Genomic DNA, 72,089 nt, shown 5'->3' with positions numbered 1-72,089 from the left:
CACAGAGGAGAAATCTCCATTTGCACATCAGTCTGGTCCCACCTACTTGGCAGTCCAGCACCAAAATGCTAGGCAATTCTCCTCTGAGCAAGAGTACCAACAGCAAACAAAGACACGTGGTAGTAACACAATCCTTAGTCTAAATAGAAATAGAAATAGCCTGTGAACAATACCAAGACAATTGTTCGGCTGTGATAATCACATCTGGTTTGTGCCTGCATTTGCTCTCAAATGGAAAATACTGTACGTTAGGCTGCATCTGTCCTCTGGAAACTGTGAATTTCTTTTTTTTTCACTTGTGACACATTCAAAATGAGACTTTTCTCACAAACGACAAAACAGAACAAAATCATCAATTTGCAATAAACATTGAAAACAAATAATGACATTATCTTACATGCAATGAGTAATAAAATACACACTAAAATCAATGACATTCGTTTTCCAGTAAAAACAAAATTGAATTGTCATAAAAAACACAGTGCATAAAACTAAGAAAATGTCAGCATATTTCTCAGTATACACCCCCACTACTTTAATTTAGTAACACTACATTCCAAATCATTATGGTGTATATTTCTTTGGGAAGGCTCAAACTTCATTTTCAACAGGAATAGACCTCCAGGACTTCAGGTCTTAACGAAGGTTTCGATATCTTTTAAAAATCTCAATTCTTTCAGCGCAAAGAAGACCTCATTCCCTTCCCATAATCTATTCCAAAATTCCTCAGCTATCAACCAATTAGACTCATGGACAAATCGCCCAAAAAATGTACTTATCAGGCTCAGAGTACCTGCACATTCCATCAGCAAGTGTTTCACTATTTTTTTTCGCCCCGAGTCACATAAGTCACATATACCGTCACTCTCAACAGTTTTCTTTCTTATCCTGTGGGTTTGTCATGTTATTACTAAATTCATTCTGAACCTCAAAAAGTTGGTTCTCCAGTAATTATTTGGAAATGTTATCAAATACTTCAGTAATTCACCCAAAGGTCTATCCAGAGGTAACATATCTGCAAAACCTTTCATCTCACAAACAATGATCTTGTTACGATCCAGTCGCCTTCCGCAAGCTTTTCTTTACTTTTACTGGATTATCAAATAACTCCCCTTCTGACGAGTTGCATTGTAGGAGCTGTCGCATAACGTCCTTTTTTAGATCATTTAAGAAACCATTGCTATTCAGATCCAGAAGACACTTTATGTCATCATATAAAGATTTCTTTTTGGAACTATGATGAGCCTAAATAGGGCAATTATTTCCCATTCCTCTTGGCAAGATAGCAATTGGATGCCCAGCTTGTACCTCAACCATGGCATTGATAGGGAGGGTGGCAGGTTTAGAATTTCTTTCCACAATCCACCCTCCAATCGAGTCCAGTTGATTTTTGTAATCAAGGATTCCAGTTCCTTCCCATATGTGACAACTGGAAGTACTTTGTCTTGATCAAATTTCAGAAGGGGAGCAAAAGTGAATTTACAGAATTTGTGTAAGATTGATTTCATTTGACTTGCAAACTGTCTGATTTTATTATTGAGATAAGTCTCAATTGCTGCAATCGTGGAATTTATTCTAATTTGGTAGCCTAGATATTTTGTTTCTTTTACTACAGACACCTTCGTATTGTCAAGAAACCACCCACGTTTTTTTACCACACCTCCCCTATTGGATTTTAAAGCCATAACAACACATAGAGGGATTTATCAACAGATCATTTTCTCTGGCATAATTTGCTAACATTAAGATTAGCCTTTGCAGTCCAATCTCTGTGCAATCCAACAGCATTATGTTGTCAGCATAACCTACAGCACAGATATTTTGGTCTCCCATCCACGGGGAGCAAATGCCAGGCCCATGAGGTAGTTCCACAAGTCAGCCAAAGACAAAATAAATAAACAGGGCACCACTATGCACCCCGGTTTTACACCTTTGGATGTCCCTATTTTGAGGATAAGTCTCCCCCAAGTTGAAACACACCTGGCTAGAGGTAGCTTCATGCAGATGGAGCACTATGGCTAAGAGTCCATGAGGCATATTCCATTTCTTCAATTTGCACCATAGCTTACCTCTATTCATAATATCGAATGCACAAGAGAGATCCATCCACGCCACATACAGACCCATCTCTCTTACTTTATTTGTAGATAGAATTTTCAGTATTGTGCCATTTAATGAAGTAGAAACACCCCTGCGGAAGCCCGTTTGATGTTTCGATATTATATTGGCTTGGTCCGCCCTGTATTCCAAGTCTTTAAGGACCAGTCTAGCAAACATTTTACTGTCCACATCCAGCTATCGGTCTGTAGTTGGTTGGATTGGATCTCTCACCCTTTTTAAAGATTGGAATGATTATTGCATCATTCCAGGAAGATGGTATTTTACAAGAACTCAAGATGTTATTAAACAGGGCTAATAGAATGGAGGACCACAATTCGGCTGACTTACGTAACATCTTATTAGTCAAACCGTTAGGGCCAGATGCTCTCGATTCCTTTGAGCTACGGATACAATCCTCTATCTGTTTTTTTTTTTTTTTTTTGAAAATCGATTTTATTAAGTTTCATTTGTGCATTACGAAATTACATTACATTTGCAGATGTGAGTTAACAAGAAAGAACCAATCGCAACACACCCCTTCTCCCTCCCTCCATTTCCCTCCCTCCACCCCCCTTCAGTTCAAATGTTCATAGGTTGGTTAATTGCTTGCTTGACGGGCTCTTTAGAAAACAGAAGTGTCAATGCACTGTGCGCTTGGCACATCGAAGTCGTGTGGACCAACTGGGTAAAGTTCACAATCGGGTCTGCGGGCCATGGCCCCGTGTCCTTGGGGGGGGGGGTCCCTCGGCACCACCACTAAGCATTAGACCGCTCGGCCGTATTTGTCAAAAAAGGGGAGCCAGATTTCCTTGATGCTGGATTTGGACTCATCAAGCAGGTGTGTGAGGGACTCCATGTCGTAGATGGCCCGTACCTTGGTTACCCAGGTTTTTTCCCCTGGCATTTCCGGATGTTTCCATTTCTGTGCCAGGCAACATCTGGCTGCTACCAGCATAACCTGAAGCATATGGTCTTGAGTGCCCTCTTGGCCTTCCCCAATGTCAATTCCGAAGAGGAGGAGCCAAGGGCAGGAAGGTCGCTCAACCCCATCCACCCCCTTGATCCAGGCTCGTACCTTGTCCCAATAGTTTTGGACCACTGGGCATCCCCACCACATGTGAAGGTAGTCTCCTCTTTCTGTCCTGCATTTCCAGCAGTGTGGGTCATATCCTGGCCTCATCCTAGCTATCCTCTGCGGGGGATAGTGCTATCGGTGTAGTATCTTGAGGGCCTGATGGCGATACTGGAGGGAGGCCGTGGATCGATTAGCCCGTCTACACATCTCCGTCCATCTTTCGTCATCGATTTCCTCACCTAGGTCCCTACCCCACTGTGTGCGTGCTGGCGGCGGGTCTCTGGGGACAGAGAACAGAAAGAGCTTATAGAGGCGGGATATTATCCCCTTGGAGCCCCTCGCGGTTAGGAGAAGCTTTTCAAAGTCTGTGAGATCCCTCCTGAGGGTATCGCCCCAAGATGGCTCAGTGAGGACACCTTTGAGCTGAAGATAACGGAAAGGGGAAAGCGTGCCTATTCCCAGGGCCTCCTCAAGGTCACTCAGGGGTAGGAAAGAGCCCCCCACCCACATATGGCCAGTCCTGCTAAGGCCTGCCTCGAACCATGTCTGGTATGCTGCTGGTTCTGCTATTTTGGCCAGGAAAGGAGGGGCCCAGATGCAGCTTAAGGGGAAGGGGCATGTTGTGAGCCATCTGTAGTAGCCTCCCTCTCTCCATAGGGACCACAGTACTTTCAGAATCGGATGGTTCAGGACGGTTCTGGGGATCTTATTCCTTGGGACCCAGAGCCATTCCTCTATTGTGACAGGTGCAAGGGGCCTATTATCCATGGCTACCCACTGTTTTTTCGTTTCCGGTGAGAAGTAATCAACCAGAATCCTCAACTGGGATGCCCTGTAGTATGTCCCCAGGTCGGGGTAACCCACCCCCCGTCCTCCTTAGCCCTGGTCAATACCTCGTACGAGATTCTGTGTTTTTTACCCTGCCAGAGGAAATTAAGAAGGACTTGTTTTGTTTCTTCAAAGAAGGCCCTAGGGACCTGCACCGGAAGCATCTGAAAGAGAAACAGGAATTTTGGGAGAATCACCATTTTTATGAGATTGAGGCGTGCCATCCACGAGAGACCCGCTCCCGCCCACCTTTCTATGTCTCTCCTGATTGCTGACCAGAGGGGGGGGAAGTTGGCCGTATACAGGTCTTCAAGGACGCGCGTGATTTGGACTCCCAGATACCGGAACCCCTCCTCACTCCGTTTAAAGGGGAGTCCCTCCACAAAGGCCATCTCCGGGTCCGTTAGATTCCCACCAATGAATGCCACCGATTTGTCCAGGTTGACTTTATACCCCGATAGCTCCCCATATCGTGTGAGGCCCTGTAGCAACCGGGGGATTGTTTGGGACGGTCTGGTGACACAAAGCAGGGCGTCATCTGCGAAGAGGCAAATTTTGCAATGCATGTCCCCCATCTGTATTCCCCTGATGGCCATATCGTTGCGGACCGAGATTGCCCATGGTTCCATTACTAATGCATAGATTAACGGGGATAGGGGGCATCCCTGCCTCGTACCACGTTCAAGGGGGAATTCTCTTGATTCCGTTCCGTTTGCCACCACTCTGGCCGAGGGGGAGGAGTAAAGCGCAGATATCCATCCCAACCACCTTGGGCCCATCCCCATAGATGTGAGAACCTCCCTCATGAAGGCCCAACTGACCCTGTCAAAGGCCTTCTCCGCGTCGAGAGCCAATAAGAGTGTGCCCTCGTTTCTGGCCTCAGTTGTGGCAAGTATGTGGAGTGTTTTCCTTAAATTATCGGAACCCTGTCTGTTAAGGATGAATCCCGCCTGGTCTGGGTGTATCAGGCGTGGGAGGGAGTTTTCCAGTTTGGAAGCCAAGATTCTAGCGAAAATCTTGGCGTCCAAATTAAGAAGTGAGATGGGTCTGTAAGACCCACAGTCCGTCTGGTCCTTGCCGGGTTTGGGTATGACGGTGATGAGGGCCTGCAGGAATGTCGGTGGGATTGTGTCCCGACTCCTAATCTGGTTGAACAGTTTAGCCAGGGGTTTCACTAGGATCGATTGGGTCTGTTTGTAAAAATCTGCTGTATAGCCGTCTCGGCCTGGTGCCTTTCCGGCCTTCAGTCTTTTGATGGCTCCCTCCACCTCTTCTTCTGAGATTTCCCCCTCAAGGGCCTCTAAGTCTTCGTCGGTCAGCTTGGGGAGGGGATGTTCTGCCAGGTAGGAGCAAATATCCTCCTGTGATTCGCCCACTTGCCTGGAATAAAGTTTGCTGTAGTAGTCAGCAAAACATTCCGTTATTTTCTGCCGGTCCCTATGAATTCTGCCTCCCTCATCACCAAGCTGGGCAATCCCTCTTTCCACTCTGCACCCCCGTGACCTTTGTGCCAATAGAGTGCCTACCCTGTCGCCCCGTTCATAGTATATCTGTTTGCTGTACCGCATTTTTTTGACAACCTCCCCTATGAGAACCGTATGGAGCTCCTGTCTTTTGCCCTGCATCTCGTCCAGGAGTGCATCCCGGTCAACCCCCGGGGCACCCAATCTGGTCCGCAAGACCTTCAACTCCGCACGGAGTTTGCTCTCGATCAGGCCCCTCTCCCTTTTGCGCCTCGAGCCCTCTGCTATGAGGAGACCTCTAAAAGTGGCTTTCCCCGCTTCCCATACCATGGACATGTCAGTCTCCCCGGTGTCGTTTGTCTCAAAGTAGGCCAGCATTTCTTGTTTCATAAAGTCACGGAATACGGGGTCCCTAAGGAGCGTGTCATTGCACCGCCATCGGGATGATCTCGGGGCAATGGGCAGTGACCAGTTAGCCACGAGCAGTTCGTGGTCCGACCACGTTATGGCCTCAACCCTTGGTTGGGTTACCACCCCGTCCCCCTCCTCTGAGGTCAGCAGGAGGTCGATTCTAGTGTAGGTGCAGTGTGGGGGAGAGAAGAAGGTGTAACCGCCTTGGCCCGGGTATGCTTTGCGCCAGGTGTCTACCCAGTAGTGATCCCTCAGGAGGGCTTGCAAGGCCAGGTTGTCCTTAGTGATCCCCTTGGGTGTCCCTCCCCTGGCGGACCACCAGTCCAGTTGGGGGTCAGCTATGAGATTGAAGTCCCAGCCCAGTATCATGGCCCCCTCTGCCCACTCGTCCATGACACTGAAGATCCGCGTGAGGAACTCTACCTGACCCGAGTTGGGTGCGTATACGGTGGCGAGAGTGACGCGCTGTCCTTCGCAAAACCCTTTAACACCTAAAAATCGACCTCCAAATCCTCTCTTGGTTTCTACCCCTGTGAGTTGGAGTGCCCTTCCCAGGAGAATGCCCACCCCCTCCTTCTTTGAGGTCGCGTGTGATGCCCAGTAGTTGCAGCCAATATCCTTCCCTTTGATTCTAGACTCTCTCCCTCGTTTATAATGTGTTTCCTGTAGGAATAGGACTGTTAGATGTTGTTTGCGGAACATATTGCTTGTAAGGGACCTCTTATTTTGAGAGTTAAGGCCCTTGACATTCAACGTGCCTATCTTCCTTTCAATCATTATCGCCTTTTCGGTTGTGCACTTTGGACCCCTCATAGTATCTGAATTTCAGAGCCCGCCGCCAAGCAAGTTTCTGTGACTTGAACTGACTTTCCCCCTTTACCCCTCTGTCTGCCCTGTTGACCATTCTTCCCCTCTCCCCCCTATCCCAAGCCCCCCTCCCTGCTTCCTCCCCCCCTCCCACCCTTCCCCTGAAATATAAGGCGTTCGTCCACTTTCCCCAACATACGTTGGGGTTGGTCAACGAACCACCAAGGACTCTAACCCCAGCACCGGGATTTTCATGTGTTGGGGAATCCCAATTCTCAAGATCAATATAGATCGGCCCCGTCAGAACCTCGGTACAAGTGTCCGAGATAAAATTCTGGAGCAATGAGCCCCCACTCCAGCCCACCAACCATTAACTTGGGCCTCGTGTGTGGGCTAACTCAACCAAACAGTTAACTTTTTAACAAACTTTCGCCTGCCCTGTAGTCCGGCGGGCCAGCCGTAGCGCCAACACGGCGTCCAGTTATGGCACCTCGTGGACCCAGGACCTCCAGTGCCTGGACCCCGAGTCAATGCTCACCTTGTGATTTCCTCCACCTCCTATCGAACGGTGTTATCATGACTTTGAGTGGTCTTCAGAGTTTGTCGACGGATGTCTAGTTTTCCGGAACTTCCGGGCCCCCTTGACCTTGGATTTGCCACTGTGGTTCACCAATCTGTCAGGACCCCTGGGGGGGTCTCGGGCTCTTCCGTCCTGGGCACCTGAGTGGCCCGCCTGGTCGCTAACCAGGTCGTCTGTGGCCCTCCGAATATCCTCCTCCGACACCAGGTGGTACTTCTCCCCTAGCCATTCAAATTCCAAGTAGAAGGGATGTCCCCAGCGGTATCGAACCCCTTTTCCCTGAAGCCATCTTGTGAGGGTGCCACATTTCCTCCTCATTGACAGGGTGAGGGCCGACAGATCTTGAAAGATGGACACCCTTGAGTCGCCATATTGTATGTTGCCGAGGTTTCTCGCTTTCTCTAGAATTTTGGCCTTGTCTTTATAATAATGTAACCGGACCAAGACAGAGCGCGGGCCTCTGCCCCCCCCCTGCCCGGTGCACCCTGTCAAAGTTGATCGTGCCCGCAGCCTCTGTTCCCAGGGCGATCCTCACAATGTCGTGCAATTTTGCCCTCGAGTCCTTGTGTGGATTCGCCCTCGGACTCCACCAGGCCAAAAATGCGCAGGTTGTTCCTTCTCTCCATGTTCTCCATGTCGTCGACCTTAAACCGGAGTTCTTCCTCTCGTCTTTCCATGTCTTGGAGTCTAATGTCCATTTGGGTTTCAAGGAGTGTTACAGAGAGTTGATTGTTTTCGACTCCCTCCAGTCGGTCCTCTAGGGTGGTGACTTTGGTCGTGAGGTCAGCCAATTTGGCACCCATGTCAGTCCTCATCCCGCGTATCTCCTCTAGAATCATCTGGATATTGTTCTGGATGGCCCCGAGGTCTGGGGGTGGGGTAGCGGGGCCCCCGGTCGCCATGCCACTCTCGTTGGCAACAAATTGGTATTTCAGCAGGTTTTCTTTCCAGCTCATGGAAGGATCGTGTCGGTTACTTGTTAGCGGGCACCGCCTGGTCGTCAACCGTGTCTGGGTCAGTTGGGGTGCAGGGTGGAGAGGGGGTGAGTCCCCCGAGGGCGTCGGCAGCTCGCAGCGTGTCTACCCTGTTTGGCTCCGTTAGTTTGTCCTGTGGTGGCGATCTCCAGGTATCCCAGCTGGGGGAGTTCCCAAGTTGTTGTAGGTAGGGGTATCTGAGGACCCACCTCAAGCAATGTTTCAAGTGTGCATAACGTTCCCTTTGGTACCCCGTTTACTCCAAGAGCCCTTCCAGTGGAGGGGGGTTGTAGGGGTGCTGAGCAGGGGTCCTTGCCCTCTATGCTTGCTTCACTTTGTTCCCCAAACCTAGCCGCAGTGGGGAGGGTCCTCGTCGCGAGGCTGCAGGTGTCCCTTGGCACTTTCCTCAGGTAAGAGCGGGAGGAGGGGGAGTGTGTTGGGGGGGGCGCGCTCCCGCGTCGGCCCCCGGGCGATGTCGATGCTCCGTGGGCAGATGGATGGCCCTCTTCGGGTCGGACCCTGGGGCCGTGGAATGGGCAGGTAGGCCCGGGCCTCCCTATGACAGAGCGTGCCCGCGGCACCTCGGCTGCCCCGCCTCGAGTGTCTGGAGCGCCAGGCGTGGAGCCCCAGGGCGCCGTGGGCTGAGTTGGTGAGTGCTGTGATGGGAGGGTGGGGGCGCGCCCCCGCGTCGGTCCCCCCGCAGTGTCTTTGCTCCAAGGGCGGGAGGATGGCCCTCTCCGGGCTGGGCCCCGGGGCCGTGGGATGGGCCGGGGGGTCCGGGCCCCCCTATGACAGGCCGTGTCGGCGGCGTCCCGGCTGCCCCGCCTCGAGTGTCAGGAGCGCCAGGCGTGGAGCCCCAGGGCGCCGCGGGCCGCCTTGATGTGTGCCGCGATGGGAGGGGGGGCGCGCTCCCGCGTCAGCCCCCCTACGATGTCGCAGCTCCCTGGGCGGGCGGATGGCCTTCCTCGGGTCGGGCCCCTGGGTCGTGCGATGACCCGCGGTAGGCCGCGTTAAGTGTTCGGGGGGGGCGCCGCGGGCCCGCAGCCCCAGGCCCTCTCGTGTGTGGCACGGCCTGTGTGGGTGCGGCCGCCGCGCCCTCCCTCGTTGCCTCCTACGTTGCTTCGCACCAGGCCGTGGGGGAGGGGTTGCTGGTATCGTCTCGGCCCGTATAGCTCCGCGTAGGAGCGTCGGATCGGGACCGGAGTTGGGTCCAGGTGGGGGCTACAGGTTCCCGCTCCTCTTGGTGGGGGTCGCGTGGTTCATGGGACCCTCGTTCCGCTGGTGGACCGCAGTTTACCCGGGGCTGGGTGCGGAGCTCGAAGCTCAGGCGTCCATCCTGCCTGCGCCCCCTGGTGGCCTTCTCTATCTGGTTTTTATCAATAATTAATAGCTACTTCTGAACATTTTCCAAACTACAATCAATTGGATTCCTCAAATTTAGATGGAAAATGTTTTATCCAAATCAGCTCACCAATACAGTTGCACTCAGAGCTGGAATTTGTGAAGGAAGAGCCGTTGATTAAATTCCAGACATTTCTGGAATTAGGCCCCATTACCACCCCCAATATCCCTTTTCCATTTAAATCCAATCTACCAGCCCTATGCATACGAGACCATTTTCAATGTTTATTTCGCACAGATTTTATTTCCCTACATATCGTGTTGCAATTGCTTCCTTCCCATTTTAGCTTAGGTATTGCACAGTTTAATTCTTTTTTACGGGTTTCAGTTTCTTGATCCTATCTGTGAAGATGTTTTACTAAATTCCCCACCTTTTTAGTTGTGGGCTTATCAATTTCCCAGAGGGCATCACAAAAGTGGCAGGAAATGTTATTGGGTGGGTAGTATTATTTGTATTTTGTATTTGTTTTATTTGTAGTGCGCACCTTGCCCCGGGGCATCTGGGCGCATGTTTAAAAGGCAGTTACAGGTTACAGCAAATAGAACCAATATACATTTTACACATATTTACATATTTACATAAAGTTCAGAGCATCGAATAGAAAGGAAAGGAACAAATCTAAGTATACAGTATAAAACAGTCTATGTACAATGAGCAATCGGTAATGGGATTAACAGATGTAAGGATTATAGAGAGGAGGCTAGAGCATCCCGTTCCAGTAACCACAATTTGGTTTTAGCTTTGAAGGAATGGAAGTGAGGAACGTTCCTGAGAGCATTGGGTAGGGTGTTCCAGAGCTTAGCCGCGAGGACTGGGAAGCTCGAGCCTCCGGCTGTCTGTAGCTTGAAACTAGGAATAGTCCGAGTATGTGCCTGAGAAGATCTTAGAGGTCTCGTTGCTGTGTGTTGTATGAAGCGTGTGGATAGGCTGCGTTGTTATGGGCCTTGTGTGTTAGAACAAGTGCTTTGAGGGATATGCGGTGAGTGATGGGTAGCCAGTGCAAGTTGCGTCTAGTGTTCGATATGTGGGAAGGCCTGGGAATGTTGAGAGCTGCCCTTATTGTGTTGTTCTGCATGACTTGGAGTTTATCAATGTTTCTTTGACTAGTCCCTTGGTAGAGGGCATTGCAGTAATCGATTTTGGACATGACGAGGGTTCTAGCGAGAATCAGACAGTTCTCTGTTGTCAGAAAGGGGCGACATGCTGTAATCAAATTACAAGTATAGGATGACGCTGAGACAACTGCGTTGGTTTGTCGATTGAGGGACAGAGTAGAGTCTAGATATATTCCAAGTGTTTTTGTGACGTTGGAGACTTTGATGTCGTTCCCGTCGATGATGAAGGAATTGTATTTGGGGTTGAGTTTAGTGAGTTTGTATTGAGAGCCAAGAATGATTAATTCCGTCTTTTCATCATTAAGGCAAAGCCCATGATGAGCCATCCAGGCCTGTATGACAGTGTAGACTGCATTGAGTGCTTTCGCATCTGTTACATAATCGCCAGAGATAGGGATGAGTGTCATCCGCATAATTAGTGTAGGAGACACCCATATAGTCAAGTATATCAAAGAGTAGTTTAGTAAAGTAAACATGTTATAAAGTGTGGGAGATACACAAGATCCTTGTGGAACTCCGCACGGGACGTGGGCTGGATCAGCTGCGGCTAGGGGAGAGAATACTCTCATGGTTCTGTTTGCCAGAAAAGAGCTGTTCCAAGATGTGGATGCGTCAGAGAAGTGGGCTGCAATTTTGAGGTGGTGGCAGAGGATTTGGTGATCGACCAAATCAAAGACTGCTGAAAGATCAAGGAGGAGCAGGAGCGCCAGTTTGCCCTTGTCTTTCAGTTCCTCGATTTGGGTTTTCAAATCAATTAAGGCTGTCTCTGTGCCGTGTCTGGGACGGAAGCCAGATTGTCTAAGCCCTAATAGATTGTTGGTTTCAAGATAGTCCTCGATTTGGAGATAGGCTGTGCGATCCAGAATTTTGAGAATGTAAGGCACCATGGTGATGGGCCTGTAGTTAGAGGGGTTACTGGGATTGAGATTAGGTTTTTTGATTAAAGGGATGACCCAAGCATCCTTAAGGTTGTCAGGTACAGTGCCCGACCGGTGCAGGGCAGGCGTCACCTTGGCAATTGGAGGGCTTAAGCTTCGTTATGATATTTTCGACTTCCTTGATGGTGAGGGGTGAGAAGCTGAATAGTTTGAAGGAATGTTTAGGAGAAGGGGTTTTGTAGGACAAGGGGTTACCCGTTGAGTCAGAGAGGTAGCTTTGTTTAGTATTCATTTTGGCTTGGAGCATGGCGATTTTGTCAAGCAGTGCCTTTTGAATATTGGAGCACCATTCTTTTTTTATTTATTTTTTTATTTTGATATAGCTGAATAAATCAACTTTTCAAAATCACTGACAAGTAAATAATAACAATTTCGTTAAACACAATAAGATCACATGATACAGAAGGAAAGGTTTGCAAGTTAGAGCACATAAAATGAGATAAAAAAGAGCAATTAAATGAACAGCTAAAATGGGTGACAAAAACAAGACAAAGCCAATTGATAGTTAATTCTGAATTCAAAACCACTTTATAATGTATTAACAATACGGCAAAATTATGTATGTATCTCTTCAGGTAAAACAGCTTCTAAAAAATGTACCAAGGCCTTTATAACCGAGAATCTGACACTCTTAAATAAAATGCTCCATATCTAATTGTCATCCTTTTCCATATACAAACTCAACAAGTTGTTACAAAGTTTCTCTCGAATAGCCTTTAGATTAGGGCGACACAATTATGTATTGCAGAGTTTCCTTTACACTTTGATTCTCGCAGAAGCGACAGAAGTTAAGGTCAGCACAAATAATTTTGCGCCTGACCAGCACTTCTCTCGTGAACCATAAATTTAGCCTCATCCCCAATAGTTTGTTACGAATGTTTGCAGATGGACATTTCAAAAGATAGCCAGCCACTTGACCCAAACGTTTTGTTCCAAAGAGGTTAGCATCAAAATCTCTGTATGTCACACGCAGATCGTAATTTGTGATCCAATCCCAGTAATAAAACTTTTTTTTTGCACAAACCGGATTTTCAATTAGGAACTGTAAAGAGATGTTGGCTTCAACTAGGGTGTCCAAGACAAGATTTCGCCATTTTGAAGGAAAAACAGCAGGGGAAACAGACAGATGGCGAGCTACCGTGCTCAGAATGTTATTGTTGGCCAGTCCAAGGAGGCTTTTACGAAAAAAGGAGCACATTCTCCATTTGACTCTGCTATGCAGAGAGTTCAAACCCAGCTCGAACCGTAATATGGGCAGGGGCGAACAGTTTGGAAGACACAAAACCCTTTTCCAAAAGGTGGCCTCAAATCTATTCCATGTGCTGTCATTCGAATATAACTTAGCTTCAGCACCATAGAGTAGAATGGGAACAACCTTCTGCTCATAAAACATCAGAATATGTTTTAACGTGAATTTTCCATACTTATGAACAAGAATTTTGGCTTGGGATATCAGACTCAGTAATGTTGAGTGTAACATATGCAGAGATTTGCCATCACAAACGGTGTTTTGAATAAAAACGCCCAGGTATTTGTATTCCAAGACAATTTCCATAGTTTCTTGTTGCAGAGACCATATCCCGTTGTAAGTTTTGCAATTACCAAGAGGCCTACAGACCAAGATGTGGGATTTGGACAGATTTACTGTTAGATAATTTGTCTCAGCATAATCTGATAAGGCGATTAGCAAATTCTGTAAGCCTCTAGGAGTCTGAGAAGACAAAACCAGATCATCAGCATAAAGCATCCACGGGATACGCTGTCCACCCAACTCCGGAGCATCAGCTGTGATTCCAAGGAATGAGAGACCCATATCAAGAATGAAAAGGTTGAACAGTATGGAAGCCAGTATGCAACCCTGCTTAAGTCCCACAAAAGTCGGAAAAGAGGCAGTCAGAAGGCCTTCAAGTGTAAGGCTGACTCTCATAGTGGTGTCCGTGTGTAAATGAATGATTAAGCCAAGAGTGAGGATGGACAACCAAGTGCTTTTAACTTAGAAAAAAGAAGATCACGATCTATGGAGTCGAAGGCTGACTGGAAATCAATAAACGCAAAGTATAGAGTTTGCTTCCTGGAGGCATATTGAGACTTGAGCATATTGATGGTGATTATATTGGGGATCGTACCGAGACCACTAACAAAACCAGACTAACAAAACCAGATTGGAGCACCATTCAGTGTCTGGGGTGAATCTATCAAACGGGGCGACAGGAGACTCCAGTTCCTTGAGGATCTTAAAGAGTTCCTTGGTATTTGATTGGACTTGAATGATCCTTTTGTTATATACTTCTTTTTTTGCAGCTAGAATGGCTTCTTTGTAGGAAAGGGAGGCTGCATTAAGGTTGTTTTTGTTGACTAGAAAAGGTGAGCTTTTCCAATAAGCCTCAGCATTTCTTTTCTCTTTATGCAGGTCGCGTAAGTGCGGGGTAAACCAGGAATTAAGGTGGAGCCGCGTTTTTTGTTTACGCAATTTGGGGGGGGCAATGGTGTTGAGGGCTTTTAGCATGGCACAGTTGTAGGTGTCTACTAGCACTGTGGGGTCCGAGCACGTGGTGGACGCCGAGTTCAAAAGAGGAAGGATAAGTGGGAGTAATTTCCCAACCGTAATATCCTTTTTGTTGCGTGTGGAAGTGGGAGGGGCAAGGTTGGGTTTACCTGTGGGTGGACTGGAATTAATGGAGAATGATATTTTGTGGTGATCAGACCATGCGCATGGTGACACAGAGGTGACGTTAAGCACACAGTTCATGTCAGAAACCCAGTCAAGAGTGCGGCCCTTGATGTGGGTGGGCTCATGGACGTGTTGGGTGAGACCGAAGTCGGCCAGGAATCTTTATAGGTCAATGGCTTTGGCGTTGTTCGTATCTTAGTAGCCTAGATTGAGGTCACCCAATATAATGATTTGCGAGTTGGGCTTAGTGCTGGTCGCTAGGATAGATGAGATGTTCTCTGTGAATGAAGAGGTCGGGCCAGGGGGCCTGTTAATGAGATGTACGGTGGCCGTGTGATTAGGTGAGATCAGCAATTTAATAGACAGTAATTCCGCTGATGGCAGCCGCAGTGTGTTGGCAGCTCTGAGGTTAAGCGAGCTCTTAAATATAAAGGCTAGTCCACCCCCCTTAGTTTGATTGGTGTCCCTGTCACACCTGATAATGTAATAGTTGTCAGGGATGGCCAGGGTCAGAGAAGGGCCGGATGCTGCATGCAGCCAAGTTTCGTGATAGCGAGAAAGTCGAGATTTTCTGTGACAATGAAATCTGCAATATCTAGGGCGTGCGCAGGGACGGAGCGTGCGTTGATGAGCGCGTCTTTGAGTTTCAGGGCCGTGATGGCATTGTGAACATGAGGAGGAGAGTCAATTTTAGGGGCTGAGTGGGCCGTGGTTATGTTATTGCTAGAGTTTGAAATTTTGTAGAACGTGGGACTGTTCAATTGGTAGGACCAGTGAAGACATCTGGAGGCTAATATTAGGTTTCTAACTGATGAGGCACAAGGTTGACTGGCATGGTTAGGTGAGGTCGATATGGCGTGGTGAGGCAATGGCAATGGTGGACAATTGGCAGCGGTGTGTGCCTGACATAGAGTGGAACTCACAATCGGATTCAATGTGCCTATGTCAGGCACCGTGTGGTGTCTGGCAGGTGTAACTATATTGTTGATAGTTGTAGGTTGGTGGGGAGGTCGGTGGCACAGGCACGAGCCGAGCCTGGAATTTCTAATGATAATAGGGAATGGTTGATTAGTGGTAGGTTTGGTGGCGAAATGTAGTAGCCAGAGGGCCGGTGCGTTAAGATAAGGATTAGGACCTGTCATGATGAGAGAGAGAGGTAATACGGGAGATGTTGTTATACTAGTTGTGGGAGTGGGCGAGACGTAGAGCTGTGTGGTGAAGGTGAGGAGCGGTGCCCAAGTTAGGACCAGAAAGGGGAACAATAAGTATGTGACGAGATGTCGAGTGGACAGTGGTGCAAGCGTTGGTGCACTAGCAAATGAGGATAAGTGGTGAGGGTGAGTATCAAAGGTGCAATGCATTTTAAGGGCTAAGTCGTCAGTAGAGTGAAGTAGGGGTGGAACCGAAGTTATCTACCTAGGCAATGGGTCAGTACCAGTTGGGCAGGAGGGTGCAATAAGACATAAGAAGGCTGGCAGGCAGGTACAAATGCCAGCATAGAGAGGCGGCCTGTAGATGTGCAATGAGTGTGCTATGCAGTGTACGAGTCAAATGACTCATAGGTCACAGTAAATACAGTTTAGTTTGGCTAGCAGGACACAAATGCAGCAGGCCTAGAGTGGTACCCGATCAAGAGGCACAGTGACCAGGCTACACGAGAAGCAATTGAGATTGACTAGCATGGGAAATATGCAATAGGCAATAGGCAGGGATTGGCAAGCGACCAGTAGAGGCACAATAGGTAAAGTACAGTCTGGCTGGCAGGGCGCAAATGCTGCAGACCTAGAATGGCACAGTGACCAGGCTAGGCAGTAGGCAATTCAAGTTAACTAGCATGGACATAGGCAGGCAAGGAATGTTGGCCAACACAGTCATAGCATAAGCATGCATTACACAAATACAAGGTGAGCTGGCAAGCGGGGCACATACAGATAGTGCTTGCAGTTTGAATATGCTGGTAACAAATGCGAGGCATTGCGTATAAGAGGTGACTAAAAGATGCAAATCGGCTCGGAGAGTTAGACAAGCGTGCATGGCAGGCGTTACGAATGCTGTGACCAAGCAAATGATAGGGCGCCAGGACCAGTGAAGCTGCGCATGGGGATAAAGTACAAGATGTCTGTGGCCAGGGTGGCAGATAGGTCAAATGAATAGTACCTGTGGTTTGGTGCAAGGCGGTGCTAGCTGACTGGCGCAGGACAAAGCCAATTGTATAAGCATTAGTGTTTGTGGATGCAGGTGTCGGGCATAGCAGCGTCGCCTAGCCGCAGCGTCCCGGGGCGAACAGGGGAGGAGCAGGGCTTTTTCCCTCGGGCCTTCTCCCAAAAGCCGGCTTCCGCCTACCGGTGTAGGGGATTGGCTGAAGATCAAGCAGGCTGCTTAGCAACCAATGGCAGCCTCGTTTTCGGGCCGCACTGCGCCCGCCATTTTAGGATCAGGCAGCATTAGAAAAGACAAAATGGAGGATCGGCACAAAGGTAATATGCAGGTACGCCGGAGGAGCTATGGTGTGCAACAGGGCTCGGAGGGCAGGCCCAGTAGGGGGGAAGGAGGCTATTCAGCCATACGATTGCCTCACCAATGCAGTTGCTTTTGTGGATGCTGCTTCAGGTAGGTCAAGCAGCACAAGTGCAGGATTCCATTGGATTCTTCTGGTATGCTCGTGAGGGGTTCCAGCCCTTTTACCCTTCCAGGTGAGCTGATGCAGCAGAGTGGGGCTCTCTGGGGAGGAACAGTAGTACTATTACTCCTAATACTATACATTTTTTTGTTCAATTCATCATTCAACCGATCACCCTGCTGCCTAAACCTTTGGACACTATTTCCACTCTGATTTACCAAGAGAGCAGTATTACATCAGTCCCTGACTTGTGATCTTTTAGAAAAAATCAAAGAATACGGAGAGAGGGATGTGATCGCTTGACCCCTTATCCACAGCTTTACACTCCATACAATTAGCAAAAAGCTGGTCTGACATTACAAAGTAATCTATAGTAGATGTCTTCCCACCCCTTCTCCATGATTTAGCAGCCAGGATGTCACCCTCTATTGACCCATTCGCTATTCGAAGATTCCACTCTCCAAAGAAATTTGACCACCGGTAACCATATCTATTTGAAGGATTCTTCTCACCAGCACAGACACTTTCCCTTAAACAGTTAGAGTTTAGATCCCCAGCCAACAGAATATTGTCATCAGGATATTTTATGGAACCTGTGAACACAACCCATTACTTTGAAGGCCTTGAGGAGTGCAGCCAAAGGTCAGAAGAAGAAATTGGGATAGCACCTAGTTAAAAGATACATATGCCCATAGAGGGCAATTTATACTGGATCCAGTTGCCAGCATGCTCTCTCCTGTTCTATGAGTGGGGGAAATCAGATTTGGAATCTTCAGAAAGTAATGCTCTTCAAATCTTACTGATATTTTGCTTTTTTTCTGTGTTCTTCACAATGTGTTTTCCATAGTTTTCACATTTCTTATCTTAACCAATATTAAGGACTTTTGAAGTAGACAGTATTTGATCCAATTTTTTAAACCGTCCTTTGGGTTAATTGGTCCTCATTATGGGTCTGGCGGTAGCCGTGCCTGTAACAAAGGCATGGCCGCCGCTGATGCGTGATTTTACCAGCATTCGCGAATGGGCAATTACCAGGTCATGCCGAGGTCGGCAGACCCGGTAATTGCCCATTCGCGGGTGCCGGCAATAAGGGACTCCCCATCCGCATTCGGCCCCATAGGGCTGAATGGGAATGGGGAGCTCGGATGCACCGGAACTTGACGGGCAGAGCGAGACCCGCGAGCACAACTCGTAGTATAGCGGTACTGTGGCAACGCTGCCAGTAGCGATACCGGCGCCGTTGTTGCCTTACTGACATACTTGTTATGAGGCCGATTGAGCTTTACTATTGTTTTTCTATTTCTCATGGTTTTGCAGATATAAGGTCAAAGCTACTTTACATCCCAAAAAAGACAGAACTAGCTTTCCTCCAAGGTTCCAATCCACCACCTGAAGGTGAAATCACCTATGAGACAACCCAACACGATTCACAGCATGAAGAAGCTGTAAACATATAAAATATAAGGGCCTCATTACGAGGAGGGCGGTAAGGGGTTAACAGCGCCGGTAAAGGTGCAGGAGCCGTTAACCCCTTACCGCCCCATTACAAGGTCCACTCGCGGGACCCTCTCAGGACGCCTGGTTTTACCAGATGTCCTGAGTGGGTCCCGCGAGCGGCCCAGCATGCTAACAACGGGCCCGTCATTAACGGGCCTGTTGTTAGCATGCTCCCCTTTCCCATTGAGCCCTTTGGGGATGGACCGGGTCTGGGTTCCCTGAATGGGGAAATACCGGGCCCTCCAAGATCGGAATGGCATGGTATTTCCCCATTCAGGGAACCCAGACCCGGGTTTGGGGGTAGCCATGCCCGTATTAAGGGCATCGCTACCTCCAAACTCTTAATGAGGCCCATAAGAATTAGCATGATTAAAAGTATACTGATTTGACAATGCACCTTGCAGTACTTAGAAAGTAGGGAGATTCGAACATTGGGGCTGATTAGTGCAGCTCTGCACACTGGGGGTCATCCCCCCATATGCAAAGACCTTATCTAGTGAGCCCTACGTGGAGGCAGTAAGTTCTACACTAAAGTGAATGTTGCCTGCAGTCAACTGCAGCTCTTAGATAGACTGGTATTGGGATGTAAACTGCCTACTTTCTTATTTATTTTGTATTTATTTGTTCCTCTGGTAATACAACCTTTGCACATAAACATTCCACAAGATCAACATAATTACATTGCCTACTTTCAAAAGAAGAGAGATGAGAATGAAAACATCCAGATGAAGGCAAGACAGTTTCACTCCATTGAGAAAAAGTAAGGCTGCTTGCACCAGTGATGGTAGGTTTCTGTGCTTCTGTTCATTTTCTCTATGCCCCTCTGCATGTACTTCTAACCAGGCTAACTGTGCAAACTGTAACACCGTATCCTTGATGTTTACATACTGTATGTTTCTTTTAGCAGCAACCACCCATGGAGCTGCTAGTGTTCAAGCTGGTACAAGAAAAAGCCTAGGACGAGGCATTGCACTGTAAACTGGAGGACAACACTATTGAGCGGCATAATGAGCAGGGCACTGAACATTGTGCAGGTGAACTTAATGATAGAGCTGAGTTGCCGCAGATGCTGGAGCTTATAGAAGTTGATCCTAGCAAGGCACACGAGAGTTCTTCCAAGGTTTGCAAAAGAGGCAGTCCCCTGCAGAGCTGCTGACCTCACCAACCCTGCTCACACATGAAGCAGATTTACAATCTACTGTGCAGCCAGAGACAGCATTAGTGACTTCTAATGAACGCAATGTGTTTCTTGAAAGACACTGTGGAAAGGGGGCACAGGGACCTGGCTGCCCAGATAAAGAATCTGAACCCGGTCTCTAAACAGTTCTAGCACACCTCATAATGTCTTCTCCTCTACACCCTGTCCAACAGCTGTGGTTGTGCCCTGCACTGCATTAGCTGACACCATGGCACCCTCCCCAACAACAGTGTCTCCAACAGCATCCCCCTATGTGCCAAACATGGGGCTGCTGGTAAATAAGGTGAATGCTTCTCACCACATAAATGGCTATCTCTCCTGGTTTCTGGTCATAGTTACACACACCCCTCACTCCATTCTCTAATGGTTCCAAGGGGGGATTACACGGGTGCCCACTTACCTGATTACCCAATGAGAACCATTAATGTGTGGATGTTTAAGTCATTGGACGCATCTCTGGGTGAGATGGCCTGAATTCAGTTTACATGTTTGCTCATTTGTTAACGGTACAAGAAAAGGTTAAGAAAGTTTAACTTATATGAGAAAGATGAGAATACATCATTGGCTATTAATCTGAGGGTCATCTGTGTGAGCTTTATACACTACAAGCACTGAGGGTTCATATGCAGCAATAGAAGTTTGAGGATGGAACTGTGCAAGCTCCTCGTGCAAACCCTCACTGACAGCATCCCCCATTTCCATGTTATGTTGTTATGTTATGTTAACTGAACTCGGTACAGCACAGCTTACACCAGAAGGTATTATGGCACTGTGATGGGACACCCAACAGGGTTGATGAAAAGAAATCCAGTAACATAGCGATGAACCGAAACAACTAATATGAATAAAGGAAGGTCTTTAAAACCTTGCAGGACTTATGATAGTCATCTATAAGCCTAAGGGCAAGGGGTAGGGAATTCCAAAGCAGGGGACCTGCCTCAGAGAATGCTCGGCCTCCAAACGTGGATTTCTTAGTCTTTGGTAAGAGGAGAAGATGATGGCCGCACAGCAAAGAGCCTTGCTAGGAACATATGGGGTGAACCTCTCATGGAGGTACAAGGCCCCATGGCCATGTAATGCCCAGTGGATCAGACACAGGGCCTTAACCTTTGCCCTACCCTCAAAAGGGAGCCAATGAAGTTTGTGCAAAAATGGAGAGGTAAACCCACATTTTGGGAGACCTGACATCAACTGAGCCGCAGAGTTTTGGACAACATGCAGTCCTTCCAGATAATATTTGCATTACAATAGTCCAAAATTTCCATGACTGTACAGGCAACCACAGGGCCGTTCATATCAGGAGGAATAAACAGCATCACCTTTTTTAGGGTTCTCAACTTAAGAAAGACAGAACTGCATCTACCACTGATCTGTAAATCTGGATATTGATATTGATGTTGATATTTTATTTATAGTGCGCTCGTACACAAGTGTTTCAGAGCACGACCAAGCAAGGGAGGGGAACATGGGAAAACAAAAACAATGATCTTACTAGGCCCAGTGACATTGAGAATGTGCAAGCACATGGGAGACGGAGAGGGGAGAGTGCATGGGAGGCGGAGAAGTGGAAAGTGCAGAGCAAAGGAGAAAACCAGATAAATAAATAAATAAATAATAAAGACAACAAATCATGAGTAGTGCAGCCAGTGAGGGCAAGTGCTGATTGAAGGCTTCAGAGAGGGTCTGATAAGTGCAGGAAGAAAATGGGGGGACTGTATGGGTACAGATACAGACCCCAGTGCAGGGGTGCCTCAGGGAAGTGGGCCAGGAAGACAGAGGGTAGGCCAAGTGAACGGTGCCGAGACAGAACAGATCAGCAGAGGAGAGGGGCGGAGAAAGCAGAAGCAAAGAGGAAGGTCTTGAGGTGCTTCCGGAACCGGAGATGGTGGTTCTCCTCAAGTTTCAGAGTGGCAGGGAGCCTGTTCCAATGGGAGGTTACAGCTGAAAGACAGAGATCTACCCCCACTGACCCTGAGGGAGTTGGAGGTAGAGGAGCGAAGAGTTCCAGAAGGGAGGTATTTGCGGACAAATAGCTGAAGGTATTTTGGACCCAGGCCCTAGAAAGCCTTGTGGACAATGCAGAGGGTTTTGAATTAATCCTTGCATCCACTGGGAGCCAATTGAGAGATTTCAGGCCTGGAGAGATAGGATCCCAGGGCTTGAGGCGGAGGACAAGTCTTGCAGTCCTGCTCTGGATTAGTTGCAGAGGGCGGAGAGTAGAGGCGGGTAGATTTAGAAGGAGGCTGTTACAACAGTCCAACCTAGAGAGAACCAGAGCTTGGCAGACAGTGAGCTTCTGGGGAAGGAAAGGAAAGGCAGAGTGCCTCTGAGGAGGTGCTGTAGGAAGTTTTAAACTTTTAGAGACATCGGAGATGTGGGTGGAGAAGGAAATTGTGGAGTCAAAGATGACCCCGAGGCTCTTAGCCTCTCAGGTGGGGGTAGGAGAAGGGCCAAGCGAGGCTGGCCAGAGAGTGAGGGAAAAGGTGGGGGAAGGTGTGCCAATGAGGAGAATCTCTGTTTGCTGGCATTCAGACAAAAATCGTTGGCAGCACACCAATCTTGAATGGAGGTTAGGCAATCAGAGATGAGAGAAGGAGAGGAGGTGGCTGAGGGCAGCCTGAAAATGAGTTGAGTGTTGTCAGCATAGCACTAAAAATTTGAGCAGAAAAAGGCAATGCAGCGGGCAAGAGTTTCCAGGTATTGGTTGAAAAGTCAGGGCGAGGGGTTAGACCCCTGGGGAACCCCACAGCTAGAGAGGGAGATAGATTATAGGAAGGACCCAGGTTGGACCTGGGACGGTCAATTCATGAGGAAAGAGGTCAGCCATGCCAGAGCCTGTTCAGTGATACACAGGTTATCACAGAGACGGTCAAGCAGGATGGTATGGTTGACCGTGTCGAAGGCAGAAGAGAGATCGAGAAGGTTGAGGGCAGAGGGAATGTTAGAGTCAAGGTTGGAGAGCAGATCTTCACGAATGTTCAGCAGAGCAGTTTCCATGCTTCTAGCAGCTCTGAAGCCAGACTGGTCGTAATGGAGACAGCCAACAGAAACAGAATGCAGATTAAGCTGAGAGATAGCCAGCTTTTCCAAGAGTTTGCCCAGAAAAGGAGTAATGGAAATCGGGCGATAGTTAGTGGGACATGAAGGATCAGCTGTGGGTTTCTTGAGAAGAGGATACCCAAGGGAGTGCTTCAGAGGGAAGGGGAAGGTTCCTGAGGCAAAGGAGTGGTCGAAGAAATTGGCAGGGCCAGAGCAAGGGTATCGACGTGGTTCTTGATAGTTTTAGAGGAACAGGGAAGAACCTGTTTTGACAAGCCTTTCATAGATTGGACTTGTCGAGCGACCTAATCAGGGGAGAAATGAGGAAAGGATGAGAAAGAGGGTGAGGGAGTGACTGAAGGAGGGTCAGCAAGCACAGATAGAGAGGGGAGACAAGGGGTAGGTGTAGAGAGGGTGGTCAGGATGTTCTGGGTTTCTGGGGTAAAGTGTGAGGCAAGGGCTTTGCTAAGAGCCTGGGAGGAAGCAGGAGGGGTAGAGTCTGCAGCAGGGTTGGCCAGCTCCTTGCAGATGGAGAGAGGGTGACTGATATATTTGTCCCCAGATTTTTAACAGACTCAACTAGAGAGCACCCAAAGATGGAGGCCAAAAGTCTGCAGTCCATAAAGACCGAGCAGTGGGATGGGGGCAACCAGAAGGACCTCAGTCTTGTCTCCATTGTGTTGAGCCAGTTTCAGTTCATCCAGGCTCCATTATCCCCTAGACAAATCTGCAAGACAACTCTCTAGGCATGGCACGGCTTCCTTAAGATTATGATCAGCTTGGAGAATAAGCATACAACTGGCAGCCATGATTCTGTATCAGTTTGGCCAGAGGGCAGATATAAATGTTAAAAAGCAGGGGCGAGATGGCAGATCCCTGAGGGACCCCACAAGACAATACGGAGGCAGCTGATCCAAAACAGAGGGAGTAAAAATGTTTGGGAGCGATCAAATAAGAATGATTTAAACCACTCAAGAACTGTGTCAGTAACTCCAATCTCGTCAAAGCGCTGCCATAAGATAGCATGATCAATGGTGCCAAACACCACAGAGAGGTCTAAAAGGATCAAGAAACACATCCCATCTTGATCTCATATTCTGGCCAGATCATCAATAACTGACACCAGCACTGCTTCTGTGCCCATAGGTGGATGAAAGCCTGATTGATAAGGTGTAAGATGGAAGCCTCCTCTAAAAAAGTTCTTAACTGCAATGCACCAACTGGCTCAAGCACTTTCATGAGAAATTAGAGGAGGGAGATTGGCCAGATGTTGGCTGGAGAAGTAGGAACCAGGGAAGGTTTCTTAAGCAGAGGAGTCATCAGGGCATGTTTTTGGTTGCATGGAATGTTACCTTGTGATAGTGAGGAATTTACAGCTAGAGTTACCAGAGGAGAGATCTCCACACTGATGTTCTTCAGAACCTCAAGAGGAATGGGCTCCATCTGGGAGCAGGATTTCATCTTGAGGATGGTTTTATTAACCTGATCCGCAAAGGCAAGAGCAAAAGTCGAAAACGGTTCCTGGTTGACCTGTAAACTAGAAAGTAACAGGGAAGGGAGGGACAGTGATGTAATGTCACTAGGAGGTGAAATGTTCCTCCTAATACACTGATCTTCTCAATAAAAAAGTGTGAGAGAGAGTCACAAAGAGACTGAGAGGGGAACACAGCAGAAGAGATCATACTAGGACAAGAAAGTGCTCTGACCGCTGAGAAAAGTTCTTAAGATTGGCTCAAAGCTTTTGAGATGCTGGCTGTGTGGTATTCAGTTTTAGCTGCTTTAATATCTTTGTCATATTTTAAAGGCCACACCTTCAATACAGTTCTATCTTCAGCTCGATATTCAGAATGCCCAGCACTCCCTGCTTGTCTGTATAAAAGTTTAGGAGAAGGTCTACACAGCAAAGCTCTGTTTTACCATGTACCACAGACTCAATGCAGCACACACTGCCATCCCCTTCATTGCCATTGCTTCCCCTGACATTACTACGTCTGACATCATTCCTACAGACTATTTCTAAAAGCATGTCATGCAGATACAATTGGTGCAATATTGCAATACATTTCTGCTCTGTTTAGTGGTCTTAGAATTTCACTGAAGGGAGGGAGGCAAGCAGGTCAGGAAGATCAAGTGAAAAACAAGTATGTCCTGAGGCCCAAGTCATCGACCTGGAGGTCATGAGGGTACAACTCAAAGACAGAAAGGTCCTAGGAGTACAGGTCATAGGTATGAAGGTATTCAGCATCCAGGTCTAATGCAACAAGGACATGAGCTCCAGATCTAAATCGGTGAGGTTATGATGGTCCTTATCAAAGGCAGGATTGTCCTGAGGATCCAAGTTGGAGGCACAGAGGTCGTAATTGTCCAGGTTAAAATTAAGAATCGGGTACACACAGTTTGCAGGCTGAGATCATATTTTCATCACAGACCCTTTTTGGTCAATGACCACTCGAAAAATTTCATTGGCATGTTTTATTATTCTGCAGAAAGTAATAGTAATAAAACCTCTGCCCAAAATTTTTCTTTCCGGGAAACAGCTCTGCTTTGTTCAATAAAGTACGAGCATTTTGAGTATTTTGCCCTTAGGATACATATGTGCATCCTACATTGGGGCTCAAGAATATCCCCAGTACCAGAGACCAACCGCAAAATATTTTTGGGTTATGGCACTCTGGCGCCCCTGGGGTGGTTGGTAGTCAAAGGTTCAAGCTGCACCCACACCATCTTAATTGGGTTCAAGTTTGGGTATTCCGTTGGGTTTACATTCGATTTATGCCCTCTTGGCCTGTAAAAGCTGCAGCTGGTTAATGTTTTAGTATGTTGGCATCATTTGTCGATTTTCTCTAGTGTCCTGTGCATGCACATTTTTCAGGTGTTGCACGAGCGCACAACAGAAAATGTTGGCCTTGAGGAAGACAATTGGGCCTCATTACGAGGCTGGCAGTAGCCATGCCTGTAATACAGGCACGGCTGCCGCCGTTTTTTTCCATTGGCCGAGAAATGGGCAATTACCGGGTCATTAAGGCCTTGCTGGATCCGATATTTGCAAAATTCTTCCCCATTGGGGAAGGCGGATGCACAGGCATCGTTTATAACGGTTCCTGTGCATCCGGCATGCTGTGCTCGCGGGTGCGTTTCATTCCGCCAGGACAGACCTGGCGGAATGAAAGGCAGATGAGAGCACAACTCGGAGTTTGCAGTCTGGATACAACGGTACCGGCAAGCTTACAGGTACCATTGTATCCGGACTGGCAAGCTCGTAATGAGGCCCAATGTCCCTTATTTCTTCAAATATGACCATCGGTTTTGTGCCATGTTTCGCCATGTCCACATGCGCTTTCACTGGATATTTGACTTCAAATGTATTAGATAGGCATCCTTTCTCAAAAATGCCATTTTGTTGAAAATCACAGCATAATTGAAATGTTATTGGTGAGGTTATATCTGTGAAGTCCTTGCATGTGTTGATCTTGTATGTTGTTTGTGTCAGGCCCTCCTCCTTATTCACATCATACATCATTGGCAATTTACTGAGGCATGCACAAAATTGAAGTTAATTTATCCTCACCTCCTGTTTCCCCATCCCTCCTACACATATGTCACTGCCCCCATCACTTCCCTGTCTCGGGAGATATATGTCCCTGAACTGAGGGAAGAATAAGAAGGCAATATAGTCTACTGTAAAAGAAAACAATAGATTAATACTAGTTGTCAAAGATGAAAAAATCTCCTAAACTTGCAAGCAAATAGTAAAGCAAATCAATTGTGTTGGTGTTATCACACTGTGCAAATAAATCAACAAAATAATACTAAAATTCAAAAATGAAAATTGATGAACAAACTACCCATAGTAAAGCAAACATCAATTGTGTTTGTAGCATCACACTCTATGCTCAAGGCTCCCTTCCACCAGAATGTACATGCACTCAGAGTCTCTTGTATTTCCTACTAGACAGCAACCATAACTAAATAAAAAAGGAAATTGTGTGTGATAAGAAGTTTTTGGTGAACTCATTGGAACCACAAAATCTACTTACCAAATTGTCTGGCATTCCCGAAGTTCTGATTCACTTTTTACTGCACGTTTAACACAATCATAAGAGCAGGAGTCACGTTGGGACCATCCTTTGTTTCCATGAATCCATGACTGTTGCCATAATTCTGTAGTTCATGAGAATTATGTGACCTGCGGTCACAAACTCCCATGGCAGAAGCACAAGTACCTCCGATTCTATCCCATCAAAAAAAGGATGTTGGGTCTTTGGGTGTGCTGACAAAATAATGGCTGTAATCTGTGTTGGACATGGAATCTGCCTAATCAGTCTGTGGGCCATTTGCATTGTTGCTTACATTTCAGGTTTCATTTATCATCAGTTCTTTCATGTGTTTTTGAAGCATGCGAGTCAAGAATATCTACTAAGGAGAGAGTATGACGTTGATATTGGTTTAGAATCTAGGTCTGTGTGTTCTTTAGAGAAAATGTACACTTTTTCAGGAACCTTGGTAGAATCAACTGATTGTTACATCAAAATCTCTTTCTGTGCCATTGTAGTGTTTATGTCCAAAACACCTCTAGAAGTGCATGCCTAATTATGCTATCAGGGATTAGCATCTGGGGTTGGGGCACAACCAAACAAGTTCCATGCATCGCGGGCTGAAACCTGTAATCTCAGCCTGTGTTCCACAGAACCTGCAGGCTGCTTCCCGCGCCATGGGATGCCATCTTTCCACCACCCTCCCTCCCGTAACTATTTTTTTCTTTTTAAATACCATCCCCCTAAATACCATCCCCCATCCCCTCTTACCTGACTGTTGATGCAGCTTCCCTTTTCCAGCCACCCTGGTCATAGAAGGGGGGCCGGTACGGAATCCTGCCTTCAAAAACCACGGTGGCCATCTTGGTAAAGTATTTTTATTCATTTAACGGGTCGTTGTCCCGTTGAATTAAGAACAATGTTTTTTTAGCACCCCGGGTTAAATGTTTAGAAACCCGGGGTGCTAATAGCGTTAATACCCCGTTCCAAGGGCTGGTACAGGGGGTAATAGCCTGGTGCCCCTGCAATAGGCCCTCACTTTGCTTGGACTGATAACTTGGGGCTGCCTGCCCATTACCGCCGTTCCAGCCCTTGGGATTGGGGATTAACACCATACTAAGTCATGTGACCATAAAGGATTGATATCTTTTACACCCATAGCGATAGTGTGGCAGAGATATTTAACTAATTGGATTGGCTGGGTGCTTATTTTCCCCTGATCCTCTTTCAAAAGGCTAGAGGTATACACAGATAACATCAATATTTTCCTGCTTTTTACTACCTCTTTCTGAATGTGTTTAATTGGTGCTGCTTCTGCTGCTGTTTACTTTAAGTGCAAAGCCAAATTAATTAAAACTTCAAATGCATTACTAATGCAAAATGTGAGTACCTTGACTCTCGTGTTCATATTTTAATATGTTGTGCTTCTATAGTACATGCTGTCCTGATTTCTAGGATCTCACATTTTGGGCCTCATTATGGGCATGCCGGTCTGCAAAAAGGTGCCCGTGACAGTGGTTACCGGCACCTTTTACAGACTGACAAACTCTGAGTCTGCCGGTAGGGGCAGTGAATGACCTGCAGGCCTGACTTGCCGGTAGTTCAGACCCCTACCGCCAGATTATTCACTCAAGCAGCGGCACAGTTAACAACGGCACCAGCGCTTCAGTTTTCCCATTCCCATGGAGTCCTACAGGATACCATGGGAATGGGAATTTACGGTTCCGCCGCTGCTCATAATATCCCAGCAATACCAGGATATCGGGTGGCGGAAATGGTAAGCTGAGGTTGCCAGTAGGCCACCGGTACTACCGACTGCGTACAAGCAACCACATAATTAAGTGATTATCTTTTAGCTCACCCTTTTTTCTTTCATGCCTGATACAGCATAAATGGCTTTTTTTCAAATTCGATAATTTTTATTTTTAATGAATTGCAATTGCTCTGTCCACCAGTCTGCAAACCTTTGGAAGTCCATTCAGATCCATTTTCTTAAGAACTGCCATGGATATTACAATACAATTAAACACAACATCTCCTTCCCCACCTCTATGAAAACCATTCAATATCCTTATCCAAACATTATTCTCAATTTCTTTTCTCAGTTCTGGTATCCATTTCCCCTTATATTGTGACTATATTATTTGGTGCATAACCCCATAATAACCAGTTTTGGGTTTTTTTCTGCTTCTTTTTCAACTGTGTTCTTCTGCTTATGTATTGTTAGAGGCAGGATTGCCTGATTGTTGTTTATAATAGCATACTTGATGTCACGTGGTGACATATGAAGCTGTCGATTTAGGTCTTTATTATGATGGCGATGGCATGGTTATCGCTACTTTGGAACCCATAACTGATGATTCTTTTGTGTTTGACTTTTTTTTCTTTGCAACCATTTGCAACATTGCAATATTTTAACAGCCAGATTCCATTTTTTTAACCATTCCTGAAATTGTGTTACTTTTATAAACTGCGCCGCCCACTGTAGAATTGTGTTTTAGTCCAGATCTTTGCCGCCTCACTTTGTTTTGATATCACTATTGAAACCCTTCTTGTACAAAGCACCTTTGCACTTTCCGGCTTCACATGCACTCCAAACTTCAATTCCCATCTATCCTTTAGTTTGCGTGCTTTTTATCCCTAAGTGAGGCGCATCAGCGTCCGTGCGTCATGGTTTAGCCATTCTGAGCCAGTCTGCACTTCCACGCTCAGTGTTGGCCACGGATCTTAGCAGTTCGGTGTTAGAGCTTTGACCCTGATAGTACGTGTTCGATCACAGGTATGGAACAAAATGCACAATTTCCTTCCCCTTCTGCTCTATGGCAGGTAGTGAGGCAACGTATCATCGACAAATACCTACAGCTGTACACCGAAGATTTGAAAAGGCATAACACTACAGGAATATGTAACATCGCAATGGATTCCCCAACTACGGGAATTGATACCGCTACTGGAAATATATTAGATGAGCAAACGGGGGATGTTTTGAATGAGAGAGAAAAGACACATTCTGAGGATACATGTAAACCTAATGAACTGCTAGCATTACACTCTGCCCCATTACACAATTCCTTAGATCCAACTGAGTCCCCACATGGTAATACTACACTTAGCACTAGCATTACTCATATTAAAGAGCTGGAAAAGGCAGTAGTGGACTCTTTCTCACTAAACAGAATTACATTAAACACTGGATATTTAGCGAAATTAGTCATAGTTGTCCATGACTTTATTATTGATAACATGTAGGTATCATGGCCTTAACAGAAACCTGGCTGAAAGACTCCAGTGGTCCTATCATTGACCTAGCCAAACCTAAGGGCTTTGCATTGTTTGGGCAGAATAGAGATTCGGGCAGTGCACGGGGAGTTGCACTCATTGCCAGGGAGGAATTATGTTTCTTTCAATCCCCAGTGATTTATGAAGGCTGTGAATTGCTACACCTAAAAATCAATTCCTGTCCATTCCCATGTTCTCATTTTATTGTAATATATCGACCCCCAAACGAAATGACAAATTTCAGTGAGGAGCTTACGGGTATACTAACAGGTTTTAATACCTCTAACTCCTCCACCTTACTTATGGGAAATGTGAATAGGTGGAGGGGAAATGCTTCAGACAACGAGGACATCTCATTGGAGCAAAAGCTAAAAGATATTGATGTGATTGTTCATAATAATGAACTTACACATGCTAAGGGTAATGTCCTGGATTGGGTTGCGTCCAGGAACCTGAAGATCGACTCCATTTGCACCACCCCTGTCTCTGGTCCGACCATTCGGCTATCGTTTTTCGAATAATTCGGGCCCTGCAGGGAAACCCACTCAAAAGGGTTACCAGTAGGAACCTAATTAAAATTGGGCAGGACAATCTCAATAATTGTTTACGGAATATCATGACAAGTACATCAGATCTTGATTTCCTAGATTCCTTGGCCATAAGATATGACCAAGTCATGATGGAAATGCTCAATAAAATAGTGTCTGTTAAGACCAAAATGGTTAGGGACAGGTAGAACCATCATAGTTGGTATTCCCTGGAACTCATTAAGTTGAAATAAGAGAAGATGACAGCAGAACGTCACTGGAACAAAATTAAGAAGGAAGAAAATAAAATCACCTGGAAGAATATAGAAAAGCAGTATAGGGATAATATATTCAAAGCTAAGAAAAATGTCTTTGACGTTCAAATCGAGTGCTCTACTAACAGCACCAGGAAATTGTTTTAAATTTTAAAATATTTGCCAAAATCTCACTTAATGTCTTCCCTACAACGGATGACTGTTCCAATATACAACAAGCTTTCATAGATAAAATTATAGTGGCACATGCAAAAATGCTGCAGATCCAGTTTCGACTACATCTCTCAAGAATATTGCTGCACCTCTGAGTGAGAAGTCGTAACCTTTTAGCTTTTCTACTATCTCAGTGCAGGCCATGGCGGAAGTTCTTAAGAAAATGCACCCCATATCCTGTAATGGTGATACTTTGGCTGCTAAAATCATTTAGAATAATGCAAGCGCCTTTGCACCATTTTTCACACATTACACCAATGCCACCTTCCGGCCTGGATCCATTCCGGATGATGTCAAGAAGGTTGTAGTCACGTCTTTACTTAAAAAGGCAGGTCTAGATCTGTCAATAATTACAGACCCATCAGTAATGTCCTATTTCCTTTGAAGGTTGTAGATCGTGTGGCTACTATGCAACTGCAAAAACATCTGGACAAGGCTAATATTTTATATCCAAGACAGTCTGGATTTAGAGAACCTCATGGTATGGAAAGTGCATTAGTTGGCCTACAAACCCAGATGCTGGACTACAGGTAAGGTGGGATTGTTGATGCTGCTCGATGTATCGGCAGCATTTGACCTCCTGGACCATAAGAAACTATTGTCCACCCTATCCTCTGTGGGTCAATGTTCACCATCAACTCTTGAGTGGATGAGGTAATTCCTGTCTGGTAGTATGTCGAGAGTGTGCTGGGGACAGGGATCTTCTGCTCAGAAAACGTCTAACTGCTGCTTGTCTCCTGCACTCTTTAATGTCTACCTGTGCCCTCTGTGCAATATCCTGGACAAAATAGGAGCTAGCTTCACAGATTACGCTGATGACGCTCAGTTACTGATTGAACTTAGTGGGGACTAGGCTGAGGATGTAAGGAAGGTTTAGAGCATCTTTCAATTGGTAAGAAACTGGATGACAGCTAACTGGCTCTACCTTAAACGCACAAAAAGTCTCAGTTATTGGTTTTCTGGGTCTCCTCAAGCAAGAACAAAATTGGATCCAGGATATTCAGAGTTCTTAATCGATAGCCATTGCATCAAAACTTGGATAAGGTGAAATCCTTGGGAGTGACGGTAGATCAGTCACTAGGTGCTGATGCACATGTGGAAAACACTATTGATGAATCCCAATATCATCTTAGGTTACTGTGACTGGAAACTGTGGTCATACACAATAGTGGTCATACCCTGCACAACAGCAGGCGCGTAGTCAAGGTGGACTTTCTCGAAATGTGATTGCTAAATGTCAGGGGGTTTGTTGCATTAAATCTGATCACCTTAACGCACTCTAAACCAAGGTATTTTTCACTGAATTTCTTAGGTTTTGTTGCTAAATATTTTTCACGTTAAAACTTGGTTACTTCAACTCTCTTCTAACTAGCATTTTTTTACTGAATTTCAAGTTTCTTTTGGGCCCATTAGCCATGGCCTTTGGCTGTGGTCACTGTACATGTTCTGTGAGAAACCTAAAGGTGTCTCCCTGGCTAGTCCCCAGGGATCTGTCATCCAGGTGGCCAGGACACGGCCATTGCTATTAGATCTAGTTCCTGGGGGTGAACCAGTGAGGGAGGATCACCTGGATGGGGGGTTCTTGGGGAGTGGGAGTGGGACATCAATGGGTGAGATGTGGTATCCCCCTTCTTTCCTACCAAGTAGGATGTTCCAAAACACTGCCCCCCTTTTCCAACACAAACACTTCGCACAGCACGAAAGACAATGGACTAACACCAGAGCCGTTTACCTGACATGTCCCAATACAAGGGTCAGTCAAAGTCAGGCAATTGACCAGAATCACACACATGTGCTGGCCCTTTCCCTTCCCCACAGGGATAAAAGGTGGATCACAAGAGCACACAATGAGCAAGGTCTTGTGCTCATGATGTAAGAACTAATTCAGCACGGCAGTTCAAGAAGAGGAGAAAGACGGCACATACTGAGTGGTTGACAAGGAGCAAAGCGACCTTGCCCTTTCTAACCAAGGCCCGTGAAACCTCCACAGAGGGAATCATAAAACCGCAAACAATGGCCAGCGTGTGTTGCAGCAGATGTCAAAGGTACACGAGACAGTCCTCTGCTGATTACCAAGCAGGGGAGAGATGCTTGTCTCTGTGGTACCAACCTTGACTCCAAAGAGAAAGAAAGCCAGCGGTTCATGACAGCCGGTGAGTCAAGGGGAGAGTCAATAAGAAACCAAACTGTGCAGAACGAAAAGTAGCCAATGGCTAATTTGAACTTTGGAAGTTTTAAAAGATACTATTGATGAAAGAGGGGGGAACCAGCAACAGAGGAGACTGGCACTAGGTGGGTGCTCATACATGAAACTCTACGCTATTACCCGATGGTTGAAACTACATAACTAGCAGGCCTTGGGCAAAGGCAAGAAGAGGGCGAAGTGATCATACAGAGGTCTTGTAAAATTCTCTGTACTGTTGAAAGTCTTTGACAGACAAATGATTGTGAAGATAAGGGAAATTAATCCTGCTTGATGAAATGAGCGCATGAACAGTGTGTCGCAAAGGATGGCAAGAGTGAACCCGGCGGAGGGATGCTAACAAGTAGGGGTGAAGTCTAAAAGTCCCATAGAATATGGTGGCAAGGGTAAACCCGACCAAGGGATGTCCATAGTGAATTGTTTGGTAAAGGTTGACAAGAGTGAACCTGGCAGAGGGATGCTAACAAAAGGGGCGAGGCTTGAAGTTCCTATGAATATTTTGTTGACCGAACTGTACCCGGCCGAGGGGTGTCCACAGTGAACTGTCTGTAAAAGTTGGTGAGAGTGAACCCAGCAGAGGGAAGCTGACAAAAAGGGGTGAAGCCCGAAGAAGGTTTTTAAAAGACATTTGGGCCTCATTACGAGTTTGGAGGTAGGCATGCCACTTTTAGCGGCATGGCTACCCCCAAACCGGGTACTGGGTCCGGGTCCCGAAAATATGGAATTACCGGGCTATGCCGACTTTTGCCAGCCTGGTAATTCCCATTCTCGGGACCGGGACCCAGTACATCCCCGTTCCCATTTGAGCCCCTATAGGGCTCAATGGGAATGGGAAGGATGCTAACAATGGGCCCGTTAATGACGGGCTCGTTGTTAGCATCCTGGTCTGCTTGTGGGTGCCGCTAAGGACGTCTGGTCTGACCACATAATGTGGCAGCCCGGAATGAACGGTTGCGGGTCCCTTACTGGCACTGTTCATTCCGTGGCCGCCAGGGTCGTAATGACCCCCATTGATTCATGAATGCAAGAAATATTGGAATACCAGGGGAAGTGAATTGTCCCCCTTGTCATTTGTGTCTGAGCCCGACCGAGGGAGATCCTGGGGTGAGAAGTTATCAAAGTCCATTTGTAAAGGAACTCTTTGTTTGCTTGTTTTCGAATACATCAGGCTCTCGAAGGCAAACAACTGTTTATTGAAATGAGACTTAACCATTGAAGTACCTGATAGCTGGTACTGTGGGATATTTTTACCCATGCCGATGCGTCCCACTGCACCCCTGTACAAATGGGGAAGGAAACAGCCAAAAATGGATGCGCTAACCCCTGTGGGTGCAAAAATCTGCAAAACTGCGCATGGGTCACACTCACCAAAGGCTGCACACCCCTGCCACACACAGTCTAATTTGGTGTAAAAACAGAACTCAATGTAGGAGAATGCCAGTGGGTGCTGTTTCATGTAACATGAAGCAAGGCCACAGAAGTGGGCTAAAAACATAAAATGCCTTTTAAAATGTGGCTTCCCCAACCAATTGCAACCTTCAAAGTGTTGTTTTGGCATTAGATTCAGTTATTTTTCCAAGTGAACCATTGAAATTTAAAGTGTGCTGAAATCACAGATCCTCCAGGTGGCTCAGAAGAAACCGGGCCTCACTGACTGACAGCAGCTAAGAAATGTATTTCATGAAAAACCAGTCCAGCAACAGTGTTTTCCGTTACACAGGAGAAATGCGGCTAAAAGTGGCAACATATAACAATTTCAACTGTGCAGAGAAAACTCCAAGCAAAGGATGAATACTTACTTCCAGCCTGCAGACAATTTCCAGCACTCAAGGACAGAAATGGTGCTGAATAAACGTGTATGCTACAGGGGAAAAGCTGATGTAAAAGACTCACTTTAAATGTGCTTTTTCCATGAAGAAATTGAAAAATTCGCCTTTTTAAAAGCATGTTTTAGTGAAGGGCTTAATTCCTTTAATTGTCAAAATCCTCTATAAACTCTGTGCGTTTTATATATTTTAAATAAAAGATTTTAGATGAATCTTAAAGTAACCCAGTTTGGAGTTAACTGTTTAATTCTGAATAGACAGTGCCCAGGTTGGGAAAGATGACACCCCATGTTGACACTATGCTGCTACCAGGAAGGCTTAAGTGATGCTGGAGGTTCTCGCATATTTAGAACATTAGACATTTGTCTTTGGCTGAGTCAAGGACAATGGCAGGCTGAGCATTGATTCCTTCTGGGGAGCGGCAGGAAACTTCCCTCTACACCCCACGCTGATCAAAGGGATGTGACAGCTGTTGTCTGTTGAAAGGAGAGACAAAAAAACCTGCTAAACCGCCTTCTGAAATCTGATGTTAAAAATGCCTATTTGTGATTAAGTTTTGAAAACCTTTAACTTTGCCCCATAAGGAGGACACATCAAAATAAATGGTAGTTATACATCTAATTTTATGCTCTTTCTGTGGAGACGTTAGCGAACACTATACTAAATAAGGAACCAAAGTTACACCAAAACCCTAATTGTGGCAAAACTATTGATTCTGCAAATATGATATTGTATACCCATGTTCTAGGGGTAATCGTCCAAATATGTATTGAATTAGAAATTGTTAGGCCAAACTGTTATGATTAAAATTGACAAAATTCCACAGTACGACAAAGACAGCTCTCACAGAGATGGGAATTGGATGTAAGGATAACTCACAAAATATATAATGTATGTGTCTGATTTTATGATGCGGCACAGTTATAGAAATGTGCATTTGTGCAAAAGTTAAATTGTGGTTCATATAAATGTGGGAGTTCCTAAATCACATCATAAAGATGACATCTCTTTTCTGACTACCAACCAGAACAAGGCAAGTGCCTTTGACCACTCACAGTCATGGGGGTGTGGTTTGAAATTTTGCCCCTAGCATGAACTTTGTGATGTCACTTGGCATGATAAATATAGGAACTTCCCCACACATACACACTGATTCCTGACTACATCCTGATTTCCGTGCAGCGATGTGTTCCTGACTTCTTCATCTTGTTCCTGACTTCATCTTCTCCTAATACATATTGCTTTGCAAAACCAAGGCCCAGCACTTGCTGAACTCTTTTCAGATAAGCCCAAATCGGAACCATCCCAAAAGAACTTCCGGAATTTAATTCTTATCCAGTCTGGCTTGCTACCATTAAGGCTTGCCTGCTGAAATTCGCATCCCGCTAATCTACCATGTCCAATGACCAGAAGGGCCAATCCAATCCAAATCCAGTCTGAGCTGCCAGTCAAATTGACCAGAACCGCCTCACTGACCATCCTGCCAGAGGTGCCCTGCTGCCGGTAGACCCGATACGGGTTGACCAGAACCCTGACTGTCCAATCTTAAATTACAGTGGACTGTAATTATAAACCTGAATTATAGTAACCCATACTATATATTTGCATTGTCGTACCCCAATCTCAACCATCCCATCTTTAACTTCAGAACCCTAATATTGTCAGAACCATTCTTGCACAGATTTCTTTTCTCATTTGTTTCATTAAACCATAACCCATTAGTGATTTGGGTTAAATAAAGTAATTCCCATACAGAATGGAAACCAAAGTATCATACGTGAAGAGTAACAATCGGCTATGCGTAACTGTGGAGATTCACGGGTGGCATTCTCTTTTTCTTAGTCATTGAAATAGTTTAAATAAACCAATCGGTCATTTTTAAAACCAAATTTCTGCTTTTCTCTTTTCTATTTTTTCACAAATGCCTCTCACTAAGACTTCCATAACTTCTTTAATTTTATAGCTAGAGACATAATCTCAACTCTCAGTTAAACCTAAGATCTGTAGCTACATCGGAACAGTGTATTTGACCCATTTTTATTAAAAATCGCATAGTGAAATTTTGCCGCAAATTCGCATTTTGCAAAAGTTTTACACGTGTCTTTTTCCATTCAAAGTGTTTCTTAAGTTCCATTCCGATCTAAAGTGTGTACTGTTGTTTATCTTGTAGCTCATGTTGGTTAGAATCTGTTTAGTATTGCTCCAAAAGGAACTTATATCAATTTAAGCATTTTGCAAATTTGTCCTTGTTTCACAAAGCCATTTTCAACTGTCAGTTTAAAGAGTGTCAATTTCCAAAAGTGTTTTTCTCTCTTGGCTGGGGAGGGAAGATTCTATTCAAACACTGTAATCTGTTCTTCATTCCTAAATACCTGCTACTTACTTAAATCTGTGTAGAATTGCTCATTTGTGCATTGAGAACTTTGCAGGGGGAAATATTAACCTAAGCGCTATCTTTTCACAAACCAAAACTGTTTTTCCCTGTGTTTTATCTTCTGTTCTGCTCAAAAGTGAGTTCAATTGCCTTACTTATGTTTTGTATTGTCATCACATTGGTGATTGCTGCCCCATATATATATATGTATATAAACGTATGTGTGATTTGAAATTTTAAATAAATAAATAAATATTTACAGTTACCAACCAGCGTGATTCCTGGCCCCCTGTGACCTGGGGGGTGGGGGATATTTTGAGATGGGTGTGACATGAGTGGTATATCACTCAAAATATTGAACCTATAAACAGAATAAATAAGTATTTCATTTGGGCATTGCATGCTAGGCCAGAGCCGGGTGTGTGCCTGATTGAAATCCTTAACGGATTTTGGGGGCTTGTGCCGTGATTTTGAGTTCAAGTTACCACCTGTGATAGTCTAACACAGCATACTAGCCTGCACGGTACAGACTGCTTGCTGGGTTGGTGTAGTGTGCTACACTGTAGAAGCACCTCTCAAAATAAATACTGCAAAAATCAGGCCTGTTTGTAAAAGTAAATTAACCCTAAAATAAGTCAGAAGGAAATTGATATTTCTAAAATGGCGATCCCAGTAGAAATTAGTATTGCTAGGAACACCTCCTGCACAAACTGTTTGTCAGTGGTGAGTGGCCAGAACAGAATGAGCAGATCTGGCTGTAAGAAATCTAAGAACAGGTAACTGCCGGTTTATAGTCATAATTTCGAAAACATAATTTCGAATTACAAAAATGTCGAAAAAAAAATGTCGAATCCAAAAATGTCGAAAACACATACATATAATAGAAAAAGTCATTAATTCGAAAATAAAATGTCGAAAGAAAAAATCGAAAAACCAATGTTAAAATAACTATGTAAAATGTCACAAATACTAACGTTATTTATGGGGGGTTCCCCCCTAACCCCCCCATCCCAAACCCCTACCCCAATCCCCCATTCCTCCCCATCCCCCCCAACAACCCCCATGGATATACCTTTAATTTTTAAAAAAAAATATTTAATAAAACATTAATTAAATAATTAATTATTAAAAAAACCCATCCCAAACCCCTACTCCAACCCCCCCCTCCTCCCCACGCCCCTCACCCACCATGGATACACCTCTAATTATTTTTAAAAATTATGTTTAATAAACTATTATTAATGAATTATTTATTTAAACATTAATTCGAAAAAAAAAACGAAAGAAAATCACCATTTTTGTAATTCGAGATTTTTATTTTCGAATAAATATTTTCGACATTTTGACTTTCGAAAATATTGTATTCGAAAATATGACTGGACACCGTAACTGCCATGGTCCTAGATACATGGCAGGCTGGGCCTATTACATGATGCTCTTAGTGAGCTGTACATGGCCCCAAAAGCTAAAGAGGAGCAGACAAGAATTGCCAGGATAGCGGCCTCCCTATTCCTCCACATAGGAGTAATGCAGGAAAAGCATGCAGAAAACATAGTTCTGGCAAAGAAGCAAGTGGAAACACTACAGAAAATCCAAACTGATCTAGACTCTGCTGGGCAAAGGCTCCAGAAGAGCCAAGAATTAGAGACAGAAGCTAGGCAGTATATTACCCAATTAAAAGAAGATCTGTCTCTCTTACAGCAAGAGAAGGCAGAGCAAGACACCCAATTACAGGCGGTGAAAGAAGATTGTAGGGAAAAGGTTGAATCTCTATAACCAGAAGTTAAATTAACAGATAAAATATAATAGAGCCTGCGCAGAACAGATATTCACCTTACAAAACCAGATAGAGACCTTGGAAGAGGAGAATAATAAATTAATTATTAAAGACCTCCACACTCAAGAGGAATTTGATGGGGAGCAGCAGAAATCCCATGCATTTAAAAAACAAAGGGACGACCTGGCTGCACAGAGGGGCACTCTAAGTCAGGAGAAGGACGCCTTAGGCCAGGAAGTGAGCCAATTGAAAACCAGGTTAGAGGAAAGAAAGCTGGCCCCCAGGAGCTCAGTGTAGTAAAAACCAAATATGAGAAGCTACTAGAGCACACCAGGCGGGTGGAGGATGCTCTGGAAAAGAACACCCAGACCAATAATGATAAAATTCAGGAGGTGCGTCTCCTGCAGCAGAAAGTGACCCAGTATTTCCAAACCAAGCAGGAAGCACAGAGAGACAAGGAGGCTCTCTATGAAAAGAATGATAGGCTCCACAAACAGATAGCCATGCACGAGCAAATCATTCAGACCAGTAAGGCCTTAATAGAGGAGCAAAAGAGTCTCATTTTGGCATGTCACCAGGGAATAGGGGCTGAAAGCGAAGAGGTAGGGAGGGACAGAAAAACACCTGAACATAACATCAGGATCCCTGTTATCAGGGACCCTAACCCCTTCAGTACCATGGACTCTGCCGCCTTCATGTCCACTGGAGCATATGAACCAAGGGCCATGGGAATGGTAGACTTCAGCCGAATTGGCAACATGGGACGGACAGATCAGCGCCTCCCAGAAATTGATAGACGGGCGTCTCTGTACAGATCCCCAAATGTTAGGACTAGCCTCTCTGATCAGGAAGACTCCTGTGAGGGTAGAGTCAGGAAATTGGATCCTCAAAAATACCACCTACCAAAGGATCAGTTTTTCAAATTTGGTGGGGAACTCCAGGAAATCAAGCCCAAAAAGAGTATCCTAAAGACCTCTTTCCAGCTAGGGCAGTGGGTGGGAGGGTACTCTGCCAATTCTGGGAGCAGGGGAGAGTCAGAAGACTCTTCTGAGTGCCACAGGCATCAAGAAACTTGGCCCCCACAATATGCAAGCCCTTCTCAAGCTCTCAGAATCAGGGAGAGCCTAGAGGATCAGATAGCCACCTCCTGTATTAGAGCCTCTGAATCAGAGGATAAGTGGACACGGGTGTCTAAGACCAAAAAGGCCAACAAAATTAAGAGGGCGCTACTAAATGATCCCCTGAAACAGATCAAGGCAATTAGGAGCGTTATAACTCCCTATCACAAAAATTCTAAGTATTCAGTCTGGGAACACCTTGGGTTATACGAACAGATGATGGATACTTTTCATCTGAAAGATAGTCAGAGTTGCATCCAATATGTAAAATGGACATTCTCCCCTGAGTACTCCAGTTTCTTTGCGGGGCTGGAGGATCAGAACCATTCAAGATGGTCCACCTATAGGGGGGTCATCTTAAACCATTTTTCTGTCCATAGGAACCCCCAAGAGGCCCGCAAGGTGGCCTACAGTCTGCAGTGTGGGTTACCAGAACTATCCCAACCAAGGGTATTATGGGAGAAGGGACAGTTACCCTTCCTGTGATCCACCTAGGATGGACCAGAGATCCCCGTACCAGCCAGAGCGGGTGTCCCAACTGGAGCGCCAGGTCCAGAACTTGTCCCAGTATCTGGGTCGCATGTTGAGGGCTCAGCAGAACCCTCAGACGAACATGGCGGAACAGAACGCCACCAACCAAGGGTCTGGTACTCCAGAGCAATGACGGGAGAGAACCCCGACAACCTACCGGTTCTAAAGGAGGAGGCACGGGAGGAAGAGGGGTATTAAGCCTTACAGGAACTTCCTTCCCCACTTGTGAAAAGCCCCCGGAAATCCAGGAACCGGAACCAATATCTCCCACCCTGAAAGTCTGCAACCCAAGGAACAGAGGGCGGGTATGAGAAATAAAGGACCTAAAAAGACCCATTTTGTGGAGGAGGTTAGCATCCTTCAATGTGAAGGAGAGGGGTCCTCAGAGGAGTCTGGGGAAAGGATCTTCTCCTTCCGGGATGGGGAACTCCTCCCAAAGAAAAATGGGTCCCGAGAGATCCTAATCAAGACTGGGTAAATGTGTGGACTGAGTTAGAACCACCCATCATTGAACCCCAGAATGATAAGCCAGAGAACCATCATGCCAAAATGTACTCTGGGGACTGCCTCCAAAAAGGGGGGGGGGGCGGCCCAGAATCCGAACCAGGGGAGCTCAACACTCCCCCGAAATCCAACTGCCATATTTTTCTTACCAATTCCCAAGTTCCCACACTGAATCCTGCCCAAACTACCCCTATGCCAGAATCGAGAGTAAAGAAATTAACCCACCAACTGGCCCAAAATGCACATTGTCTTTGCCCCCTTGAGGAGAAGGAGGGAAGATTGTATGCACCGGTCCAAGTACAGGGGCAATGTCCATTTTTGGCACTGGTGGACACTGGATCCCAAGCCACTCTTCTGTCAAAAAGAGCTTTTTGTCTTGCGCACTTTTGTCTTAGGAGTAGGTTCATAGAACTACATTTGTATATTTCACTTTAAGATATGTGTTAATTTACTGTGCATAGATTGATGGGTGCCAGCTTTTGATTTTCGCTATGGGGCAAAGGTACCTGGGCATGTGTTATTTTTGCAGCTGGTCATTTTTTGACCTTTTAAATGCTGCTTAAATGTGGTTAGTTGGGGTTGTGTGATGTATGACAACAGTCACCAAAAGACCGGCCATAAAGCAAGGGGCTTGTAGCACGCTGCTCAATCGAAGTGTGTGATCCTCTGCAAATAATTTAATCACACAGGGCATTAACTAAAAACATTGGGAGTTCTCAAAGCCTGCAATGCAATCTTTTATGCATAATAAAAATAAATAGATATTATGGGGGGCGCTGTCGCGTGCATACGAGATGGCTGCCTAGTTGTTGAGCTCCTCTCCGGCTGAAATCCTGTGTAGTTAAATATCCTATCTCGGAGCCACCCAGAGAGGCAACTTGTTCTGTTTCCTTGGTGAGAAGTGCTCGAGACCTCCTGGCAGAAAAATCTGATTTTTCCACTATCTCCTGGCTGAGATATTGGCCCCGTGGAATTCGGCAGAGGAGGAGTAAAGTGCTGGCTGGCTGCGGCCACCGGGAGGAAACCACTCCAGTTCATGGTTGAAGCTGCCCCCTCGGGTCGCTCAGGCGTAGGAGCTCGGAGTGCTGCCAGCATACCACTGGACATAGAGACATCTTGCATTCCTAGTGCAGCGAAAACACAAGACATCTCCTGCACGTCTCTGGGGTTTTGTTTGCCAGAGTGCACCTCGAAGACTCCTGTTGAGGCGAAGTAACAGCCGGAGACTGCCATCTATGTATCACCTGCTGTTGATATAGCCGCAGATGGCGTTCATATGTGGCGTTTGGATTTGCCAAAGCAGACGGGTGACTGCGGACTGCCTGGCCGTATTGCGATCGGCAGTGACTGTCCCGCTGGGGCCGCAGCTGACTCCTTGTCTGACCATGGGGACCACAGCGTGGTCGACTGGTGTGAGGATTAAATCCATCTGCCTACTCCCAGCTTGTCTACGGAGGCCCTCTCCCTCTCTGCGCTGCCCTCAACCCAGAGGACGACATGACCTGGAAGAAATCCAGAATCGGAGGGGTGGATGGGGAGAGATATATCAGACACAAAACTCTTAAGGGTCGATTAGCAGAGGACAAACACTGAGCCATGGTGATGACGTTACTGGACCTGCCTGCCAATCCATACCCGCCATAGCATGGAGCGCAGAGAATTACAACCCAGTCCATGGATGAGAACCCCGGGACACATGACCTGAGCCAGATCCCTATGTGAAGAGAGAATCCTCATCTAACACACCCGGTGAGCCTACGTGAGGGTCCCAGTTGGCATTATAAACACAGAGCCCTGATTGATAGAAAGGACATAATTGAGAACCTCGTGTATGCAAAAGGCCATCCTGGTTGACATACGCATTGGCCACCACGACGTGTAAGGCCACAGTTCATCCTGTCACCCAAACTGAGAACAGCACTGGGGGATCACTGTTAGCTGCACTTTGGCATCCACTGGGCAACCAGGGCTCTGAGAAAGGGCATTTGCTATTATTTGGTGACAACACTGTGTTCCACATCAGTGAGCTACGTGGAAGCTGGAGCCATGTCGGCAATTGCACACTGCGGTCACGAACACTACAGCGTTGAGAAGCGCTACAGCCCGGACTGCTATGTGGGCACGCTGCTTTGGGAACCTGTTAACTGTGCTAAATCTCGACCCACAAGGCTGGAATTTGATTAACAGTGCTTGCCTCTTCCCAAGCATATTGGTTGAGCGACCTGGCCCGGCTGGGTTATTACCTATATTATCATCCGTAACAGTATATGCCTATGATCATTTCCTTTATTGACACGGACAACGTTGTTAAACGTGGGAGAGCACAATCCACTCTCTCTAACGGAGTACATTGGAGGTGGAGCCACACAGCACGAGATGCTGCCTAAGCAGATCTGATACCCGCATCACAAATTACCTACATATACTTGTGACCCAGGGGGAATGCTTTTGACTCGGTAGGGAGTCAAATTAGAGACATTACCAATACGCTGCCTGATCACATCCGAGCGAGGTGCCATGACTGGCCAATATAAGGCCCTTCAAACTGCTGACACTTTTGCATGATCAGGCCTTAGGCCGTGCTTGTATCCCACCCGAGCAGATACATCAGTTAGACATCAAATCTGCGGTGCCTCATCCTGAGACTGACGCTGTGGGCACTGTTATGACACCTTTCTCCCTAGTCCATAAATATGGTCCCACACCAGTGCTGTGGTCCCAGCTCTTGTCAACTCGGCACCAGAAGCTTGATTGCGACGGGAAGGAGCCTCTGCAGAGGGAACCTATCCTGAAAGATCCACACCCTAAGTGGGCAAGAGCGACCTCTCCGAGGTGGCGACACATATACAGTCGCGTTGCGGCATGTATTCAACAATCTAAATCTGTTTCCTTCGTTACACAACTTCAACTATTCCACTGAGTCGGTTACTGCACGACACCACTATTATAACCCCGCAATAATGACAAAGGACTCTGGAGCCAAGAAAAAGGGGCTGATGAACTTGTTCACAAATAGTCAAACCCCTGCCGCCATGGCCTCAGCAAATGTTGACCCCCGACTTCATCCACAAACACTTCTAGGGATGATCACCTCCTGGCCACCATGCAAAGCAGGTTCCTAGCCGTTATTGTTAAGCTGACAATTGGGTCACTTAAGTCTTGTCTCGACAAAAAGAGCACCCGGGTGACAGAAGCTGAGACCAGGATAAGCTCTAATGAAGACTCGATCGGCCAGAATAGCTGAGATATAGCTCTGCTGAAGGGTGAGGTCGCTAAAATGCGAAGCAAATGTGATGACTTGGAATCCAGGTCCAGGAGAAATAACATTCGTATTGTGGGCATGGCAGAGTCCTCTTGTAAGGGCCCTATGGAGTTGCATGTATAGGCCCTTCTGAAATCCCTCTTCGGTGCTCCTTCTTTCTCTGACCATTTCCTTGTGGAAAGAGAACACCGTACGATGGGCCCTGTGCCTAAACCCGGAGCCCCTCCCTGCACCATCATTGTCAACCTGCTTAACTACAGGGACAGAGATGCGGTCCTTAGGCTGGCGACAGAGAAGGGGCCCCTGCGCCACGACAGAGACAATATTCACATATACCCAGACTTTGCTGCTGCAGTGCAGGCACAGAGGAGATTGTATGAGCAAGTCAAAAGGCAACTTCGACTGTCCCATATGCGCTGATCTTTCTGGTGAAACTACGGATACAGCACGGTGTCCGAGCTTACTGTTTTGAACATCGTTAGCGGCGATGGACTACATTGAAGCCTCTATTCCATTACCACCATGTGAACGTGGTCCAGATCAGTACAGACCCCCGCACCTAGATGCGTAAAGGAGAGACCCTGCAGATTGACTGATACCGAGTACAATATAGTTTTTATGTGATGGAGATTAAGGTGCCTAGGTGGCACTGATCTAAATTGTTAAGATGCCGGATAGGTAGCGTCCAGCTATGGCAATTGCGGGCCGTAACATACGCACCTCTGTAAGGTTCCACAAATTCAGGGGGGGGGGTGTAATCATTGTGTTGGGTTTGATGGTGTAGGTAGGGGTGGGGGTGGGATTTGAGATGTTTGGCCCCCGATGTTGAAGGGGGGGCCAGTTGGTGGTGTTACAAGTTTAATGAGAGTCATGTCGCTGCAAATGGTATTGAACTGTCCTATACATGTGAGGAATGTGATGAACACTACAATCGTAAATGGCACGTGACACACACTCTGGGAGCGGATTAATAGTTAGACTGCTATCCTGGAATGTGCAGGGTCTTAACCCTGGCAAGGCTAGGAAAGTTGCAGCATATGTTACAAGACACAACCCACAGATATTGATGCTCCAGGAAACGCATGCAGTTAAAAATGTGAATGTCAATTTCAGCTCACGCTGGGGCCCACTCTGATACTACACGGAATATTCGGCACAGTCCAGGGGGGGTTCTCACCCTCATTCATCCATTGTTGGGTTTCCGATACCTAAACAGTAAAATAGACCCGTTGGGGAGATATGTCTATGTGTAGGGGGAGATAGCAGGCCGCTCGATGGTACTGGTCAATAGATTTGGGCAGAATGTAGATGATCCAGATTTCTATCGGTCTATACTGGACATGCTCATCCGTTGGATGATACTTTAGTACTCTGGGGCGGTGATTTCAATACTATCCTTGATACGACACTCGACTGGTCCTCCACTAACCCCCACAGGCCGACTAAGGCTGCCACAACTGTACAACAAATAATGATGCAGACACCCCTAGTCGACGCTTGGTGCATGCTTCACCCGACACATAAACAATAAACATACTATTCCACGGTCCATGACTCTGAGTCTCGGATAGATTATTGGCTTCTCACCACCTCCCTTGTGAACACAGTATCGGCATGCGATATTCACCCGTGCACACTCTCTGACCATTCGCTGATGTCCTTGTGTCTTGAGCTCCCGGATGTCCCCACTTGAAGGGCTAAACTTGGAGGAAGCCCTCCACCATTCTTAAGGATCCTACTATATGTGAATCCCTACATATGGATATAAAGGAGTTTTATAGATGAATATGGGCTCAGTTAACTCACACGCGACCCTCTGGGAAACATTCAAGGTATGGGTTCGCGGAATCCTTATAGCTAAAACCACTGGGATACTCACAACAGTCAGGAGAGCGTTGGGCCAGACGGAGTCTCGACTGCAGACACTCGGACAGCGATATAGTGGCACACATAATGAAGAAACACTTTCAGATATCCAAAAATTACTGTGTGAATTTCATAAACTGGCCGACAGAGAAGTACAGTATATGGCAACCTCTGTCAGGGCCCGTAGATATGGAGAGGGCAATAAGGCAGGTAAATCCCTGGCCAACATGCTGAATGCCGAAAGTTGTCATAACCGTATCGCCAGTATACAAATGATACAGGGGGAGGTGGTTAATCGTGAGGTAGACATAAATGTCACGTTCACTCAGTTCTACACGACACTGTACTCGAATCGCGACAAAAGATCTGTCAAGGAAACGTACGAATATTTACAAGGGCTTGGGCTCCCTGTTTTATCCACCAAAAACATAGCCATATTGGATTTGCCTATTACCCTGGAAGAGGTGACAGGTGGCATTAAGGCCTAAACCGCTGGGAAGGCTCCCGGTTCATATGGACTTGGTGCTGAATTTTATAAAGTTTACCATGAGAAACTAGCCCCCATTCTGCTGAACGTGTGGGAAGAAGCTATGGACCGTGGCATACTCCCGGACTCTAGGTGTGAAGTTATTATAACTGTGCTCCTGAAGCCTAGACGTCCAGCACATGATATGTCCTTATAAAGGCCTCTTTCCATGATTAACACTGATGCCAAAGTTTTTGCTAAAATACTTGCAACCAGACTCCTTCCATACATGCCCACCCTGCTACATCCAGACCAGTGAGGCTTTTTGCCTATGCGGTCCACAGCCCTTAATCTCCAAAGACTTTTTGGAGTAATGGCGCAGATTTGCCCAAACACACACCCAGCGGTCGCTGCACTCAACACTGAGAAGGCTTTCGACTCAGTCTCTTGGGCCTATCTATTTTCAGTGTTAGAATGCTTTGGCTTGGAGGCATAATTCGTAAGATGCGTCAGAATGCTCTATGCTAATCCGGGTGCGAGGGTTCTCACCAACCATACTTTGTCTGCACTCTTTCCCCTGGGCAGAGCCACCAGACAGGGTTGCCCCTTCTCCCCCATACTGTTGGCTCTTACGATCTAAACATATACATAGAGGCATCAGAATGACAGGTCCACTGTAGATGATATCCCTCTATGCGGATGATACCCTCCTCTATATACGAAACCCAGAATTCAACCTGGCACCAATCATGACAGATGTACACGGCTTTGCACTGTACTGTTTCCACTTACACCTGCCACTAAATGTCTACCCAATATTATTGGATTTAAATGGTCTGCGATGCGAGTCTGATATCTGGGCATAATCTCCAGTAAAAACAATTATTACATGCTGATATTCATGAGGGTTTTCTACAAGTCCTAACAACCAAACTCCAATTGTGGACTAAGCTCCCCATCTCCCTATATGGCTGGGTGGTGCTCCTCAAGATGGTTATTCTCCACAAACTGCTGTACTATTTTTCCAATGTTCCCCTCTGGCCAGGAAAGGCATTTTTTACAAAGCTACAATCATTTGCCACCTCATTCCTCTGGGGAGGAGGTGCTGCGAGAATGAAATGGCACAAACTGGTTGAGCCCTATTCCAAAGGTGGTATTGCGGCAGCACCAGACTTCGAACTCTATTACTTGACAGCCCAGGCTCAATTCGCCAAAAACTGGTTTGACCCTGATGACAGAGACACATATATCCCTATAGACAAATATTCAGCTTCCCCTACAGATCTCAGATCTGTCATTTTCAGCTCAAACCATAGAGACCCTTATAAATTCGACGTCATCATTACTAGCGCCCATGCTTGGTCTAGATTATACAAAAGAATCAGTGTGGTCGTACCTTATGACTCTGATGTGCCACTGTGGTGCTTCCCTGGTATCTCCCCCACGTTTGACAGGGCACTGCAGATGACATGGGACATGGATAAACAACAAAAAATGCGAGACATGTTTCCAGAGGGTACCTATGTGAGTCTGAGAGATTTTGTCATTAGGGCCAGGTAAAAGGCCTTAAAACCTCATCCAAGTCTCTCTTGGAGTCAGTCCTGGCGCCTTTGGCGCCAGGTTATAACCATCATGAAGACCAACATTAGAATGGGACTATTTACTTGGGACTATTTAACTTGGGGGCGTTCAGCCAACATGGAGGCACACACATAGCTCAGTTACAAGGAACTGAGCTATGCGGTCTAGTCTTTTGGGTGTGGCAGGTCTGGGACTACTTTACCTGGACTACTTTCGGTGTGGCAGGCCTGGGACTATTTTACCTGGACTACTTTACCTGAGACTATTTAAACCGCAACCAAACAGCAGAACATGCTTTGCGTTATTCTGCTCTGGGCAGCGTAACACTCACCGTGTCCAATTCTTTGATGCCAGTTTAACTGAAACCAAAGATCTGCAGAGAGAGTAAGAACACTACGAAATTTACCTGGAACAGTATCCTGTCTCCAATCCATCGCTGACTTCAGTTCCACTCACCTGAAGGTTCGAACTCCATCATCCGGCACCGCATGCATCCTGGAATACCATAACCTGGAAAGAGGAGAAAGAAAGACAGGATTAGTAAACGTTTACTCACGTTTCCTCCCGAATGAAGAAAGCCACACAATTATTACCTGGGTAGTCATCTCCTGGTCAGTATCATTGCTGGAACATTACGGCACTCGGTGAGGAACATCGCAACCTGCAAGGAGAGAAAAGACACAGGTTAGCAATATTAAAGGCGAAACAGCGCCACGCATCGCGCATTACTCACCGGACAGCATCGCGCACACCGCGCTTTTGCCTACTGGCCCATGCTCATCTTCAAACTGCATGACAACACCAAAATACCTTTCCATACCTAAAAGGAAAGAAGCAAGACATTATTATTCGAACTAAGAGGAACATAAGAACTGCATATAAAGACTGTAAAGCAGCAAACCTAAGGAGTCGCAGCAGACCTGGATTCCCACAGGGGGGCTTGCACCATTGAAGTAACTTGGTTGCTGCTCACCCCCCACATTTACGTGCCTCTGCCACGAGGAGCAGGACGGAGAATACTCCTTTTACAATATTAAGGTGAGGTGAAGGCCCAAGGGGGAGGAAGGAGTTGAGGCCAATGGAGGTGGGAAAACATAAAGGCAATCTGGTATTGAATCCAGCTCTCCTATATTGCAGACCCATCTTTAACCAGAGGCCTTACCAAGGGACCGGGAGAGGGTTCGAGAGTGCAAATCATCCAACCAGGGCTAGGTGGCGTCCCCGTGGATACCTGGTGAGTGTGACAGGACGCAAAGCCTCAATAATATTTTCCACCTGGACATCATGGAGACTTCAGAGACTGACCAGTTAGTTCAGTTGTTGGGACAATTATGCGCTGAAGTACATTCAGCCAGGCAAGAAACCAACGCTCTTAGGAGGGATTTGATTGTTACTAAGGATCGTACCGACGAAATAAATAGACAATTGCTCCAATCACAGCCAGGACAGACCCCATTGCCTGGTAACATTATGCCAGCATCTGTACCAACTTCTTCCACCAATCCAGTACAAATAACCCTTCCTGGGGGGGTTCCTTTAGCTCCACCTGAATGATTTACAGGGGACCCCAAGAAGTATGCAACGATCATGAACCAGTGTCATCTTCATTTCCTTTGCAGACCTGGGGCTTTTCTTAACAACCAAGCACGGGTTGCTTTTGTCTTGTCATATCTGAGTGGCAGTGCTGCAGATTGGTCGGTACCATTGGTAAGTAAGGATAACCCGTTGTTACATGACTTTGGGGGTTTCCAGATGGAAATGGAAAAACTCTTTGCTCATCATACCCAAGGCCAAGCATTAGACAACAAACTTTTGGCACTCTGTCAAGGAAGTCAAGACTTGCTTACATATATAGCAACATTTAACAGACTAGTCGTTGAAGCTCGGTGGCCTGACGAAAAAAGGACCACACTATTTCATCGGGGTCTACAAGGGGAACTAAACGATGTCCTTGATCAAGTGGTTAACCCTTGTGGTGCAATTAGATCACAGATTACAAGACCGAAAAGCAGACCGGATAAGGTTAGACACTCGAGCTGTGCATGTCCGGTCAAAGGATCATGTTCCACATACATTGGAAAACACGGTAGAACTTCCTCAAAGAATGTCCAGTGAAACCACCAAGGAGAACTGTTGGAGCCACAGAGAAGGAAGATAATAACAAGGAGTCGGAAAACTACCAAGCCCGGCAAGCGTAGAGGTCCGCTTGTTGAGCGAAAAGGATGAGCCACAGACCTCACACTTTGCATTACCAGTAATTTTGATCAATCACCAACAACCGTCTCGTATGCATGCTGCCGAAGCATACATAGACAGCGGAGCAGTTGGGAATTATGTAGACCAAGATCTGGCAGCAGAAATGGGGCTTCCCTTTTGCTCTAAATCGACTACTGAAAATGTTACTACTGTTGATGGGACAGAAATAGCTTCCGGACCAGTAACCCAATGTACAGCAGCACTATTGCATTCGATCTCATCAAAGCTCCTCAGTTTTGACTAATCTTAGGGATGCCATGGTTGATAGCTCACAACCCTCTAATAGATTGGCGTGCCAAGAAGTTGGCCTTTTCCGATGATTGTGCTTGCACCTGTAATTACCAAGAAAATGGGAAAACAGACTTATGTACATCTGCTACTCCCAGTACGACGGCGATTGTACTTGGTGTGACTAGTACTATACCAAATGAATACCAAGATTTTCAAGACGTGTTCCAGAAAGAACAAGCCAATACTCTACCACCGCACAGGCCCTACGATTGTCAGATCGACCTCATACCTGGTGCGCAAATTCCTTGTGGTCGAATCTATGCACTTACTGAACCAGAAAACCTGCATTTGGAATCTTATCTTGATCAATACCTGGCAAATGGATTTATCCGCCAATCTAAATCACTGGCAGCCAGTCCCTTATTCTTCGTACCAAAGAAGGAAGGAGATTTGAGGACTTGCATCGACTATCGCGCATTAAACCAGATCACAGTAAAAAACTGTTATCCACTGCCATTATTCCCGAATTATTGGATCAAGTCAAACACGACTGGTAGTCAAAGACAACTCCTATTTCTTGGGGCTCGGAGGTCTGTTCTTGATATGAACTCCGTCCCTCGGTTTATTAAGTTCACAATCCCTTTTTAATTTTGGGATCAAAATGCGGCCTGATATAGGGATCTCCCGGATCCGTGTTTGTCTACTTAGGTCGCAAAGAAGCCGACCGGTTTCAGTGGTATAGAGGTGGTTGTCACCACTTTCTTCAGGGCTAGGGACACGCACCGATTTGTGTGCGGTCTGATTTCTTCTTCTTATGTGGCTGAATCTCTAGTATTCAGGAATAGGAGGTCGCCCTGTATAGTACAAGTAGCAGGGTATGGGAGGGAGATAAAAAGGAGAGAGTGCTGTTAGGAACATATCCCACAAGTTACCTCAAAGAGATAGAAAGACATGATGTCTACATCTTACCCAACAGAGCTGAAACAACTCCCATCTATCAGGGTCCTGGATTCGAGCAGGTACAATTTTCCACAATGTCCCGAATCCACAGTTTTAGCAATTTCCTTGCAAACCTACAGAGAAAATCTTCTGTAAGAATTCTGATGGAACTCAGGAAGGACTAACATGTCACCATGGACAAAACAATTTAAGCAAAGCACATTAAAAACTAGCTCAGTTATTAAATAGGTCAGCTCAAGGTGAGTTTGACCTGAGGTACACATCGACCCAGTTGGGCGTCCCCATTCCATCCCCAAATGAGTCGCTATTTATAAAGGAGAGAACCGCTATAATATCAAAGGTCTTCCCAGAGTGGTTGTTTTCATGAAAATGGATCAAATTGACACTCATAGAAATATTTACAATATTTGAGGATAATTACTTCACATGAGACATGTGGTTGGTCCCAGGTACGGTCCCAGGTGTAGGGTTAGCCCAAAAGCATAACCCGGGACAGGAACGCTGCCAGCATATAAATAACCATTTACTGCTTGGATTTGCTTGGGCGGCTCAGAGTGTGCAAACATGCTCTAGGTACGAAAAGGTACTAGAGTGCTCAAGGGCAAAGCAGATGGGAGAGGGCAGAGTGCTCTCTATACTGGGCCATCAGTGTGTTCGATTTGTGCTTACCTCCAGAGGTGTTAGCAGAGGACGCGCAAAAGTCATCCCAAAGCATTGATGCAGCGAAGTGGAGTCTCGGGTCTATAATTGTAACCTACGGCGCATGTTCACGTGATCTGTTGCGTGCCGGCCGTAATTGCGAAAGGCTAAATAAACACTAAAAAAGGACCACCACCTTGCGGCCATCTTAGTATAGTGTGTAATTGTCGAGGTGTGGGAAAAAGGGGCAGAGGCTGGTTGAAAGGAGTCCAAGGACCATACCCCCGGGTGATGGAAAGAAAGAAAGAAAAGTGGAGCCCAAATGACAACAAAGTCTGTGTGGAGTGCCAAAATGGGGTGCCCCAGATTTTTCATAAATTTCGGGCATAAATTGGTTCTTGCTTAGCTAAGATATGTGACTCGACAAAAGGTTACTAATTATCGTATAGGCAAAAACAGGTAATACATAACAATGCCAACCTAAAAATGCCAACCTAAAGTTTGAGGTAAAACATCATCATTATAGGTCCTACAAGAGCTGGTACTGCGTACATGATGAGGTACTGATGTTACTTGGGTCTTAAAATGTGTATATCTTGTTCCATACCACGCAAGGGTGAATAATATATGCAAAGGCAGAAGTTATGAGTGGATGGACACAGAGATGATATCATTTCAACCATAGCATTAAATACATAATTTTGAAATGTTGTTTTTTGTAAATGGGAAACCTCACATTCATCCTTATGCAATTCTTACAATAGGTTAATCCTTAGTACACTGGAATAACATGTAAAGCATTTTCAACATTTTTCTAAATACCCATCAAGGCAGTTTGTAAACAGAAAATCTGAAGAAATGATAGTTAAAGGGTTGCAAGTGTTTGCCAACACATAGGGCCTCATTACAACCCGGCGGTAAGTACCGGTCATTACCTACATGGCACAAGTACTGTGTCCGTGCTGGCAATAGACCGCTAAAAGTGGCCTATTACGAGTACACGGGCACGAGCTTTGCGCCATGCCGGTAATGACCCCACCACCATGCTGTAAAAGGGCGATAAATCCCCCTTTCAGGCATCGTACGTGGTGCAAATAGCTCCTCCGGCATCTAAGCCATCGGCATTAGCGGTGACCGCTAATGGAGGTCACCGCTAATAAGCGGAACCGGAAGTAGCGTCATCGCACAGGAACGGGAAAGAGCACGGCGGCCATCTTTAAAAACACAATCCATTGCCATCCACCACAACCAGGAGCCAGCTGACCCCCAGAACTCTGCCACACCTCCAACACTACCTGCTGCATCTCACCACGCCGAAAGCTGTCAAAAAAACCACTGATCGCCTGCGCAAGGAGCACTTCTCCCGAGAGGAGTTAACCATGCTGGCAGAGACGCTGCAGGAACATGCCGATGTTGTGTTTTCCTCAGACATGTCCCGCCCTGCAGCGCAAGAAACAGATATGGGCGGAGGTCTCCCAGAAAGTAAGTGCTGTTGGCACCACACCCCGCACTTCCAAAGATTGCTGTAAGCGCTGGGATGATCTGCATATACGCGTGCGGAGCATCCATTCCACCAACCGCAACCTGGGGATGGCGACAGGCAGAGGTGCGGAGTCCCCCAACAAATGGCAACCATGGGAGGAGATATGCACCATCACCATAGGGACGGAGGCAATTGAGGGAGTGGGGGACATGGAGCGAGGAGTCCCGTCATCAGCCGATGCAGGTAAATGTCCCAAATGAAACAATGCTAATACCACCACAATGATGTCCACCTGAACTGACAGTGCAATGATGTAGAGCAGGGTCCACCAGACACATATGTACAAGACTACCTACAGGCAGTGCACAGCATCACCTTGTCCACATGCACAATGCACCCCATATGTGTTTCAACCCAGACGTCTCCATGCATCACCCACCCAAAAGCCAAGCAGCCCGTATGTCACTCCCCAAATGTCAATCATCTGCCATTCCATATGAGTGCAGCCACCCCAATACATGCACGATGCCTGTAGACCCATCACTAACCCTCTCCCTCTATTGGTCCCCCACAGGCACGCATTCAGACAGCGGTGACAAGGACACCAGGGAGGAAGATGCCACACCACAAAAGAAGGCCCGGGGCAAGGATGGAGAACACCGTCCCTCGCCCTCAAGGGGTAGAGCCCAACCTGCACCACTGCGGAAGGCCAAGAAAACCCCACAGACCACAGCACCAATGTGCACTACGCCCTACAACAGCACCCACACCAGCCACCATCACCCAGGAGGCAGTGGGTAGAAGGCACAGCATCGGCTGCCAGCAGCACAGTGGGTGAGACAGCTGCCACAGCAGCCCTATCGAAGGATGAGGCAGACGTTCAGCTGCATGGCGTAACACCCACCACAGGCCCCCTGCACTCACCACAACTATCCCCATGCAGCTTGCAGAACAGCAGCATGCATGGGCTGTCACCTGGCCACGCCAACTGTGCATGATGAACAAAGCATGGTGGAAACCCCTCACACATCCACCCAAGTTCCAACCAGCCAACAGGGAATCAGGGCTATTCAGATGCACCTGGAGGAGCTCAGAGGGCTGTTGACGCAGCATATAATGGAATGTGGCTGGGCAAGGGATGACATTAGGGAATGTACTGCATCCCTCAAAAACAGCAATCAAGACCACCTCGAAGGACATTTGCCCCGAATTGGCAGCTGTGTGGCACGTCCTCTCTGAAATGGTGGCAGCAATGCAGGCCATGCATCTATCACAGTTGCCAAAACAACCTGGGTCATCTTCGAATGCAAGTTCAACCAGGACCAGCCCCGTGCTTAGGTCTGCCAGGAACCTGCGCAGATCGGACAGGGGTGCACCTGGTGCAGGAGGAGAGGGAGGGCTCTCCCTCTCACCCACCCAAAAGCCAAGCAACCCGTATGTCACTCCCCAAATGTCAATCATCTGCCATTCCATATGAGTGCAGCCACTCCACTACATGCATGATGCCTGTAGACCCATCACTAACCCTCTCCCTCTATTGGTCCCCCACAGGCACGCATTCAGACAGCGGTGACGAGGACACCAGGGAGGAAGATGCCACACCACAAAAGAAGGCCAGGGGCAAGGATGGAGAACACCGTCCCTCGCCCTCAAGGGGTAGAGGCCAACCTGCACCACTGCGGAAGGCCAAGAAAACCCCACAGACCACAGCACCAATGTGCACTACGCCCTACAACAGCACCCACACCAGCCACCATCACCCAGGAGGCAGTGGGTAGAAGGCACAGCATCGGCTGCCAGCAGCAAAGTGGGTGAGACAGCTGCCACAGCAGCCCTATCGAAGGATGAGGCAGACGTTCAGCTGCATGGCGTAACACCCGCCACAGGCCCCCTGCACTCACCACAACTATCCCCATGCAGCTTGCAGAACAGCAGCATGCACGGGCTGTCACCTGGCCACGCCAACTGTGCATGATGAACAAAGCATGGTGGAAACCCCTCACACATCCACCCAAGTTCTAACCAGCCAACAGGGAATCAGGGCTATTCAGATGCACCTGGAGGAGCTCAGAGGGCTGTTGACGCAGCATATAATGTAATGTGGCTGGGCAAGGGATGACATTAGGGAATGTACTGCATCCCTCAAAAACAGCAATCAAGACCACCTCGAAGGACATTTGCCCCGAATTGGCAGCTGTGCGGCACGTCCTCTCTGAAATGGTGGCAGCAATGCAGGCCATGCATCCACCACAGTTGCCAAAACAACCTGGGTCATCTTTGAATGCAAGTTCAACCAGGACCAGCCCCGTGCTTAGGTCTGCCAGGAACCTGCGCAGATCGGACAGGGTTGCACCTGGTGCAGGAGGAGAGGGAGGGCTGTAGGTACAGGCATACTGGTGCCATGCGGACTAATGTTGCACGCTACTGCACACCATGTGTGGGGAAGTCAAGGGGGGAGGAGGGGAGGTAGAGGGTGTGTGGGGGAGTTGAAGGGGGAGAGGGGAGAGGTGTGTGGGGGAGTTGAGGGGGAGGGGGCGTGTGGGGGAGTTGAGGGGGGAGGAGGTAGAGGGTGTGTGGGGTGGAGAGCTTGTGCACTTTGTTATATTTCTTTAATACACCTTTTGGGAAATCATAATTCACATGTGCGGACATTGCTTATTGTGTACGTGTGCTTTATTGGTGAACAGTCTACAGTGTCCAGTGCCCTGAGTGCCACCTCCATGTCACACTCGCCGTCCATGTGTGCTAGAAACATTGGTTGATCAGAGTCTGACGCATGGCATGCCCCTCCTGTGCATTGCTGCCTCCCTGAAGTGCAGCCCCATCGCCACCCTCCTCATCCTCATCGTCAGGTGGTTGCAGTTCAGCGTCAGGGGGCAGAGGCACATTCCGTCTGATGTACATATTGTGTAGCATGACACATGCCATGACGATCTTGGCCACCTTCTCATGGCGGTACAGGAGTGCCCCACCAGACCTGCTCAGGCAGCGAAACCGTGCCTTCAAGAGGCCAAATGTCTGCTCAATCACCACACGGGTACGTGTATGCGCACAATTGTAGTCCTCCTAGTGCCTGTTCTGTGGGTTCCGGACTGGGGTAAGGAGCCACCTCTTCAAGGGATAGCCTGCATCACCTGCATGTGGGCAATAATGTATATGTGTACGTCATCACATCATATGGGACCTGTATCAATGACACCATAGCATGCATTTATTTCCTAATTTCAACCACATTTCCATGCATGAATGGAGACACACGATGTGACTGCTATGTGTGTATTCCTCTTATGGACAGGTCTGCATGCCATCGTCTAGTGGGCACAGGGGGGTCCTGTTCCTTGTGAGTGCTCATGCACTGTGTTAGTCGACGCCGGTTGTTTCCATGATCTGGCTGATGTGCAGTCATTTGTATGCTTTCATCCTGTCACCGTTGATGTCAGCCTCATGATGATCTCACTATGCACAACAAATGGTGACATGCAGTTTTGTAGGACCTCTGTGTCAGAGTAGTGGTGTATTAATGTATTTGGCCCTCATGTCACTCCTTTGTACGCAGTAATGGGGGACAGTGCTTTCTGTTGATGGTATTTGGTGCTGTGTATTGGCCATACCAATTGCTTATAGCTGCATTGTGTTGCGGGGGATACGGTCTGATTGAGTACAGTGCACATGTAGATGGCTATGGTATGGTTGTGACACTGCATCATTTACATGGTAGGGCTGCTTACATCTTGCATTATGTGGTCAGGTCCGGTCTGGCCTGCTTTGGGGTATGTGCACGGTCCATTCTCTCGGGCACTCAAAGCCAGATGAAGTATGCATCTCCCCCCCCATCTCAGCCAGGTGAAGTATGCATCTCTCCCCCCCATCTCAGCCAGGTGAAGTATGCATCTCTCCCCCCCATCTCAGCCAGGTGAAGTATGCATCTCTCCCACCCCCATCTCAGCCAGGTGAAGTATGCATCTCCCCCCCCATCTCAGCCAGATGAAGTATGCATCTCTCTCCCCCATCTCAGCCAGGTGAAGTATGCATCTCTCCCTCCCCCCATCTCAGCCAGGTGGAGTATGCATCTCTCCCCCAATCACCTACCAACATCGCATTTCCATGAGCCTAACATCCAACTCACAGAGAAGCCAGGATCTCTGCCCTGCATGTCGCTCCATGTAGCGTACTATCTTGGAGTTCTGCAGGACCATTGAATCATGGGTTGATCCGGGGAATCGGGCACAAGAATGTGTGATGATCTTGTTTGAGTCACATACCATTTGCATGTTGATGGAGTGGTATAACTTACGGTTATGGAACGCTATCTCCATGGCATGTGGGCCACCAATTCCGTATGGGGGCAGTCGATGGCGCCAATGCAACCAGGTATGCCGGCCAGTGAATGGAAACCAACTTTGGTGTTTGAGATCTCCTGGCCAGTCCGTGGTAAGTAAATGTGGTCGCCTGTGTGCTTCAGGAGGGCATCAAGCACTTGGTTCAGCGTACGTGAGAATAATGGTTGTGATATGCCATGCATGTGCCCCACTGTGTGCTGGTAGGTGCCTGTGGCCAGGAAGTGGAGCGCAGACACTACCTTCAGTAGGGGTGGGATGGCGGTGCGTGTTGCAATCAGGCTGACAATGTCTTCATGTATCATATCCACAATGGTGTGATGGTGTCCCGGTCGAGACGGTACAGGGTGTGGATCTGCTCAAGGGTTAGGTTGAATGGACTGGCTCTGATGCGAGGGATTGGGGGCTGCCTGCGTGGTGCCAATGGCTGCACTGGTTGGGCATGCTGGGCATGCCTCACCCTCCTTCTCCTCCTGCGTCTCCTCTGTGCTGCCTGTTGTTGTTGTTGTTGTTGTTGTTGTTGCATCAGTTCCACTGCAATCATGTCCTCCAGCCCCAGCCTTGCTAGTAGTATTGGAATCATTTTGGTGTGTGACTGGGTGTGGGAAGGAGTGGGGTGTGCTCCTTTTGTTCAAGCCCAGTCTGTATTGCCTCCAGCTGTGTTGTTTGTGTGCACCTGTGGCAGTTGGGAACACTGCACATGGCCGTTTACGGGTGGACCGTGATGCTGGTATTTGCTCCATGCCGGTAAGGTACTTTTCGGGCTTCAGTGGGGCGTTATTTGCATGTCCGCTTGACTTGTGATGTTCCCCTGTTTGCGCCATGCCGGTATTGCCGGCATGAAGGGTCGCGTGCCTGCCATCCTGCCACTATTAGCGGCACGGTTAATTACGGTGCTGCTAATAGCGGGTTGGCATATCATAATCGTGCTGAGTGGTAAGCGATGCCGGTGATCCTTTACCAGCATCGTTATTCACTTACCGCCTGGGTCGTAATGAGGCCCATAGACTCATTTAGGCCTTCCACATCTGTTCTTAATCTGTATATCCACATTTGCTCACGTCTAACAAGCAAGTTTTGAATGTTCCCTCCTCTCGTTGGGATCTTGACCTTTTCAAGAATTGTCCATTTGATGTCTGTTGGGCTGTGTTTCTTCTCTAGATAGTGTTCTACCATAGGTGCTGTGATCTTCTTTGTTCGTATACAAGAACGATGCTCAGCCAACCTTATTCTTATTGGACGGGTGGTCATTCCTACGTATCTCAATACACATGGGCATGTGATCAGATAGATAACATTTTTAGTTTTGCAGTTTGTCATTTCTTTTTGTGTCCATGGGTAGCGCCAGCCAATATCTATAGTTTTCGTTCTAGTGGTTCCGGGACAGGCACTACGTGACCCACATGGGGTATGTCCTGTTGGTTTTTCATGATTCCAGAGTGTCTCGAGAGGCAAGCTTTTTTCTTTATAAGTTTTGACAAGGGAGTCTCTCAAGTTCTTATTCCTTTTCATGGCGAAACGTGGGGTAGCAAGTTGGATTCTCCCACATTAAAAATAGGCCAGAGTCTAAGAACTTCTTGTTTCAGTTTGTTGGTAAGGGGTGAGAATGTGAAGATGCTGTAATTTTGTCCTCGGAGCTTCTCGTTTTGGCATGTTGGTCTAGTGTAATGTCACATGGTATATTTCGTGCCCTCTTTTTCACCTGTATGATGTATTTTTTTGATATCCTCTCCTCTTCAGTTTATTTGCCAGCTGTTCTGATTGCCTCTCAAAGTCTATGATGTTTGAACAGTTTCTTCTGTATCTTAGGAATTGACCGAACAGCAAATTGTTCTTCAGGCTTGCTGGGTGGAAACTCGAGAATGTTAACAGGGAATTCCTGTAAGTGGGTTTATTAAATACCAGTGTGGATATGGTGTAGTTACGTACTTCAAGTTGCAAGTCTAAGAAGTGTATCTCAGATGCACTATGTGTTTCAGTGAACTTCAAGTATCTATTTCGTTCGTTGAGCCAAAGCATGAATCTTGTAAATTCTGGTTCAGTGCCTCTGAAGATCATAAGAACGTCGTCGATGTAAAGTTACCAGAGTGCTATGTGAGCTTTCCAGGGATTCATGTCGGAGTAGATGGTGTCCTCCTCAAAAGCTGCTACATATAGGTTAGCGAGGCTGGACGCAAAGATTGCGCCCATAGCTGTGCCCGATGTTTGTTCAAAAAATGTTTGTTCAAAAAGAAAATAGTTCTTAGTGAGCGCTATTTACGCCCGGTGCATGATCAAAGTTACTGTAGTATCCAAAGGTGGATCCAGGTTTATGAGGATGTTGTCAATTACTTGCAAAGTGGCCATTTGGGGAATTTGTGTATATAATGATTCAATATCCCGGGTCACAAGTAAATGGATTTTGGGATCAAAATGCAGATTCTTCAGAAGGAGTAATGCCGCAGTTGTATCCTTTAGATATGAGCGCATTTTGTTGACTCTCAGTCTCAGGAAAAAATCTACGAATTCTGAAAGTGGTTGCAGGAATGATCCTATGCCCGATACTATAGGTCTTCCCGGAATAGGTGTTTTCCCTTTGTGAATTTTTGGTAAAGCATAGAATGCTGGCCTCCTCAGTGTTTTTGGGGATAAGAACTCATATTCTTTGAGGCTAATATGGCCTTCAGCTATGGCTTCCTCCAGGATAGGTTGGATCAAATTCTGGATATCCTCGGTAGGATCTTTGCCCAACTGTCTGTAACTGGTTCAATCTTCTAATAAGGTTCGAACCATCTGGTTGTAGTCCTCCACATCCTATATTACAGTTGCTCCCCCCTTGTCTGCTAGTTTTATTATAATCTGGTCATTCTCTGCCAGTGTTTTGAGGGCATCTTTTTCTCTTCTTGAAAAATTATGAAAGACCTGATGTTGTTCTTTTTCAAGTTTTTCAATACTTTTGAAAAGCACTTTCTCAAAGGTGATAGATTCCGGAGATATCCCATTCAGTGGTGGATAAAAAGTAGATTTGTTTTTTAAATCTGTGGCACATTTTGCAGCCCTTTCAGTGGGTTCAATCTTGGACGGCATACCAAAATACTGTTTGAGCCTTATCTTTCGTATCAGTTGGGCTGCCTCGATCCGGGTTTGAAACGGATCATGTTGAGAAGTAGGTACGAAGGATAATCCTTTTTCCAACAGTGTGTGTTTTTCCCGTGTTAGAATTATTTTGGAAAGGTTCATGACCAGAGAAGTCTCGCAAGGAGGGGTGATCAGAATGATAGGTGGTTGTATAAGATGGGCTTGTCTGTGTCTTTCTCCAATAGTGTTACCGGTGAGTTGTGTAGTCGTATCATTATCCATCTGCCATGTCACAGTTTTCTTTTTTGAATTATTTGAGTTTTTTAGGGCGGGGCGCCTGTCCACCCTCGTCCTCTGCTGCGTGTAACGCGGGTGACTGATTCTGCCATTGGGCATTTCATTGTCCTTTCCCCCTGTTCCTTGTTTTTCCCTGACCTTGATGAAAAAACTGGGGTGCTGTGGGAGCTTTGCTGTTAGGTATGTTTTGAGGGCCACTTGATGATGCTAGGCTTAGGTTGCTTCAACTCGATCTACCGCTTGAAAAGGTCCAGTTGGATGGTCTTGGGCGTGGTTGGATTCACTTTCTGCTGTATTGATTGTATTGTTGATCAGTTTGTGTAGGTGTTTGGCTTTGGTCTTCGTAATCGGCATCCGTTATATATGGTATATCTTTTCTTCTGTGAAGCTTGCAAGGTCTTTTCTTAGTTTGCCAACTTTTTTATTAAGGTTGAAGTCCTTAAAATCTTTCATTGTGGCGTCAAGATCTTCGATACTCTTTTTGTAAATAGCAATGGCAGTAGCTGTTTTTAAGGTGTCTTGTTTTTATTGGATCTCCTTCATTATTTTTTCTGAGACTGTCTTTGCTGTGCTTATAATGAGTACCAGCCAGTCTCTTGTACACTTGTTAGATATGTATGACCAATCCTTTCTAAATTGGACCTGCTCCAGTAATATCCGAGCTTCGATTCTGATTATTAGTCCCATAGGGGCCCCATGTGCACGTAGATATTCTGTCATTATAGTGTCATGCAACTCCGTACAGATAAGTTGTTTCTTCAGAATTTCAAGTTGATTCCACTCATTGCCACTGCTTCCTGCTTCCGGTATACCCTCTGTGCCTAGAATGGATGGATTTGCCAAGATTTTCTACACCAGATCCTCTGCGAAAGCCAGGTATCTTGCCTCTGTCATATTTTTTAGTGTCTCAGATCTTGATAATTATAGTAAAAGGTTTTTGAGGTGGGAGGGGGGTCCGACCGAGCCGATGTATTCCTAATAGCTAGGTAAAGAGAATGCCACATTTGGCATTGGTTCACAGCCAAATGTGGCATTCTCTTTAACTAGCTATTAGGAATACATCGGCTCGGTCGGACCCCCCTCCGCCTTCAAAAACTTTTTTCTATAATTATCAATATAGATAGAAAAAGTATCCACAAAACTAGAACCTGGATTGGGGATCAGTACCTCAAATCTTCCCTGTCGCCGTATCTGTCATGCCTGCGCCATGGGCGCATACATTTGCAATCAATATGGACTTTATTTTCCATTTGCGAGACTTTTGGGCTTTTCTATTTTTCCCAACAAACTACACTCACAACAATGCACTTGGCTATAACCATCTATTCCTGGCCATTCCTATTCGTCATCTTCGGAACTACAATCCCCAGAAGCCCTAGGGATTTACTCTGCTTCCACCAGCTCAGGAACAGAGAGGGAGGGGCCGATTGTCTGCAGGTGTGCTGAGCCAGGTGTAACCAATTAGCCTGCCTCTGTGCTGGGCAGGGCGGTATAAAAGCTGCTGCCTGCAGGGGCTCAGTCACTTGCATTAAGAGTCCTTCCGGCACCTTTTTGCTTCGAGCTAAGGATCTTTGTATGCGGTTCCTCCTTACTCCGGCTTTGGATCCAGTGCCCTGCTGGGCTCTCTATATTGCAGCGATCATGCTCTGCTGCTTTCCAGCCTCCTCCAGTGCCCTGTCGGGCTCTCTACATTGCAGCCGATCACGCTCTGCTGCTTTTCAGCCTCTGCCTTTGCCCTTCCGGGATCCTGCCTTGCAGCCGATCACGCTCCGCTGACTTCAACCTACAGCCTTCATCCGCTGGACTTCCAATCTAGCAGCCCTCTACAGTCCTCTGCAGCCTGCTACAGTCATCGACCCTGCTCCTCTGAGCTTACTCCTTGCTACCCGGTCCTTCTGGCTCCTTGCCGCGCAGCCTGCTTCTCTCTGCTGCCAACAGCCCTTGTACTCGGGGCTTCCTACCTTGCAGCCGATCACGCTCCGCTGCTTGCTACCTACAGCCTTAGTCCGCTGGATTCTCAGCCTAGCAGCTCTCTACAGTCCTCTGCAGCCTTCTACGGTCAGCAGCCCTGCCGCCCAGGGCTCACTCCTTGCTGCCCGGCCCTTCTGGGCTCCTTGCCGTTCAGCCTGCTTTACTCTGCTGCCCTAAGCCCTTTCCCTCTGGGCTCCCTACCTTACAGCCCTGCTCCTGTGGGCTTGCTCATTGCTTTCCTGCTCCTCTGAGCTCTCAACCTTGTTCCCTACCGTCCTCTGCTATCCAATACTGTTATATAACTTTCCCTTCATTTCCTTTAACTAGTTTGCTATCGACTTCCTTTTCCTGGATTTGTCTGTTAGTATCTTCTCTTGTACTGTTTGTAGACCCTTTTGTACAGAGCTTGTCTGTTGGTTTCCGTCAGGCAACCTCTGCCCCTTCCCTTGTCTTGTTTCTACGTTACAGACACCCATAGCTGTTGTTTCAAGCCATGAGCAAACAGCGTGGGCCTCTGTTATAGCAAACTGTGCAGAAGGCTAGAGTTTTCCTAAGGTCCGTGGAATACTCTTTTCCTATATCTGCATACACCCCTAGAGGGAATCCATTCTGTTGTACTTTATTCCTTGCTACACTTGTCTACTCTTCGTTCTCATTGCTTTCAGCTGTGTGTGTACTTATCTGTTCACCTTGCTTCGGCACAACTACCCAATACCCTTTCTGGGTGTCCTGTGCCACTCTTTCCAGAGTGCCATCCGTGACAGTATCACACTTTGATTCTAGTCAATTTTATTCAACTATTACTTATTTTTTGGAATTGATCCATAGTGTTGAGTTCCTGTTTTTTTCCTTCAGGGTTCCACATATTCTGGTTTGTTTTATGTGTTGTTCTCCAAATAAACATTCTGTTTTTTATTTGCTTTTTTTGGAATGCAACCAATTAAAATAGAGGTATTGGTCTACTGTCTCTCGATGGAAGAGGAGATTATATGAATCGAGAGGCAGAGCTCATGAATTCACTTCACAAAAAGATTAAAAAGCAAAAAACCTTTGTGTTTGGAGTATTAGACCTGGACCAAAGATAGTCAAAGACAACTGGTAGTCAAAGACAACTCCTATTTCTTTGGGTTCGGAGGTCTGTTCTTGATATGAACTCCCTTCCTCGGTTTATTAAGTTCACAATCCCTTTTTAATATTGGGATCAAAATGTGGCCCGATATAGGGATCTCCCTGATACGTTTTTGTCTACTCAGGTCGCAAAGAAGCCGACCGGTTTCAATGGTATAGAGGTGGTTGTCACCACTTTCTTCAGGGCTAGGGACACGCACCAATTTGTGTGCAGTCTGATTTCTTCTTCTTATGTGCTGAATCTCTAGTATTCAGGAATAGGAGGTCGCCCTGTATAATACATGGAGCGGGGTATGGGAGTGAGATAAAAAGGGGAGAGTGCCGTTAGCAACGTATCCCACAAGTTACCTTGAAGAGATAGAAAGACATGTTGTCTACATCTTACCCAACAGAGCTGAAACAACTCCCATCTATCGGGGTCCTGGATTCGAGTAGGTACCATTTTTCACAGTGTCCCGAATCCACAGTTTTAGCAATTTCCTTGCAAACCTACAGAGAAAATCTTCTGTAAGAATTCTGATGGAACTAGGAAGGTCTAACATGTCACCATGAACAAAATAATTTAAGCAAAGCACATTAAAAACTAGCTCAGTTATTAAACAGGTCAGCTCCAGGTGAGTTTGACCTGAGGTACACATCGACCCAGTTGGGTGTCCCCATTCCATCACCAAATGAGTCGCTATTTATAAAGGAGAGAACCGCTATAATATCAAAGGTCTTCCCAGAGTGGTTCTTTTCATGAAAATGGATCAAATTGACACTCACAGAAATATTTACAATATTTGAGGATAGTTACTTCATGTAGGACATGTGGGTGGTCCCAGGTACGGTCCCAGGGGTAGGGTCAGCCCAAAAACATAACCCGGGACAGGAACACTGTCAGCGTATAAATAACCATTTACTGCTTGGATTTGCTTGGGCGGCTCAGAGTGCGCAAACATGCTCTAGATACGAAAAGGTACGAGAGTGCTCAAGGGCAAAACAGATGGGAGAGGGCAGAGTGCTCTCTCTACTGGGCCATCAGTGTGTTCGATTTGTGCTTACCTCCCGAGGTGTTAGCAGAGGACACGCAAAAGTCATCCCAAAGCCGGCATTGATGCAGCTAAGCGGAGTCTTGGGTCTATAATTGTAACCTATGGCGTATGTTCACGTGATCTGTTGCGTGCCGGCCGTAATTGCATAAGGCTAAATAAACACTAAAAAAGGACCAACACTTTGTGGCCATCTTAGTATAGTGTGTAAATGTCGAGGTATGGGGAAAAAGGGGGGGGGCTGGTTCAAAGGAGTCCAAGGGCGATGGAAAGAAAGAAAAGAGGAGCCCAAATGACAACAAAGTCTGTGTGGAGGTCCAAAATGGGGTGCCCCAGATCTTTCGTAAATTTCGGGCATAAATTGATTCTTGCTTAGCTAAGATATATGACTCGACAAAAGGTTACTAATTATCGTATAGGCAAAAACAGGTAATAAATAACAATGCCAACCTAAAAATGCCAACCTAAAGTTTGAGGGAAAACATTATCATCATAGGTGCTACAAGTGCTGGTACAGCGTACATGATGAGATACTGATGTTACTTGGGTCTTAAAATGTGTAGATCTTGTTCCATACCACGCAAGGGTGAATAATATATGCAAAGGCAGAAGTTATGAGTGGATGGACACAGAGATAATATCATTTCAACCATAGCGTTAAATACATAATTTTGAAATGTTGTTTTTTGTAAATGGGAAACCTCACATTCATCCTTATGCAATTCTTATAATAGGTTAAACCTTAGTACACTGGAATAACATGTAAAGCATTTAAAAAAAAATCAAAATACCCATCAAGGCAGTTTGTAAACAGAAAATCTGAAGAAATGATGGTTAGAGGGTTGCAAGTGTTGTCTTTTTGTGAAGTGAATTCACAAGCTCTGCCTCTCGCTTTATATTATCTCCTCTTCCATCGAGAGACAGTAGACCAATACCTCTATTTTAATTGGTTGCATTCCAAAAAACGCAAATAAAAAACTGAATGTTTATTTGGAAAACAACACATAAAACAAACCAGAATGTGAGGAACCCTGAAGGAAAAAAACAGGAACTCAACACTACGGATCAATTCCATAAAATAAGTAATAGTTGAATAAAATTGACTCGAATCAAAGCGTGATACGACGACAGGGAAAATTTGAGGTACTGATACCCAATCCAGGATCTAGTTTTGTGGATACCTCAAGTCAAAGACGCCCAAATCTATACCAAACTGGACCGTAGGAGGGCGTACTATCTTGTTCGAGTGAAGAAAGGAGACGAATGGAAAACCGTCTTTCGTACCAAATACGGCTTGTATGAATACCAGGTAATGCCTTTTGGACTTTGCAACGCTCCTGCTGCATTCCAGTTCTCTATGAATTATGTTTTGCAGGAGTTATACCCTGGTTTACATTGATGACATCTTAGTGTATTCTGCTACAAAAGAAGACCATGTGAGGCATGTCCGCTCCGTCCTTACTAAACTCCGCCAACATAAACTGTATGCTAAACTTGAAAAATGTTCTTTTCATGTCACTGAAGTGGAGTTCCTCGGTTTTATCCTCGCACCAAAAGATATCAGAATGCATAGGCACAAGGTAGATGCCATTCTTAACTGGCCGTCACCAACTTCATTTAAAGGAATCCACAGTATATTGCGCTTTGCAAACTTTTACTGCCGATTCATCCCAGATTTTTCCCCAAATAGTGCATCCAATTACATCGCTATTGAGAAAAAACAATAAAAAGTTCCATTGGACCGAAGAAGCAGAGAAGGCCTTTCAAGAACTTTAAACTTCTGCTCCAGTTCTACGGGATCCTCGCCCAGACCTGCCTTATATAGTTGAAACAGATACCTCTAGCATGGCTATAGGAGCCGTTCTCTCACAAAGGGACCCAGTAACTGGCCAGTTACACCCTGTGGCCTTCTGGTCACCTCCTGAACTCAACTATGCTATCACAGACAAAGAACTCTTGGCTATAAAATCAGCTTTCAAGGCATGGCGACACTATCTCCTTGGTGCTAGACATACTGTCACGGTCATAACTGATTATCGAAACCTGCAATACCTAAAAACAGCAAAGGCTCAATCATCCCGTCAAGTGAGATGGGCTCTTTTCTTCGCTGAATATGACTATGTGATCACCTACCGGCCAGGAGTCCGAAACGGAAAGGCTGACGCCTTGTCCCGCATGGATGTTGATGAAAAGGTATACATAACTCCAGATCCAGTAGCCATCATTCCAGAAGACAAACTCATAGGTCTTATGACAATATTGACACAGGGTGAACTCCAAAACAAGATCCAAGTCTTAATGGATCCCACTTTCTCACAAGAGTGGTGTACTCAAGGAGAACATTACATAATTAAAGACCAGTTACCATATTTTAGGAACCGTCTGTACTTGCCAAGTAAAGATTTACAATAGCAGGTTATTTTGGGTTATAACAACTCCCTGATTGAAGGTCATCCTGGAATTGCCAAAACTCTAGCTAAAGTAAAACGAAACTATTGGTGGCCCACATGGCGTAAAGACATCATACAATTTATTTAATCTTGCGGTGTGTGTGCACAAAACAAGTCCCAAAAGCAGAAACCAGCTTGGTCTTCTCCAATCATTGGAAATTCCTCCCACACCACGGCACACACAGTCCCTTGATTTCATTAGAGATCTAACTCCCATTAAAGGATTCAGCACCATCTTAGTAGTTGTAGACTTGTTCTCTAAAATGGCACACTTTATTCCTTTTAAGGGTCTTCCAAATGCATCCAATTTAGCAAAAGTATTCCTGGAGGAAATCGTACGGCTACATGGCTTTCCATCGGTCTTGATCTCAGATCGAGGTAGTCAGTTTGTATCCAACTTCTGGAGGAAATGCTGTTCAATGGCCCAAATTGACATTCAACTATCCACAAGTCACCATCCTCAAACAGATGGCCAAACAGAAAGAACAAACCAAACCCTCGAGTAATACTTATGTTGCATATTACATCAAGTGGAAAGAAATTGGAAGGACTTGTTATGGATAGCTGAATATGCCTATAATAATTCATTACACACCAGCACTGGACAAACCCCTTTCTACACTATATATGGTAGACATCCACATACTTCAGAATTGGATCTCCCAACCCCTTTGGAAATGCCAAGGTTAAAACCCTACATACAACTATTTTCCAGGCCTTCAAAGAAGCAGCAGAACATTTATTCCAAGCCAAGAACAGACAAAAGAAATTCACTGACCAACATCGTAGTAAAGCCCCCGACTATCAAATTGGAGAAAAGGTCTGGTTAGCATCAAAATATGTGCCCATAAAAGGGACTCGGACCTTTCATCCCTGATATCTGGGACCTTATTCTATTGAATCCATAATAAATCCAGTGGCAGTTAAATTAGCCCTACACCCACTATGCAGATTCATCCTGTGTTTCAAGTATCACTCCTGAAACAACCTGCGACTCGGGTTACAACACCACCAAAACCAGTATTAGTTGACAGAGAACCAGAGTTTGAAGTAAGGGATATCCTAGGCCCAAAATACACCAGATCCAAACTATACTACTTAGTTGATTGAAAGGGATACGGCCCTCAAGACAGATCATGGGAACCTAGTGAATACATCCATGCACCTCGCTTAATTCAAAAAGTTCCATCAGAATTACCCAGCCAAACCAGGACCAGGCAGAAATGCCACCGTGAGAAGGGCCTTGGGGGGGGGGTGCTGTCATGACCCTTGCCCCTAGCCAACACTGGCAAGTCAGCCTTCCACTTAGGGCCTGGTCAAAGGCCTTAAAAACTCATCCAAGACTCTCTTGGACTCAGTCCTGGCGCCTTTGGTGCCAGGCTCATAACCATCATGAAGACCAACATTAGAATGGGACTATTTACATGGGACTATTTAACTTGGGGGGCTTCAACCAACATGGAGGCACACACATAGCTCAGTTACAAGGAACTGACTTATGCGGTCTAGTCTTTTGGGTGTGGCAGCCATGGGACTACTTTACCTGGACTATTTTGGGTGTGGCAGGCCTGGGACTATTTTACCTGGACTACTTTACCTGATACTATTTAAACCGCACCCAAACAGCAGAACATGCTTTGCGTTATTCTGCTGTGGACAGCGTAAAACTCACTCTGTCCAGTTCTTTGATGCCAGCTTACCTGAAACCAAGGATCTGCAGAGAGAGAAAGAACACTACGAAACTTACCTGGAACAGTATCCTGTCTTCAATCCATCACTGACTTCAGTTCCACTCACATGAAGGTACGAACTCCATCATCCGGCACCGCATGCATCCTGGAATAGCATAACCTGGAAAGAGGAGAAAGAAAGACAGCATTAGTAAGCGTTTACTCACGTTTCCTCCCCAATGAAGAAAGCCACACAATTCTTACCTGGGTAGTCATCTCCTGGTAAGTATCATTGCTGGAACATTACGGCACTCGGCGAGGAACATCGCAACCTGCAAGGAGAGAAAAGACACAGGTTAGCAATATAAAAGGTGAAACAGTGCCGCGCATCGCCCATTGCTCACCGGACAGCTTCGCGCACATCGCGCTTTCGCCTACCGGCCCATGCTTATCTTCAAACTGCATGACAACACCAAAATACGTTTCCATACCTAAAAGGAAAGTAGCAAGACATTATTATTCGAACTAAGAGGAACATAAGAACTGCATATAAAGACTGTAAAGCAGCAAACCTACAGAGTCGCAGCAGGCCTTTATTCCCACATGGAGGCTTGCACCAGTGAAGTAACTTGGTTGCTGCTCGCCTCCCACATCTACGTGCCCCTGCCACGAGGAGCAGGACGGAGAATCCACCTTTTACAATATTAAGGTGAGGAGAAGGCCCAGGGGGGAGGAAGGAGCTGAGGCCAAGGGAGGTGGGAAAACATAAAGACAATCTGGTATTGAATCCAGCTCTCCTATATTGCAGACCCATCTTTAACCAGAGGCCTTACCAAGGGACCGGGAGAGGGTTCGAGAATGCAAATCATCCAACCAGGGCTAGGTGGCATCCCCGTGGATACCAGATGAGCGTAACAAAACACCATGAAAACGCCTTGGGAGATAGACTTGGGTGTAACGCTGAGTGAGGAACAATGGCTTAGATGCTGCCAACTTACAAAATCTGTGTCTTTGAATGCCGGCTTACGCCTAATTAAGTTTAAGATCCTCAACAGCTCCATTATACCCCTGCCAAAATGGGCAGGTTTCTGGCGGATTGCACTGGGCAATGTTTGAAATGTGGCAAACCAATTGAAAACGCTTTTCACGCGTATTGGGGGTGTCCTGTGGTGACTGTGTTTTGGGGTTCAGTTGCAGAGTTCCTTGAAAAGATCATGTCGATCCCGGCATCAATGTCCCCATTGAAATACCTATTCGGGGACATTGTTAAGGTGGCCTGACCCATCAGATGCCTATTCAATTTAGCCTGTGTTGTTGCTAAACGTTGCATACTGAAATATTGGAAAGCCACAAATGCCCCATGCATAGACACATTTCTCCAGGATCTCACATTTGTCAATGAATGCGAAGAACAATATGTACTCACTATACCGGCAACTAGCCACCCCAAAGACATTTGAACACCCTTCAGGTTCTATCTGTGTGATATGCTAACCGACAGTGACTTTTCTCCAGCATCCACTCCCTGAATCATTGTACACTCTGTTGCATATATGATGTTATTCACATATTGTACTGCCTTTTATATACATATACCGTACCGACATTGATATGATTCTCAATAAAATAAAGTCAAAAATAAAATATTTATATATTTTTACAGTTACAGTGACATTGAAAAATCATTGGTGACACGGGTCTCCCATCCATGCATTAATCAGGACCAACTGTGCTTAGCTTTAAAGTGAGGAAAGGGCTAGCCTCCTCAGGGCATGGTGCCTAATAAATGAGGCAACATTACAAGACTACTTAGAACAACATGGGCTGAGGCATTCGGTCCACTTAGTCACTTTGAAGCTAAGCAGTACTGTGCGTATATGGGTGCCAGCTTTTGATTTTCGTTATTAACCTGAGCATATGTTATTCTACCAGCTGGTCATTTTTTTCCTGTTTCCGTGCTGCTTACATGAGGTTAGTTGGGGTTGTGCGATGTATAACAGCAGTCACCAAGAGACCAGCTAGAAA

The sequence above is a fragment of the Ambystoma mexicanum genome, chromosome 4p (genome assembly GCF_040938575.1).
Source record: "Ambystoma mexicanum isolate Mex_15411 chromosome 4p, UKY_AmexF1_1, whole genome shotgun sequence".
In the NCBI taxonomy this organism is placed as follows: Eukaryota; Metazoa; Chordata; class Amphibia; order Caudata; family Ambystomatidae; genus Ambystoma; species Ambystoma mexicanum.
This window is presented reverse-complemented; position numbering follows the sequence as displayed.